This window comes from Nuphar pumila, chromosome 8, assembly GCF_984573655.1.
Source record: "Nuphar pumila chromosome 8, dmNupPumi1.hap1.1, whole genome shotgun sequence".
Classification (NCBI taxonomy): Eukaryota; Viridiplantae; Streptophyta; class Magnoliopsida; order Nymphaeales; family Nymphaeaceae; genus Nuphar; species Nuphar pumila.
Window position 1 is genome coordinate 6,871,060 of NC_143256.1, and position 72,089 is coordinate 6,943,148.

General features: G+C 39.0%; 2 protein-coding genes across 2 annotated transcripts; both read right to left on the minus strand.

Moving 5' to 3' along the window:
* Positions 1-17,316: 17,316 nt before the first annotated feature.
* Positions 17,317-22,199, minus strand: LOC149829526 (ABC transporter G family member 45-like). The gene is made up of 6 exons (XM_090016225.1): positions 22,087-22,199; positions 21,763-21,990; positions 21,475-21,646; positions 19,559-19,813; positions 18,533-18,696; positions 17,317-17,899 (listed from the first exon to the last, which is right to left on the minus strand). Exons 1-6 carry the CDS (start codon positions 22,197-22,199, stop codon positions 17,788-17,790), a joined length of 1,044 nt encoding a protein of 347 aa, XP_089872351.1. The 3' UTR covers positions 17,317-17,787.
* A 1,280-nt stretch (positions 22,200-23,479) lies between these two features.
* Positions 23,480-40,790, minus strand: LOC149829527 (ABC transporter G family member 39-like). The gene is made up of 9 exons (XM_090016226.1): positions 40,703-40,790; positions 36,945-37,246; positions 26,650-27,239; positions 26,099-26,259; positions 25,678-25,781; positions 24,769-24,889; positions 24,538-24,722; positions 23,662-23,816; positions 23,480-23,579 (listed from the first exon to the last, which is right to left on the minus strand). The coding sequence occupies exons 1-9, from the start codon at positions 40,788-40,790 to the stop codon at positions 23,480-23,482; spliced, it is 1,806 nt and encodes a 601-aa protein (XP_089872352.1).
* Between the last annotated feature and the right edge of the window lie 31,299 nt (positions 40,791-72,089).

Below are 72,089 nucleotides of genomic sequence, written 5' to 3' on the forward strand. Positions count from 1 at the left end.
GAGAAGGCCATGAACACCAACCCTCTCACTCTCTCTCCATTCTCTCTCTACTTATGTGCCTGATTTAGAGTTTTTGCCCTTACAAAAGGGAGGTCCGGGGCCTTCCAACAATGATTTATAGTATTATCGGGCTTTCCTACAGCAATTTGTAGTATTTTTGGGTCTCCAACGAAACACTATAGTGATTTGCGGAAGACACTACAAATCGCAAATCGCTATAGCGATTTGTAGTGTCTTCCGCAAATCGCTATAGCGATTTGTAGTGTTATTCAGTAAGCAAATCACTGTAAATCGCTACCCGAATTAGGACCAACTTGTCAGGTCCATATCTCTCTAACCGAAGGTCATATTCCAAATCCGTAAAAAGTGGTGTCTTCGTTATTGAGTCTAGTTTATTTCTGTAAATTTTCAGCGATTTCTAGTGTCATTTCATTTCTCATTTTAACTTCAACGATACATTATAACCACAATCATCAAAAGAAAGATTGCCCAAGCTAAGAGTCTTGAGAGAGTACACCACCCACCGAACAACAAAAAATACAATGACTCAACTTCAAGTGCAGTAAGGACCCAGAGTCGAATAAATTTAGAGGCAGCTCATCAGTAAGGACCCACAACAGTCAATGTGCAGGTCAGTCGGTACTTGATGGAGCAATGTAGGATCTTCTGATGGATGTGCACAAAAGCAGAAATAGAAGGGAGAGAGAGAGTGAGAGGATTGATGAGCCCCCGGACCCCCCTCCTGTAAGGGCAAAAGGCCATGAACACATTGAGAGGAGCCCTCAGACCCCCCTTCTGTAAGGGTAAAAACTCTGAATCAGACTCCATAACTCTTCAAGTTGAATGATGCTACCCACACTGGGAGGAGCTCTCAAACCCCCCTTTCTGTAAGGGTAAAAACTCTAAATCAGACTCCACAACTCTTCAAGTTGAATGATACTACCCACGCTGGGAGGAGCCCCCAAACCCCTCTCCTGTAAGGGTAAAAACTCTGAATCAGGATCTACAACTCATTTAGTTGAATGATGCTACCCACGCTGGGATGATCCCCCAAACCCTCCTCCTGTAAGGGTAAAAACTCTGAATCAGGCTCCATAACAGTCAATGTGCAGATCAGTCGGTGCTTGATGGAGCAATGTATGATCTTCTAATGGATGTGCATAGAAGCAGAAATAGAAAGGAGAGAGAGAGTGAGAGGGTTGATGTTCATGGCCTCCTCCAGGGGAGATTTCTTTCTCGGATAATCCTGCAGTGCAAAGACTGGGTCTTAAATAATCATCTTCGGGGCACTTAAGTCTTTACAACCACTCCTTTTCAAGAATCGTCATTTTTTTTTGCACCAATGGAGGAGAGGGTACTTAAGTCTTTGCAATCGCATCAAACTCTAACGCTAATTAATGTTGACAAACATGGGGATACGAGACGCACATGCTTACATACGTGGTGCTCTTTGGGACCCCCAAACATGAGATGTAGCTAACTGCCCTGTTCGGGGGGGGGGGGGGAACATATAACCTGCTTTGACTAATGACACTCAATGTGTTGTTAGTAGTTTTCTCGGGATTTTAAATACCGAGGTTTCCCAAATACTTTCAAACTGTCAGGAACCTTCATTTATAACTCAACTTTCATGCACGTCTACAACCTTCTACCATGGTGAAGATCGAAGAAAGCAACATCATTAAAACTTCCATGTTCTTGGCCTAGTGCACAAATATCGTTGCCTCGAGGAGTGTGATATAGTACTGTATTTTATTTTTTGCTTTTCCATTTTTCTTCTTTTTTCTAAACTTCGTCCATGTTCTTTCAGTTGAGACCACTTTTTTGTGACAAAACAAGAAACGCTTCGTGGCTTCTGGACTTCCTTTGGACTGCTTTCACTTATGGGCTACCAAATTTGTCCCTATTCATCATGGATATTTATCTGAGTATCACCTTCACCAGGCAGCCCGTTTGTGTGATTTCCATATGAACAGTAAGTTGATCGTTGCCCTTGTGGAGAGATAGAATCCCTGCAAGAACATTTTATGACTTCCTATATGGGAGCTGACTATTACCCTTGATGAGTGCACTGAGATTCTGAGGCTTTATTCTCGTGGGTTCATCCAGAATTAGCTGTTCTTGAACTCTAATCCTAATGACGAATGAAAGATCGAGGAATATAATTGGTGGGGCTCAGTGGACGGGATAACTCATCATCAGGTTCCCTACCTAACCCTGAAGGCATTGTGGGAAGCCTACGATCTCACGAGTAGCCACGATCTGTCTGACCAGTCTAAGACATATCTATGGGGTTGCTTTTGTGATGGCCTTCATCATCCTAGGGGAAACCCATAAAGTTATGGATTTACCAAGGCTTGAGCACCTTCGCCGACTAGAAAGACAAGTGTTTCATGGGGAGTAGGGTTTTGCTGAAGATCTGGTTTTATGGGCATGTTCCAAATATTCATCCAGATCATGTGATCCCCATGAAGTATGATGAAGATATAGTGACTCTAAAGGGGATAAGCCTTTAAAGACTTATCGACTGCCATTGGAGAATCTGAAAGAGGTCTCTGTCACCTAGGATATGTTGTCAGTTCACATATATCGAAAGCCCAAATTTACCAAGTTGTATCCTCAGAGGGTGCTCTGGTTGGCTGGTCCTTTTTACATGGTTCCCTATCATCCTGAGAGGTACCTGTTGGGCGATGCCCTGTGTAAAATAACAAGACAAGGAGCGTACTTGGATTCGCCATTGTTCGTGTAGGTAGTTCGGCGTTCTCCTCAGCCGGTCGACGCCCACAATGAGCCCAGGCCTAATGTCGACGGTGAGCAAGACCCTGTTCTACTAAGCCTGAATGCAGAACTGAATTTGGGCAGGGGATATGTTACGAACTCTCATCAACTTCGTAACCCCTAAGCCCTTTATATAATGGAGGAATTGGGCAGTTACGTGAATGTGGTCTCTCTACGTTCACGTAACTCCCACCCACTATCTCCATTAATCAGCCACTTACGTGACCCACTAAGAGGGTGTCAAACCGGGTCAGACTGTGGGTTGGACCCGTAACCCAAAATGTCCAACAGTACCTACACCAGTTTTCGCAGATACAGGGGACCATGAACAACAAGGTAGCTGAGGACAAATCGTAGTAGGTTGCTATCGATTATGTCGAGTGTGATACTGGTCAGAAGTTGGTGTCTTCTTCCTGGGAGCACATTGCCCCTTTTGGGTCATGTGATGGTCCAGACATTATCCAAGATTATCTCAACTAGTGGAAAAATCACTGTTCATTTTATTATTTTCCTTATTCCCCTTCAAGGGCTCTTTAGTAGATGTAAATGCAATTTTTTAATGAACAAATGAATGTTTTTTTGGCTTTTCTATGTGATTTTATGAATGAATGTGCACAAAACTCAAAAGAAAACAATATAAATATATGTAAGACCAACTGTTGGAGCCTTAGAGGAGTCTCGAAAGCTTTAGATATAGTAAAATGCAAACATAAATTCATGAATTTCTAACTTCTAACAATAATCTAATTTTCGTTAGCAACAACCCATGAAATGCTAATGACAATCAGCAAACCTCAAAAAATAGGAGAGTTTTGTATGACCTGAACTCCTGATGACACATGTGGATGCTGATGACAAACTACTAATAGCACTCTAAAAATACTAACGACACTATCAGGATTGCTAACACTAGGCTCCTTTTGAATTATCGTTAGCATTGGGATCGTAAAAACCCTTCAGTGGTCCATTTCTCCAGATTTTGGGGCAATTTAAGTGAGCAATGGCATTAACTAGCAAACATGCATATGATTCGACGACAAGAGAGGGTTCTTTGAATGAAAATCGATCACAAATGAGGGGTGTATTTTTTTCAAAAAATACCTTTTCTTAAGATTTTTTATTTTTGTATTTTTGACTGAAAATGATCGACCTAATTGGTGTGAAAGGCTTTACAGTGAAAATGGTCATGGGGGAACCTTTCCCCCCATCGAATCACACAAAAAGTCACAGAATTGAAGTGTGACCCTTTGCTGACCTAATCGGTCTAAAAAGTTTTACGATGAAAAATGGATGTGGGTAAACTTTTTCTCTTATCAAATCATTCACTGAGCTAATTTGTCTAAAAGGATTTACGGTGAAAAATGGTTGTGGGGTAACCTTTTTCCCTTATCAAATCACATGAAAACTCGCAGAATCAAAGGATAACCCTTTGGTTCTTAGAAAAATGCCCTAAGAAAGGTTTTGGGGTAAATGCTGGTGAAAAAACTGAGTTTTTTGGACTAAAAAACCTTAGAAATAGGTTTAGAAATTATTTGATTAGAATTTTATCCTTGAAAAGCTTGAAAATGGGTTGAAAATGCATTGAAAAAAGGGCACCCCCTCTGTCACTAAGATTCATATGCACTTGTTGTAGACGAAGTATGCGACCCCTGAGAGGCCTAGTGGAGTGCGGCATGATGTCCACCATTGATAAGTGGCCAATCTCTTGTACTTGATGGGTGTGACGGTCTTCCCTTCTAGCAATGTGACCCACATGCCACTCTAGTATGTGGGGTTCGTGGTGAACCCACTAGGGTACGATGGTGCATCATTATGTTGACTCATTCCAATTAATACTTTAGCTAGTATGTTTTGAGGAGAATAACCGATGCACTGATGGGTTGCACTCTCCTGCTTATATAAATTTCTTCCTTCTTTTTCTATTCTTTCCTTTGTACTACTTACTTTGAATCCTCTTCTCATTCTCAAACTATGATATTTCAATTATGGGGGTATACCTAAATCCCTATCAGCAAGGCAATCACTCCACCTCCTTATGGTTATCCTCAACTGATGCATTCTGATGGGCCTAGGTTCAGGGTTTAAGGTTTAGGTGAGTTGGCTTAGGTTTAGGTTAAGTCAATAATAAAATTCAGGTAACAGGTTTGGGTGGCAGGGTTCAATAATAAATTAAGTTCTCCCAATTGATAGCAGATAAGATGCTGAAAATTTAGAGTTTTGGGACACTTGAGGAAAACTTAGGTAAAAATTTCAGGATTTTGGGATCTATATTTTGGGAGATAAAATTCTGAGAAGTTTTGGGATTTTTTGGTGACAGGGTCTTGCTTGGCCACTGACAGATCCTGAAAGATTAATTTATTTCTTTCAGAATACCAATAAAAAAAATATGAAAAATTAGAGATAGGTTTGGGATAGGATAGGAAAAGTCTGGTAAAAATTTGGGATTCAGAATAATTTTGGTTTGGGAATTAAAAATAAGGGAATTTAGAACACAGGTTTGGGTCAAGTCTATTTTAGGACTAGGATTTGGTTAAAATAAGTTTTAATGTCAGATTTAATTCTCTTCATTGAGAACGAGTTTGGATCCAATTTTTGGTAGGTACATTGGTGATGATTTTGAAAATAATATTTTTAAATCAAGAACTGCGCACCAAATAATAATTTAAAATTTAGTTCTTGCACTAGTTGCAGAGTAGTAAGTCAGATCATCCCCTCAGAGAACAAAACTATGCTTGAAAATCAAGAAAATCAATAAAAAGCTAATTTCTCTAATTTATTTTATAAAAAACTTAAATCTAAAAATAAAGAAACTCAAATCTGATCTAAATATAACGACCCCAACTCATACCCAAGAAAAAGTGTAATTTTTTTTTAAACCATTACGAAAATCCTCCCAGAGACCCAGGGCCTTTACAGTTTCAACACAACTAGGAAACTCGACACACCACAAGAGATCTTACACCCATCGTTCAAACCATAGCAAACCAACTTTATTAAATCTGCAATAATAGAATCATGAGACAAATGCAAAATTATTAGAGTGCATAATAATTAAATAAAATGAAAAGAGTCACGTTGTCCAAGAGAGTCTGACAATTAGTCGTGTAGTCCCCTCGTGGCTCCTCTTATGAGCAAGTCGCCTCACTAGGCATCTGAGGCTGCAAAAAATACCAAAAATAGGGTGTAAGAATCCAAAGAATTTTGTATACGAATCTCTCTAATAAAACAAATAAATATAAGAAATACATATAAGATTCATGCAATAATTTCGAGAGATAACACTACTAGAATAAATTTTCATAATTTCATTTAAATAGTAAAGATATTCAACATGCAGTAGGATGTAATATCATAATATCAATCATGCATCATCAGTAAAAAAAATAAGTAAATATGCATGATCTAATGCATAATAGGAAAATGTATGATGTCAGTGCACATGAATGAATGAATTATTATCTTTAATCAAGCTCTCTTATTTTATGCATGGCCCTATTAGGATGTACACAACTTAAGTTTCTCTTTTTATTATTGTTGCCCACAGATACACTAAACGGGTAAAATTTCTGAGGTCAAGTAGGGTTTCCAGGGTAACTTAGGACACAAGTTTTATTTTATTACTGAGTTTCAAACTTAGCACTCAACTGAATCAACCTTCAGAACATTAGATCTCTATATCTAATGTCAGGACACCAAGAACCTCCACATCCATAAGTGTCATTTTTTTGGTATACCAAAACAACACTTGTGTCTACACACCACCCCCAGGTAAAGTGACAGACTCTCCCTAAAACCGTGGCAAGGAGAAAGAACCTCAATATCGGGTTCAGTGGTAACAATAATGCACACAGAGTTTTTGTATCCTCATGGTTTCACAAAACTGAAACTCTAATAGTCTCATTCTAACGATGGGATATCGCAGAACGTATATTACATTATTCATTTTCTTTATCTTATTATTAATACCCATTCATTAATTTACAATTCAACATGCAAATTTAGTAACCCAAGTTCGCACATCTAAATGCGGGGTTCATCACGGGACCATGACCTCACAAAAAAATATAGAACAATACAATATAGTAAAATAATATTAATATGACTTTAGCAATGCATTAAAACAAGTAAAGAAACAACAAACCAAAGTTCAAGGCTCACCAGACCCACAATGATCCTTTTGACCATCGATGCATCATATGCAAAAATCATAACAACATGCCATATATGTCATGATTTTATATGCTTTCCAATACTCATTCATAAATGCCAACTTAACAATGTGCGTGAAACAACAATAATAGTCATATGCAGGATCATGAGTTCACACATTCATGTTAAGTGCATGCTTCCATTAATTACACATAATCATGTCAATTGCATACTTTCATTGTCTACACATATTCACATCAATGCATGCTTTCTTTGAGTGCACATATTCATGTCAATGCATGCTTTCACTTATTAATTATACATGTAAACATCCATGCAGCTACATACATGCAGACCCTTAGTAATTCAAGTAGGCACCTGTACATGAGACAACTATGCAACATTACTTTGATTAAACATGACATGACCCAGTGCAAGCTCGTAGAGCCTCATTCTTTTACATGTATCAACCATATTTAAATTTATCTACAAATCTGGAAACTTTGCACATCATATTGAGTTTCTATCCAAGTTCATACAGGCATAAATGGTATACATGAATTGAAAATTTTGACCATATATCTGGTTACAACAGTATTTGGCATAACTTGTACATGTGATAGAAGTCCAATGCCATGACACTATCTAATCATTTCATCAACAGGCATTAGGTTTCTGTTTTGTTTCTTTTTTTTAAAGTACCCAACCCAACCAACTCAATTGATTGGGCTCTATTAGGGCCAGTTGCCCAGGCAACAATGGGTTGTCTGGGGCTCTTAGCGAACCAGAATTCCTAAAAAAGTACTCTGATACATACACACACACACACACACACACACATATATATATATATATATTGTTAGCTTTTGAATACCATGCCCAACCAACATATGGCTGGGCTAGAAAGAAGTGCCAAGGCTTGACAGGCCAGCCGAACCAATTTCGGCTGGGCTGTTAGCCGGCCCACCAACATGTACACATGCCCAACCAACTAACAATCGGTTGGGATATGAAAATCCTTGCCAAAGACCCTGCACAGACCGAACCTGTGCAAGTCTGCTGGGGCCTAATAGGCCAACCGAGTGTGACTTGGCTGGGCTGCCAGCCAGCCCAACAAAGGCCTCTCCTTTTTTTTTTGTGTATATGTTGTGTCTAGCCCAACTGGCCAGCCGAGTAGAGCTCAGTTGGTCTGCTCGCCAACAACCTTCCTACACAAGCCAAACTGTGCAGGCCCGACAGACCATGACAGACCAACCACGCATGACGCAACTGGGTTATCGAGGAGCCCAATAATGACAAAAAAATATGTATGGGCCAGGAAAATTCCATAGTACAGAATTTAAAGATGAACAAGCATGCATATACAGATTCAAAACTCTAAGCATGTATTGGTTTGAACATGATCCTTGCAACACTTGTAATATACATATTCAACCACAATAATACATGTATGAGCATACAACAACAACAAAAATATTTAGATTCGCCAATTTTTTTGTTCTTTTTTTTATGATGAACGCATGCATAGGAATTAATCTACCATAAGTTTACATACATCTAACAGTCCATAACATGGACCATCCAGGAAAAACGATTTTCATCAAAAGTAAGCTTTAAAAGAACACTTATACAATAAATAAAAATTGTGTTTTAGCATATATAGAAATTTATTCCTTAAAAAAACAAATAAAAACAAAAGACAAGTTCATAGAAGAGGATCCATAAATCCTTCTCCATGTGTTTTAGAGTAGACATCAAGATCTATTCATTTCTAATAGATTTCTATCAAAATCATGCATGAAAACCCCATCTATATTCAATACTTCACTCAATTCAAGAGAGGAGACCTGTACCTTGATCATAGATAAAAAAAGAATAAGAATAATGGTGAAAAAATGTGGATGGTTGGAGATTCGTTGATCTCCCTCTTCTTCTTCCTCTCTTTTCCTCTTCTCCTTTTTTTTTTCCTTTTTTTCTCTTTTTTTTCTTTCCCTTTCTTTTTTTTATCTTAAATAGAGTGAGAGGGAGGTGACCCCCCCCCCTCTCCAGCTCTTTCTAGATGTGGGCTGGAGATGGGGAGTTTCCTCATTTAAGGATTCTCACTCTCCCTTTCTAAAAAAAAAATCAAAGTTTGACTTTCAAAGTTTGACTTTCAAAGTTTGACTTTCAAAGTTTGACTTTCAAAGTTTGACTTTCAAAGTTTCTAATTTTTAAAAAGTCTTTCTAAAACTTACTTTAGTCTCTTTAGGCATGTACAAGGACTTCTTTAAGAAGTCCTAAACATCCACATAAATAAAAATTAATTAATTATTAAATATTAAATAATTAGTAATTATTTAGAAGCTTCCAAAAATTATTAAATTAACTTGGGAGGCTTCTTAACACTAATTAACTCTAATTTAAAGCTTTTTAATGAATTTAATGCCAAAAAAATGTTGATCATGGATTTGGATCCAGATCCAAGATCCAATCCATCTCCAAAAATCCAAATGGGTTTTGGGCTGGACCAATTCCAGCTTAATATGGGTCTTGGATAGTGTCTAGATCCATATTAATTTGGATCAAAACCATTGAATTGAATCCAATCTAATCCAAACTGATAAACTGTTTGTTTTTTAGAAAAACGTAATTTTCGGGCCAACCGAAACTCGAATTTATAAAAGTAACATATTGTTGCACTCGGCATTTCGAGACGCATCCAAATGATATATTACATGAATATAAATTCTAAATTTTGCTAAAAAATAACCTGAATTTTGCCCAAATTTAAAAGTCAAAATAAAACTCTTTCTTACATTTTAAATGACTCATTTAGACCTAGTTGATGAGACCTGGGCCAAGCCCAGACTCAAAAGCATCAGATTAAAATCGAGGTTCAAATGATTTTTCTTCTATACTTGGCCAAATTTAAAAAAAAAAAATCATAAAATGACTAAGTATGAAAATACATGATATTACACTAAATCTAATCAAATCAACACAAATATAAAAATAAACTATGCTACGAATATATAGAGACATATTTTATAAAACAGAACTTACCTGACGGGCCTTTTAGGTTAAGTTCTTTGACCCGAACAACTCAAGACTCAACCAAAATGCCAAAAAAAACAATCAGACCTCAGATCTAGACTCTAGACAACAAATAACACCTAATACCAAAAACCCAAAACAAAACGAAAAAAAGAGAGCCAAGTTTAGGTTCTTTATACAAAATAAGGGTTTAAAAACCAAAAAGTAGAGAGGGGGAGGAAGGTGCACCTCAAGGGCTGCCTGACGAATGTGGAGGTAGAGGAGAGCAGACTTACACCTTGGTTTTTATGTCATAAACATCCTTTTTATCGTTGGAATCCATTTTTGGCTACAACACGTTAGAGACCAAGTTGACGAAGAGGAAGATTGATGGTATAAGAAAAGAGACTGGTCGGTTGCATGGAGAGATTTTTTGGGCGCCGATTGTGAAGGTAGATGGTGGGTCACACCAAATCCGAGTTGGAAGTCTCCAGCCATGTCTACCTGCAACAAAAATAAAACCAAAACAATGAAAATAAATACAAAAACAATGGAGGGGAAGAAGATCGAAAATCGCATACGAGGAAGAACAAGGGGAGAAGAAGAAATAAGAAAGCAAAAGGGAAGAAAGGGTTTGGGAGAGAGGGTGGTGTGAAACTCTAGGGGAAGACAATTTCTACAGTGTTGGACATTCCCCTTTTATAAAAATAGTTTATGAAAATTATAAAATAGGTCCCTATTTTAACTATTTACAAAATAGTACCCAAAACTTTTAAAAATTGCTAAAAACACCTATGCCAATTTTAGATGTTATTTTTGGATATTATTCATGTGTGGATCTTGGACTTGGGTATGGATTGATGTGTGAAATAGATCTCAACGCTATTTGCATAATTTTGAATTGGATATGGATCCAGATCGCATCAGTACATATTTGATTTCACAAAAAATGCTTTAACTTCCTCGTTTTAACTTTGATTCTAATAAAATTTGAACAGTAGCTCCTTCACACCTAAAACAAGACAAAAAGGGGTGTTTAAGATATAAAAGTTTATATGAATGCATAATTTTGTGATAATATGATATGCATTTTATGCATCATCATAGGTTACAGACAAATAAACTAAACTAGGGTTAAATTTTCAGACTTGGATTAGGTATGGTTTGGAGAAACGTTATTTTTAAGTTAAGTTAATTTTAGCAAATCACAACAATAGAATGTTGTTTTTAGGTTTTGAATTTAACAAGTTTATGAGATGTTAGACTGGTGAGGAGATATAGGAAAAGGGTTCTGATGACTTACACGATTTAGGGAGAGTGCCCTAAAAGGGCCTGGTCCATCAAGATTGGCTCTTGTTTAAAGTACATGGCTGAATTGGGTCATGTCCCTCGCTATGTTAGTGCAGTCCATGAACTCTGAGTAGAAACTGTTCTACTTAGCTCTTAGAAAATTCTAGTGCAAGGAAAAGTTGATACCACCTTATGTAACCAATAGAAGAGCCCTTATAGAAAGGGTGAACGAGTTGGAGGTAGGAACTTTCGAAAGTAAGGACAAGAGAGAGCGACATCCACAAGAGAGGAGAATGACTTTAGGGAGAGAGAGAAAATGTGAGACGATTTTGAAACAGAAAAGTCCAAGTTCTATTTTTTTCTTCTTTCACAAATTGAGTCCTTTTTATAGGTCAAGTGAGCTCTCACTTAATTATAAAAATAAAAATAAATAAAAGCAAACAATCTACTAAGATAAACACTACCTAAAACACCAATGAGACTCACTAATACATGTGGCTCTTGGGCTCCAAGGCCGTAAAGGAGAGAAGCCCAAGGGTCTACATATTTTTGTAGGGTCTTAAAGGCCTCTTGCATGGTGCCAACCAGGTGGGGCCCACTTGGCATGAGAGGCTTATAGAGGGGACACCCCATATAAGTCCCACTTGTCATTGATGAGAGGTGCCCAAGGGGGTCCCACTTGGAGGAGGTGGCTGCGTTGCTGAGGTGACTACATGGAATGGCTGAGGTGACATCTTCTTGGAGGTTGTTCCATATGGCTGAGGTGGCTTGCATCATTTAGAGCTTGGGTGATGGATTTGGACCGACTTGAATTGGATATGTAGGAATTGGATCCTCAGCAATTGCTTGGCCTTCAAGACCTGGATTTGAGTCTATCTCATCTTGAACTAGATCTTAAACATGTGGCTCTATAGCAATGCTTGGATCCACCCAAATCTCTTGATATAATGGATCTGGATATATGTATGCCTTACTTAGATCCATTTGGGCCACTAGATGCAGGTCAGGGTCTTCAACACAAGGATCTATTTTGATTGTCTGGGGTAATGGGTTTGGAGTAAGGTTCTCTAGAATTTAGACTGTATCACTAACTCAATTGCTGGTCAACTCATCACAAGAGGGATGAACACTCTCAGATGTAGCTCAAGGAGGCAATCGAATCACTCCTTCACTCCAAGGTAATAAAATTTTTGTTCCTTTATTTTCCCAACTCTTTCCTACACTTTCCTTTGTGATTATGTTCGTTTTTTACTCTGATATATTCTTTTTTAGGTGTTATGGAGGCCCTACGGGGCCCTGTTGCTGAACTATGCTATTTGGACTTTCATGTTTGGCCGAATCAGAGTCATATTACATGAACCAGGTGATGCAAAAGTTCGATCTCAGGCAAGAGATCCATGCGGCACTAACAAGACAACGACTCCTCACCTGTCTATGAACGACGACAGGAGCAAAGAAGATGCAAGAGGTTGGGGATGTTTGGAGAGAGAGTGGGCATTTAGTAATTTTGGTGATGCCCTAGGAGCATTCGGACCCACTCTGGTGTCAGGTTGCTGAGGGTAGAACATATGATGTGGTGGTCCAGAATGGGATTGGATCGTCTTAGGTATTGTATCCCAGATCGGGCTTAGAGAGTTGGATTCACATCCAACTCGTCTTCAATGCTCTGATCATTGGGATGCGCTCCATCAGTAGGCTTTTTCTAATGGGTTACTTGGGTTCCTTTAAGAAAATAAGTTAGAAACATGCAAAATGCAATGCATGAGATGCATGAAAATGCATGGGATGATCACTGAAGAGGTCATTTTGGGAAATTGGGGTATTCCAAGGAGGCAACCACTGACGACATATCACATGTCATTAAGAAAATAGTAACGATAGTTCATATGTCACAAGGAAATTAGTAACGACAATCCATGTGTCATTAAGAAACTACTAATGACACTTTTTAGACGTAGAATCAAATCAGGACTAAACATTTTTTGCTGATAAAACTTGGACAATATGCTAATGACACTCCATGCATCGTTAGTAGTTTTCTTGGGATTTTAAAAACCAAGGCTTCCCTACTACTTTCAGACTATCATAAACCTCTGTTTATGACTCAACTTTCTTGTTCTCATGTGTCTACAACCATCCACCATGGTGAAGATTGATAAAGGCAAGGTCTTTCCATGCTTTAACATTCTTGGCTTGGTGCACGAATACCACTGGTTCAAGGAGGGTGATCTGGTATGATATTTTCTTTTTCCCCTTTTCTTATTTTTTTTTAACTTCTTCCTTGTTTTTTTTTTGTTGAGAGCCCTTTTTTGTGGTAGAACACGAAGCACTTTGTGGCTTCAAGACCTCCTCCAAACTGGTTGCACTTGTGGGCCACTAAATTTGTCCCTATTTGTTAAGGATATTTATTTTAGTATCACCATCACCGGGCAGACCATTGTGTGATTTTCATGTGAACGATAAGCTAATCACTTCCCTTGCAGAGAGATGGAATCCCCACACCAACACTTTATGGCTTTCTATGGGGGAGCTGACAGTTACCTTTGATGAGTGAATTGAGATTCTAGGGCTTTATTTTCCTTGATGGGGTGAGTCTGTTCAGAATCACTACTTCTTGAACTCTAAGCCCTATGATGAGTGAATGACTCTAAGGAATCTGATTGGTGGGGTTCAATGGTTGAGGATGACTTGTCACGAGGTTCTAAGCTAGAATCTAAGGGCTTTATGGGAAGCCTATGGGGTTCTCATGAGTAGCCACAATTTGTTCGACCATTCCAGGACACATCTGCAAGGCTGCTTTACTCTATTTGTGATAGCCTTCATCATCCTAGGGGAAACCCATGAAGTTTTGGATTTCCAACAAGTCGACCTCCTGAAGCACTAGTTACAACTTAGAAAACACCTTTCTCTAAGTATGGTGGCCTTGTCGCTTCTTTATTGAATCTTGAACACCTTTACTAACCGATGAGTAAGTGTTTTGTGGGGATTAGGGTTTTGCTCAAGATATATTTGTATGATCATGTTTAAGATATTCAGCCAGATCATGTGATCCCCATGAAGAGCTTATGACAGAGATACATTTACTTTGAAGGGGATATGAATTGAAAGCCTTTAAAGACTTACTGATTGTTGTTAGAGAATCTAGAAGGGGGCTTTGTCACCTAGGATATTTTGCTAGTTCACATATATCAGAATCCCAAATTTACCGTGTTGTATCCTCAAAAGGTGTAATAGTTGGTAGGTCCCTTCTACACGGTTCCCTATCATCTTGACAGGTGCCTTCACTAGATTTCACAAATTCAGCGGACCATGAACAATAAGGTTGTTGAGGACAAACTGCAGGAGGTTGCTATCGATTCTACTAAGTGGGATACCTATCTGAATCTAGTGATACAAACCTAGATAAAAATCCCAATTCAGAAATGGGAGAGTCAAGCTGAATGGGTCAGAACAGGGTCAGCTGAGTTCGGGTGAGAAAATGAGCACAATGAGCAACGTTTTGGTATAGGTCACAAGGTCAGGCAGCAGGGTCAGTAGGTACGGTTCAATGAGCAGCTGGGTCAGTCAGGGCAATTCAGTATGTACAACGTCAGCAAGAGAGGAATATATGGTTTCAACATTCAAGATAAGGTTGTCAACCTTGGGTTTTGACTCATGGGCCACCCTTTTGATTTGGCACCAATGAGTGGTCAACTCTATAAATACTTTTATTTTTGTAATGGTAGGCATTATGTAATCTGAGATTTTGATCAATGAAATTTGATTTCTTTGGCTCTAATTTGGAGAAGGCATCTTCTTGAGGATATCGGCCTTTCTAGTCCCAACACATACTAGTTAAGGATCATCTTCATCTTCTTCCACTTTCATCTGAATTCATTGATCTTTAAACAGTTGCAGCGAAAAGAATTTCAGCAATTAGATAGAGGACTTGACAGTTGATTCGCATAGCTCACATTGAGCCAAGCAACAGGTGATACAATGAGCTCCCAACTCATTAAAGCCTATTATCAGTCCAAGAGTGCACCATATTGTATTACGGTAGTCAAAGTGTAATATACTGGGTAAGAATCAAATATTAATTTATTTAAGAACCAAATACATTAAATTTAGATATTACCTCATTAAAGATGTGATCAATATAAAGAAGCTTCTCACAAAGAAAGTTGCAATAGTATAGAATGTAGCTGACATGTTGACCAAACCAGTACTAAAGAAAAATTCAAGCACTTTTTGAACTTGCTTTATAAGGTTGAGGTCGAGGTGGAGATTATTGAAATAGCCCTTCACCTCAATAGTAGGGCTACCATTTCAAATAGTTGGGTTAAAGCCCTAATAGTAAAGCTGCCATTTTCAATAGTTGGATTTTCAGAATAAGTTGGTCTACAACCTTAATAGTTGGGGTACCACAGTAGATTGAACTAGAATGAGAGGGAGAGAAAAAGAAAAAGAGAGGGAGAGAGTTGTATATAGCCATGCTTTTTTTGACCTATATTGGTCTGTTGCTGTTGAAAAAAAAACCCTTTGGAGTTTGGAGTGTGGCATGAAGCCCTATCTCTCCCTACCATGTTTCTCAGTGGTCATGTTGGACGTGTGCTGCAGTGAGATCGTCTGGCCAGGCGTCGACCTTGGTAGGTCTGTCCGTGTGCTGAGAAATCGTGGATTAAAGGACCTGTGAGCTTGGTGAAGACACCCTACAGTTCCTCCCCTTTGGTGGCCGCCCGATGCGTGCGAGTGCTACTGTCAAATATACGGCAAGACAACGACCTACCGTAGTCTGTCCGAGTGTTGCAGATCGCTTGGACGAGTTCCTCTTCGCTTGGCCAGAGTTGCAATGTGGGAGCTAAGCTCGCCTCTTCTTCTTTCCCTTCTTGAATGTTAATCTGTGCATTTGTTTTTTCGAATGGTTGAACGATTGGACTGAATGGATCAATAACATTATAGAATATGTTTATTAGATATTTTCTTGATTTTTGGTATTAAACGATTAGATAGAAAAATTGTTAGTTCATTGAGTATGATTTGGATTTGTTTGTACTAAATCTGATTTCATTGTATTTAATCTGTTTGGGTGTTGAATTAGATTTACATGTTGAATCTGATTTTTGTTTGATTCGTATTAGATTTGATTATATATGTTGAATATTCATTTCATTATTTGGAATTGAATCTATATATGTTACAAATTTTTCGTGTCGGTGAAATGCCTCAAAGGGCTCGAATATGTTAAATAGAATTGAATTTTCTACAACATCTTTACTTTATTTTAAATATCTGTACATGTTTAAGCTTTGTTTTGGTTTCATTTGGGTGCCCTGAATAGGCTTCTAAAAATTTAGCCATAGTTAGTTTCTTTAGATTTTGCCTTGACGCGTCTAAGCATTTGTGCACGTTATTGTCCAGTTTCATTCTCGTCCCCCTTGTCCTAGTAGGCACCGTCAGGTTGGTATCAAAGCTCTGCTCGATGAGTTTCTTAATTAGATGCGATCAGTTAGTCCATATCAGGAGAAAGGCATGGAAGAGGTGCACATGTTGCGAGGAGAAGACAATGTTACCCGGGAGTTGCGCAAATGGAAACCATGACCCAACAAATATCAACATTAAAAATAGTGCATACACACTGAAATGATGAGAACGAGGATGGTCATCACTCTACAAGTTCGTCTGCGTCTTCCCATAAGCAGCATAGTTCAAATTTCCCTAACGACTGGGCCGCGGGAATTAAGTTGAAATTTTCTGAATTTTCTAGGTCTTGTAGTCCAAAACATTTCATTGATTGATTGAATAATGTCAATGAGATCATAGACTTCAAGGAAGTTCTGGACCACAAGTGAGTTGGTCTCATTACGACTTGCTTTAAGAGCAAGGTAGCGGCTTTGTGGTGCCAGGTTAGGCAAACTCGAGAAAACTAAGGGAAGAAACCCATTGATACATGGGCATATATGGAGCACAAGCTCCAAACTCAGTTCCTTCCTCATAACTATCATCGCGAGTTGCATCAGAGATATCAGAATCTCAAGTAGAGAAACTGTAACGTTGATCAGTATACCAATGAGTTTCATGCACTCATGGCTGGCAACAACCTCATAGAAGACAAGCAACAACTTGTTTTAAAATATATTAAAGGTTTGAGCTATCAGATACAGGATATGTTGAACTTTGTCGATTGTTGGACCGTATCTAAAGCACACCAGTGTGCCAAGCATTAGGAGAAATCCCTTCAGTGTAGGGCTACTAGTAGGATGGCCTCTCCGGCCAAGGCTCTTATGCATGAATCTTCATCGCAGCCTAGCAGGCCACCCCCCTCCTGTCCTATCCATGGACCTAGTTAAAACAAACCCCCAACCAACCCCACCGCCTCAGTCATGTCCCGTAGAGTCGAGTAGCACCTTTACGTGTTGCACATGCACACTTTGCTGACGAGATTCATGAAGAAACAATTCAAGAGTTCTAGGGTGAGCCCAACTATGATGAGGAGATCGAAGAAGAGTGTGAGGAAGAGATACTCAATGCTGAGGGGAAGCTATCTATTCGAACTTAGCATAGAAAAAAGTTGTATTTTTATCTTCCTCTGAAAGCCATTGCAAACGGGACTTCTGTGTCCAGAACAATCCTTCTATCATCAAGCATTCGTGCATCTGGTCTCGCATCAACTGAATTTCCTATGCTACACCTGCATCCCCTTCATTTAATCATATATAGGCTACATTAAAATCCTCATATAATTTCTTTCGTGCAGCTAAATTCTGCAAACTGCTTGAGTTCCAATTCTTAAGACGCCTTTTAATTTCATCAAGCTTTCTGAGCACTTTAAACATAGGGTGCAATCAAGGTGAATAGCCCATATATTAAACAATTTACAATAAAAGAATATTTTGAGTGCTTTTTTTATCTTGAGTTTCTTTTTTTGTTTTAAGAGAGAGAGAGACCTTTTTTTAATGAGCGCTGCCTTATTTTCCACCATTAATACTAACAAAGACATGCTCAAAGACTCAACCACTTCTTTCTTTTTGGATGACCTTGAGAAGTTTGTCAATGGGATACATAACACACTTGGTATTTCATATTTACAAAATAACAGACAAGCAAGGAACACATTACAAGTGCCACACTATTTTTTTCATTAAACTTTTAAACAATATATAAAACCTTATACACTGCACCAATGCATGTACTATGAATCGTATGCAAGTTGTGATCTCATCTCCTTTGGAAATTGAGATACTTGATGTTGAAGGCCAAAATAAAGAGGAAGAGAAGGATGATGGCACCATGGAGTCCAAGAATAGGAAAAAGGAAGTCGGACCTTAACCCTAGATAGGTCTCCATGAATTCCTTGGGAGTCTGGTTTTCTCCACCAAAAATTTGTACAGCCTCTGGCCGATCTTTCAACTGAGTCACCATGAGGCCGTAGATCGTCCATGCTGCCGGGTTCGCCCAGTAGTACCATCTGAGCCATGAATGCATCATCTGCAACATCATCATCACCTCACATCACTTCACAATTAAAGTGTTATCTTATTAACAAAAGCAGGAAGCCGTGGTGTTATAGAATAGACTCGTTGCTGGCTGTTCATGGCATTCGCCAGCCTGACGGTGAACTTTTTATAAATACACATACACACAAGAGAGAGAGAGAGAGAGAGAGAGATCAACATTATCACTCATGAAGATCAACAAAATGTTGAACCCATGAACCGAACAAAATAGAAAACAAAACTAAAAATATAGAAAAACAAAAGCTAAAAAAAAAAAAAACTACAGACAGCTAGCAACAAATAACAAAGCCAAGCTCAACCGGGATGGATTAGAAGAAACCACCGATGAGTGAACGTTGTTCAAACGGAAGGAGAGGTCTCTAAGATGCATATGTAGAATCGCATATACATCAACCAGGATTTTATGGACAAGATTATTAAGGATGACCGGAGAGACCAAGTGCTTGGCTATGTCACTTGCCAGCGTTTCATGTGAAACAAATGCAGTAATGCTGTCATTTGGTTGGCTAGTGTCACATAGTCGGGCACTTGAAGGCTCATAGGATCACATCTGCATACACAAAAGCTGAAGAGATTGGTCATATTCAATATCATCAATTTGGAGTGATATTAGATCTAGACCATAGTTCTTTCCGTCATGTGGGAACCACCAAGGGGCATAATATTTGGTTCGTATTCAATATCACCAATTTGAACATGACAAGATCTCTTCTCCACATGCGCACACACGCACAGACTGTAGGAGAAAATGTGGCCCGATGAGGTGCAATCACATTGCACAAATGCAAAGTGCCGCTGCCATCTGCTGTTGGACATTTTGGAAAACAACTTACCGGTCTGGGAATGAAGAAACCAGAGAAAAGGTTCCATGTCACGAAGAAGAAAAAGGACAGTGCCGCTGCCAACTCGAGGCTAGGCGTACAAGACACCAACATCATTCCAAGGAGAGTGAAGTAGATGAAGCCCAGGAAGACGAAGGATAGGAAGCATATAAACTTTATCAATGTCCACTGGAATCCAATCATCGAATACACAATGAACGAGAAAAGCATCACTTGCACTATGATATAGGGGATCTCCACAGCCACCTGCAAATCATTTCACAAAACAATCTTCGAGATATTATTTGATAAAAATGAAGAAAGACACACCACCAATGCGATTACAATAAATAAATCTCTGCAATATTCGAACATCTAATACTAGACTGCACATTAACCCTTCGAATTTTGTGAAGAGGTAATCATGTTATTATTCTGGGTTCAGTCACGTCTTTTTTTTTTTCTTCTTATGATGAAAGTGAAAATGTTTCGAGGTGTGGTTAGGTGATCGGCCCTAGCACTTTACAAAGTACTTGGGTCACACAGAAAATTGCTAACGCATGTAGTGATTTTGTGTAAAACATAAACACAGAAAGTCACCATGCGTACAGCGATTTTGTGCGGTCCAAGTACTTTGTAAAGTACTCAGGCCCGATGACTGTATCTACTTCACAAGATTAATTCACTAAAATCGTAGAAAAGTGGTTACGATCAAGTGGCAAACGTTTTTATCGCCAATTTCTCGTTTTTCAAAAACTCGTGAGAAATTGAAAAAAAAACATAAATCTCGTGCTTTTTTCGGCAAAATCTCGGCAATAAAAAAAATAAATAAATATAAAAATTATTTTTTATAAGAAAATATTAATAAAAATTATTTGAAAATAAAAATACATGATTTTTTTGCAATAAATAGCTGTTTAAAACGTAAATACCATGTTTAAATAACGTTATTTATGTTTTTTAATAAATCTCACGATATTTTGAAAATCTCGTGAGAAATTACCGTTTTAAACTTTCAGGCAATTTCTCGCATTATTATCGCGAGATTTTTCGTAAATCTCGCAATATTTGTCACACTGCTATCACCAAAAACAGGAAAATAGAAGGGACATTTTTCTACTGGAAAAAACTGTCATATCTAGTGAAACAAACAGGAGCTATTTGGGCTCGGCTTGTATGGCTGGTGCGAGCCGAGCTCATCTCCATATCTACCCGAGTCAAACCAGCAAATCTCGAGCTGGCTTGCATATTTTAAAAAAACATTTTCTGTGAATGGGTACATTGTGAGAATGCACTCGTGTTAAGTCTCGGTTCGTATGGCTCGTGACAGACGAGCTCAACCCGTATCTGCCTGATCAGCCAAACGAGCTGGCTCCCATAATCTAGAAAACATTTTTTTGTCAAAGGATACATTGTGTGAATGGAACCCTTGACCAAGGCATAAACCATCTACCCAGTTGATCTAACATGCCTTTCTTGTCATATGTTGTATATAAATTTTATACAAAGTATTTAGACAGAACTATACGAGACGAGCCCAAACGAATACCCCTTGTTCATGCTGGACTCGGCTATGTATACCGAATGAGCTCGTGCTTGGCTCGCCATCCAGACAAACCAATCACAACCGACTTTGGAAACAGCCGAGCCACGCATTTCATTTACCAGCCTTAGTCATATAGATGCGTTGTGGGTATGGGTAGGGGTGTCAATGGGTCGGGTTTGGTTCGGACCTAGTGGAACCAAACTTGGACCAGATCTTTGGGTATGGTATCGGGTCTAGACCCGAGTCTAATCGGGTCCACTATAAGAAAAACCATACTCAGACCCCATAAACCAGACCCGTTGACCCCCCTAGGTATGGGGATAGCCAAAATAGAGTATCTATGTGACATTAAAAACAGAAGGGCTACTACGGCTTCTCTTACCTGAGAAATGGCGTAAGGCATGGCTGAGTACATCCCTGCTGATTTTTCACGATAGAAAACGTTCCTCTCGAGCCACACAATGGGTTGAATGGATGAGCAGTTAACGAACCCCAAGAACAGAGCCGATACATACAGGGCTCCAAGAGTGTTGAACAAATCTTGCTCTTTCTTCCTGTGGTAAACAAGGAATTTGCTTGAAACATTAGTCATTAGATTATTAACACACACACACACACAGAGAGAGAGAGAGAGAGAGAGAGAGAGAGAGAGAGAGAGAGAGAGTCTTACGGCCTATAACCGATGTCCCAGAAGATGGTGCCAAAGATGAGACCAACCAAAATGGTGATTAAGAACCGGACGAGATTTTGTTCAGGGTTCCTCCAGTAAGACCAATGTTGTTTCAGATAACAAGCAGTGCATTGAGTTTTGAAACTCTGAGCGTATCTTGATGTGAAGATGAGTTCCTGTGAGCCCGGCAATGGTTTACTCAACTCCTCCATCAGTTGCATGCTTTCCCTGTCAGAATTTCACATTTTTTCCCACTAGTAGAACAGAAAAGGGAAAAAAAAAGATAAAAATGAAATGATAAATTAAGCGTATAAATGTGGTTACTTGTATAGTGGGGAGCGCCCGTAATATTCAGCAAAATCTATACCGAGGTCAAATTCCACATCCGTAGATGTAGCATCCAACATCCATGCTGCAGGATTGGAGCCATTTCTCATCTTGGATACTCCAGGAATTTCCTGCAAATCAATTTAATTTGTTCTTACTCAGAAACTTGAACTAGTATGTCAATATGTGCACAGAAACAAATTAGTATCCAAAAAATTTGTCCATTTACCTCAAAATATCTAATCATATTCTGCGCTGAAATACCCAGAGGCCCACTGTAGATAAGCTGCCCTCCTCTTTTCATAAGCAACAGCTGAAATGATATATACATCAAGAAAAGTGTTGAGTGCCTAGCTTGATGAACAATGTGGATTAATCAGGGCATTCTTTTCACTATAAATAAGATGAAGTTAATTTTCTGTAGGGGAAAACTACTGGATATTATAGTTAGCACCATACTCGCTAGCAGAGAAAATTACAGGAGTTTCTTCTGCCCAATCTAAACCTCTAGATGTGTTCAACCATGGTTCATTTATTAGGAAATACACTTTCAATAGAGTTGTTTTAATGTAAAACTTGATTTTATTATCGTACAATTTTGGTATATTGTGGGCTATGGATTTTTAAAATTCCTAAAAGCCTACTTACACAATACAGTTGCAGAATCCAGAACATGTTATGTACTATGTAGATTAGTCCCATAGGGCTTCAACCACAAAATATTTAAAATTTGTTGGAAAACTGGTGTGTCTACTAGACAGTGAGGTGCTGACACAGTTGCCAATATCTACCTCATCAAATGATTCAAAGATCTCTGTGTTAGGCTGATGAATTGTACAAACGACTGTACGTCCAGTATCAACTGTGTTCCTCATCACTCTCATGACGATGGTCGCGGCTGGAGTATCGAGCCCAGTTGTGGGTTCGTCCATGAAGATTATGGAGGGATTGGAAACCAGCTCCACTGCAATAGTAAGGCGCTTGCGTTGATCAGTAGTGAGGCCAAACAAACCAGGAACACCCACCAATGAACTCTTCAATCCATTCAACTCCACCAATTCCATCACCTCATCCACGAATCTCTGCACCCGAACCTAATGTATATTAGGCTTTGAGCCTTTGACATTGTGAAAATAACTCAATATTAAAAGAATGGACATTAATTTATATATGGCATCAAACTCTTTAGAGTTTCATGCTATGTCACATGGATACGGCTGTGGGTATGCGGATGCACAGCCATTTTTTTTATGAATTTTTCAATATGAATAGCATTTAAAGGAATACGATGTGAGGGCCAAAATGGAGTATCCATGTGACATAGGTTTCATGCTATGGACAAAACTACAATCGTAGCGAATTAAAATAAAACTATCAATGGATGAGGGAATCACAGCTCTAGTCTCCGGTGTAATCTCTGCGGGTAGTCGAAGCCAAGCGGAGAAAAGAAGGGATTCTCGAACAGTAATGTAAGGGGAATGTATATCATTCTGTTCACAATAGCCAAATACTCTGGCAAAAGTTTCTTGGTTCTTTGGATAGCCGGACACGCTAATGCTTCCTTCTATATACCCTCCTGTCTTTCTTCCTGCCAAAACATCCATCAATGTTGTTTTACCGGCACCCGTCACCCCCATCAGTGCTGTAAGGGAACCTGGTCTGAAAGCACCGGTAACATCTTTCAGCAATTGGATTTTCTTCTCCCTTGCCCCATATTTCTTCATTTCCTGCGCTTCACAAATTAAAAGTTGAAAAGGAAGAATATGCATACAGGACAAAGTTGCACATCATTACTGTTAACAATGTTCAACTAATTGAAGTGATCAAAATACTTTCAAAAGAGTTGACATTAAGAAAATATATAATTGATTTTCAATAAAAAACATATTTTTGTTTTTTCAAATTAAAGTTACAAAAGTTCCTTTTGATATATCTTAAAAAAATTTGTACGAAATTTTCTTTTCTTCGTAAAACAAAAGATACTCCTAGACTAACTGAATATATTTTTTTTAAATGTCACTATTTTGATGATTTCAAATAGTTTAATGCCTGCTAATATTAACAGAAATTGGTCATGTTGAAATGACTTTGCCATCTTTCTTACTTTCATAGGTGCAAATTGAATATATAATTAACATGCCCTCTTTTCAACATGGTCTGCTTGCTAAGATCACATAAAAATAGGACTTATAAATCATCAATTTTTTTTATTAAAAACATTGTCAAATTTTGACAGATTATAGGCTTTTTTATTTTTGAAGCTCTTGGAAATCCTACTTAGCAGTCACATGGTCCAAAACTTATTTTTTACTTAACAAACCAAGTAAGTGACGTCCGTCAGATAGAATTCATGAAAATTTGAAAATGGTGTTTTATATGAAATCATGTTAAAATGATCAAGCACTCCAATGAACAACAGAACAGCAAAGAATTGGATGCATGATTTACCGCAGGCATGTCGACATAGTAGTTTATGTGCTTGAAAGTAAGAGTTAGAGGTTGGAGCGGCAACACCATCCGTCTCTCAGGAGTCCCATTTGTTAAGCCGAAGCAGGGACTGGCATCACCTCGGTCGTGCACTTTATTATCATCAGCCGGAACGGTTGCAACATTTGAGTGAGCCTCTTGTGGGGCTACAAGAATCACCATGCATCACATCGATTAATTATAGCAACTCACCAATCCACAGTAGAATCCAAAAGCCAAGTTCCCAGCCGTGGTTAGGTGATCCGGCCAAGTACTTTACAAAGTACTCGGGCCAAAGAAAGCACAGAAAATCGTTAACGTGTGCAGCGATGTCCTGTGTAAAATATAAACACAGAAAATCGCTACCTGCATAATGACTTTCTGTGTAAATCAAACACAAAACACAAAAAAACACTACACGCGCAGCAATTTTCTGTGTTTTCTTGGACCCGATCGCGGGATCTGCTCCATCTGATCATGGTGCTTATTTTTTCAAACACGTTACTAGGCCATGACACCAGTTTCCATTAATAAATGGGAGCTGAGGACAAATTCGTGCAGTAAACTTGTTTTGGTGAACGCATCAACACTTCAGGCTGAGGATGTTGGTGGTGTTCATGGTGAGATCAGGTGCCTTTTGGTTACTTGGACGTAGAGATTGGCAACGTGTTCATACCCCTGAGATAAGTCAAAGCAATTACGCAGAGCGTGTTGAAGAGCACGCAAAATCCACATAGAGCTCCGATGCAAATCCAATAAGAATATGAATCGGAAAGCATTCCCCTCATTCTGAGGAAGGACTTGCCGACTGTGTCCCCATCACGCATTGGCTGCAAAAAGGAAATGATCACATATGAGAGAGAGGCCCGTAAGTTGAAATGGAGCTAGCTTGTAGGTTTCTGATGACAGGTCTCATAAATTTTTGTGCACAAAAGAGCGTCCTCCCACGAGTCCGGATCAATGTGCAATCACATCTTACCAATAAGACGTGAATGTGCACCATGATTTTCTGCGGCCTCCCTAACCAGGTAAATGAAGCGCTTGGAGTTTTTACTGTTGTATCTCACGAAAACAGATTTCTTTGAAAATCGTTCGATCACACAAACACGGTCCCCATCTTACCTTGTTCCATCTTTCATCTAGGAACTCATTAACCACCACCGCATTTTGAGCATATGTTGCAGGAGACACCCAGTAGCCCCAAATCCACCAAGGACGGATATCATCTGAATATACAAGAAAGCAAAGTTCACTACCTTTTATTGAGAGATATGGCAAATTGCAGCTTGAAAAAGAAAAACATCATAAACTACTGGATTTAATTTAAAGGATTAAGATTGGATGAGCTCACACTCTGATTCATGAGGTAATATCCAACTTTTTATCTTTTTATTTTAATGATCAAGCATTTTTATGGGCAAGCAGGATGCTTTCCTGGATAGTGCAGCACCCTTGCAGAAAAGCTCCTTGATTATTGGAAATGATGCGAGTATTTAAAAATTTTAACATAGAGGGCATTCTCCGTAAGAGAGGAAGAGCCTACCTTTAGAAATAACAAAACCCCCAAGAACATATATGATCACAAGGACGGTAATCCCTAAGATGTTGGAAACGACTTGGGTCCTCGCAGTTGCAGCTATGAGACGATTAAGAGCGACCGAAGATTCTCCTATGCAAACAAATGCCAGGAACAACCGAAATAGCCTACAAGAGCACACAGAATTTTGTGAGGGACACAAATGCAGCATTAATTAAGATTCCATTTCACAGGGACTGCCTTTTTTTTTATTAGGCCAAGGGAAAACTCGGCATCTGGTTGATAAAATCTTTGAGGTTCTCCCCTGCCCACCTGAGAATACACTCAGCTTCGAACTTATAGCAAGGGATGCCCCTCGTGAGTTTCAAGCTTGTGACGTCCCTTGAACTTGGTGAGGTTCACAAGTCGTCCCTACCAAATAAGTGGAACTCCTTTCACAGGGACTAACTAATACACAGTTGGGTGAACATCATACTCAGAATTAATTACTCATCAACTAGTTTTCTATAAATAAAACAAAATCCAATCTTGATAAGCATACAGGCAGACAGGCATACCTGGTGGCAGAGTGAGCAAAACCAATTGGGAAGTAGGTTACCGACAACCATATGGCTGATTCGAACAATGTGATAGGGATATGAAGCAGTGCTGATGGCAGTAAGAAGGTCCATGATGGATAGCACTGCAGATCCCTCTGCTTGTAGAACACAGGAAGCCTCATAAGCAGCATGGTGAGTTCAACCATGCCATTGAACATCAACACCACGACGCCAGAGTATATGGCGCCCAGCAGCCTGTTAAGATCTTTGTTGATCGGCAACGGATCCTTCCCACGGGAGAAGGTTGCCGTCACGATGATGGCCAACAGTAGGATCTGAACTGCTTTGAACGTGTGCGCCATGCTGTTTCTCTTCACAAACAGCAGCTCCCTCGACAGGCTTTTCTTGAACAAATCCCACTTCTTTACATGAAAGGACTTGGGTGGCAATGCCAAAGGCTCACCCTCTCCCTTGGAGAATGTTTTATGTAAGTCTCCATGGCCCATTTGGTATGATTTGAAGGACTCGACAAACTCGTGGTTCGGAACATACTTATAGCATTGGTTCTTGTTGGCCCAGTACTGCGATTGATCCTTCCCGGACGTCACCTGAATCACATCTTCGACTTTAGGATAGGAGTCATCTTGAATTTGTACGAAATTTTAATTTGTATAACCACATCGTCATCTTTTTCTTGTTTTTCTAAGAGGTGCAACACGAGGATTTCTTATGAAGTCACCCATCTGAGTACTTTTCTTCCCCAAGCACACCATCACCATCTCACCGTCACAACCACCATCCATCTCACCACCCTCCTCCCTCCTCCTCTCTCTCATTTTTTCACATTTTCCCAAACTTCTCGTATCAAAAACTCTCATAGCCACGTTTGGATGCAAGAAAACTTTTCATAGAAAAAAATGTGTTTATATATGAAAAGTTTTGATATAATAAATTTTTTTTAAATAAAAAAATTACTTGTTTGTGTGCACGAGAAAAATAAAATGAAAATGACCCCTCTTCTTTCTCCTCGTCTTCCTCTTCCTGTGGGTTGATGTTTGTTGAAAAAAAAATAAGTAGAGTAGTGAATTGGGTAGTTTCTACTTTTTAGAAATAGTAGTTTTATGGTTACTTATAACATGGAGTAGTGGTCATATAGAGGATACGTGTGTGTCAAGTAATAGACTCTATACATGTGTATGCAGTTTTTAAAACATTAATGAGACCTTTTTTTTTATTTTACCATACATCTCTTTCCTTCCTTCATCTTAAATATTTCTGTAGGTTATTTTGTGAAGAACAAAAATTACCAACAAGTTGTGGTATCAGAGTAGCCAGGTTCAAATCTGAAAAGGGTCCATTGGTGCAAACAATCCATGGTAAGAGGATTGAAGTGAGGTAAGGCAAATGGCCAGTAACCCAAACACGTTGAATTTATCAGAGTTCTTGGTACCAATTTTTAATGGTGAGAATTATGAATTTTCGAATATAAAAATGAAAACTTTTTTCTTTTACAAGTTTTATAGGATCTTGTTGAGAATGGTTATGCAGAAGCAGATGCCAACAAATCAAGGGAGAAAAATGATGATGCCAAAGAAAGTCTCAAGAAGGATGCTAAGGCATTGTTGGTGTTGCAAAAAGCCGTGACAGATGTCATATTTTTGAGAAATACGAATGCGACTAAATCAAAGGAGGCATGAACCATACTAAAGCAAGAATTTCATGGTGACAAGAAGATCACCATAGTCAAGCTCCAAACACTACGTAAAGAATTTGAAACATTCTCTATGAAAGGCGATGAGTCGATTCAATTTTTTTTCAAGGCTTGCTATTATTGTTAATCAAATGAGAACCTTTAGAGAATGTATTGATGATCAAAAGGTAGTTGAAAAGGTGTTAAAAAGTTTATCAACTAAGTTTGATCATATAGTTACTGCTATAGAGGAATCCAAGGATCTTTTTGTTTATACCTTAAATGAATTAATGGGGTCATTATTGGCACATGAACAACAAATGAACAGAGGTACAAAAAATGTGATTAAGCATACTTTTTCATTTAAAATTGATAACAAAGAAGCAAGCAGTAGTAATAAAAAAAATGGCAGTAGAAGTCGAAGACGAGGAGGTTACCGAAGTGACTATCGTGGTAGAGGAAGAGGAGGTGGAAGGTCAAACTACCAAAGAAACAACAATGCTGAAAAAAATAATCAAGGCAACAAATATTTCAAAGGTAAACAATGCTTCTTTTGTAAAACGTTTGGTCATTTCAAAGCAAATTGTTTTGAGAAGGCAAAACAACAAGTAAACTTTATGGAGAAAGACAACAATATTTTTCTCACCAGCACAAATTTAAATCTTAGTAGTCAAGACGTGTGGTTTTTGGATAGTGGTTGTAGTAACCACATGACTAGTGAGAAAAGTTTGTTCAAAAGCATTGATGAGTCAATAAAATTAAAAGTTTGGATTTGCAATAACAATCAAGTTCAGATTGTGGGGAAAGGAATAGTAGAATTAAGTTTTAGATCAGGTGAACACAAATTTATCAAAGATGTATATTATGTACCTGGTTTGGCATAAAATCTACTAAGTCTAGATCAACTTATACAAAATGGTTGTTCCATTATTTTAAAAAATAATGCATGTGAAATAATGAAGGATGAGAGGTTGTTAGCCAAAGTTCGTATGACCCAAAATCACATGTTTTTTTTTAATCTTCATGTTTTGATTATCATGCCTTAGTTACTAATATTGATGATATATCTACACTATGACACTTGAGATATGGTCATTTGCATTTTAATGGGTTAAAACTTCTTAGTGAAAAGAAAATGGTATTTGGGCTGCCACCGATTATATCCCCAAAAAACATCTGTGAAGGATGTGTTTATGGGAAGCAACATCAATTGTCATTTTCAGTTGAAAAGACATGGAGAGCTTTAGGCCATTGGAGTTAGTACATGCAAATTTATATGGACCAATGATGACACCATTAATGAATAATAGTAAATATTTTTTATTGTTCACTAATGATTTTTCTCGCATGAGTTGGGTCTATTTTCTCTCTCATAAGTCTAAAACCCTTGAGAAATTTAAGGAGTTCAAGGTTTTTGTTGAAAAACAAAATGGTTGTGTTATCAAAATTTTACACACAGATAGAGGGAGAGAATTTTTGACTCATGATTTTGGAAAATTTTGTAAGAAAAATAGAATCCGCAAGCAGTTAACAGTAAGAAAGACTCCTCAGCAGAATGGGGTCGTTGAAAGAAAAAATAGAACAATGGTGGAAATGGCTAGAAGTATGTTAAGTGCAAACCAACTTCCTTTAAATTTTTGGGTAGAAGTAGTAGCTACTTCAGTGCATTTATTGAATATCACCAACAAAGGCTATGAGGAGCAAAACACCATATGAAGCATGGAACAAAAGAAGGCCCAATGTAAGTAATTTGAAACTTTTTGGATGTATTGCATATGCACTAATTGACTCAAGTGATCATTCTAAATTAGACAAAAAGAGTGAAAAATGCATTTGTGTTGGCTATATTGATGAATCCAAAGGTTATCGGTTATATAATCTTGGTTCAAAGAAGTTAATTGTTCACCGTGATGTAGTCTTAGATGAAAATAATAAATAGAAATGTAGAATGCATACTGTAAACATTATTTTGTAGGAGGCATATGAGCAATAGATGGTAGAGCGATATGGCGATGACTCTACTCAGCATTCATCATTTGATCCTGCAGCATGGGTGACTGCAGCAGGTGAACCCAAAAAGGGTTGTGTGTTCAGGTTTGAGAGTAATATGAACACCTCACCTGTCGTTGCTTCCTCCAATCACGACTCACAAACTTCTTCCGTCGACATAAGCTCCAAGCATCCTATTTTTTCTGATGATGATGTACACCAGATCATTAAGGACACAATGCGTGACTACTTCCATGACACCATCTCCGACGTTCTCCGATCTGAGTTCAACAGTTTTTTGCTGAACAGGAGAACTTCGATTGCAGGTGCCTCTCAGGTATGAAAGTTTCATGCGATATATTGCATGTCGTTCAATTTCATTTAACTTTGATTGCCTTAACTTAGGTGCATTGGATATAATTTATTTCAGTATAATATTTTTACTGCCTTTGAACACATATACAACACGAGCATGGTAGAATCACATATACAACTTTTTACTGCCTTAGAGCACATATGAGCATGGTAGAATCACATATACATTTTTTTGACTGCTTTAGAACACATATGAGCATGATATAATCACATATACAGTTTTTTGTCTGCCTTAGAACACATATGAGCATGATAGAATCACATATAAAGTTTTTGCCTGCCTTAGAGCACATATGAGCAGGATAGAATCACATATACAGTTTTTTTGACTGCCTTAGAACACATATAAGCATGATATAATCACATATTCAGTTTTTTATTGCCTTATAACACATATGAGCATAACAGAATCACAAATACAACTTTTTTCTGCCTTAGAGCACATACGAGCATGGTAGAATCACATATACAGTTTTTCTTACTGCCTCAGAACACATATGAGCATGATATAATCACATATAGAGTTTTTTTACTGCCTTAGATCACATATGAGCATGATAAAATCACATATAAAGTTTTTTACCTGCCTTAGAACACATATGAGCATGATAGAATCACATATAATTTTTTTTTGACTGCCTTAGAATACATACGAGCATGCTATAATCACATATTTATTTTTTTGACTGCCTTAGAACACATATGAGCATGATAGAATCACATATACAACTTTTTTCCTGCCTTGGAGCACATATGATCATGGTAGAATCACATATAGAGTTTTTTTGACTGCCTTAGAACACATATGAGAATGATATAATCACATATAGAGTTTTTTTACTGTCTTAGAACACATATGAGCATGATAGAATCACTTATAAAGTTTTTTGCCTGCCTTAGAGCACATATGAACATGATAGAATCATATATAAAGTTTTTTTGACTGCCTTAGAACACATATGAGCATGCTATAATCACATATTTAGTTTTTTGACTGCCTTAGAACACATATGAGCATTATAGAATCACATATACATGGCTTTTTGCCTGCCTTAGAGCACATATGAGCTTGGTACAATCACATATACAGTTTTTCTGATTGCCTTAGAACACATATGAGCATGATATAATCACATATAGAGTTTTTTTACTGCCTTAAAACACATATGAGCATGATAGAATCACATATAAAGCTTTTTGCCTGCCTTAGAGCACATATGAGCATGATAGAATCATATATAAAGTTTTTTTGACTACCTTAGAACACATATGAGCATGCTATAATCACATATTCAGTTTTTTGACTGTCTTAGAACACATATGAGTACGATAGAATCACATATACAGCTTTTTGTATGCCTTAGAGCACATATGAGCATGGTAGAATCACATATAAAGTTTTTTTGACTGCCTTAGAACACATATGAGCATGATATAATCACATATAGAGTTTTTTAATTGCCTTAGAACACATATGAGCATGATAGAATCACATATAAAGTTTTTTGCCTGCCTTAGAGCACATATGAGCATGATAGAATCACATATAAAGTTTTTTTGACTGCCTTAGAACACATATGAGCATGCTATAATCACATATTCAGTTTTTTGATTGCCTTAGAACATATATGAGCATGATAGAATCACATATATAACTTTTTGCCTGCCTTAGAGCACATATGAGCATGGTAGAATCACATATAGAGTTTTGCTGACTGCTTTAGAGCACATATGAGCATGATAGAATAACATATACAGTTTTTTTGACTGCCTTAGAACACATATAAGCATGATATAATCACATATTCAGTTTTTTACTGCCTTATAACACATATGAGCATAACAGAATCACATATACAACTTTTTTCTGCCTTAGAGCACATATGAGCATGGTAGAATCACATATACTGTTTTTCGGACTGCCTTAGAACACATATGAGCATGATATAATCACATAGAGTTTTTTTACTGCCTTAGATCACATATGAGCATGATAGAATCACATATAAAGTTTTTTGCCTGCCTTAGAGCACATATGAGCACGATAGAATCACATATAAAAAAATTTTGACTGCCTTATTACACATATGAGCATGCTATAATCACATATTCAATTTTTTGACTGCCTTAGAACACATATGAGCATGATAGAATCACATATACAGTTTTTTGCTTGCCTTAGAGCACATATGATCATGGTAGAATCACATATAGAGTTTTTTTGACTGCATTAGAACACATATGAGAATGATATAATCACATATAGAGTTTTTTTACTGTCTTAGAACACATATGAGCAGGATAGAGTCACTTATAAAGTTTTTTGCCTGTCTTAGAGCACATATGAGCATGATAGAATCATATATAAAAAATTTTTGACTGCCTTAGAACACATATGAGCATGCTATAATCACATATTTAGTTTTTTGACTGCTTTAGAACACATATGAGCATTATAGAATCACATATACATGGCTTTTTGCCTGCCTTAGAGCACATATGAGCTTGGTACAATCACATATACAGTTTTTCTGATTGCCTTAGAACACATATGAGCATGATATAATCACATATAGAGTTTTTTTACTGCCTTAAAACACATATGAGCATGATAGAATCACATATAAAGCTTTTTGCCTTCCTTAGAGCACATATGAGCATGATAGAATCATATATAAAGTTTTTTTGACAGACTTAGAACACATATGAGCATGCTATAATCACATATTCAGTTTTTTGACTGTCTTAGAACACATATGAGTATGATAGAATCACATATACAGCTTTTTGTCTGCCTTAGAGCACATATGAGCATGGTAGAATCACATATAAAGTTTTTTTGACTGCCTTAGAACACATATGAGCATGATATAATCACATATAGAGTTTTTTAATTGCCTTAGAACACATATGAGCATGATAGAATCACATATAATGTTTTTTGCCTGCTTTAGAGCACATATGAGCATGATAGAATCACATATAAAGTTTTTTTGACTGCCTTAGAACACATATGAGCATGCTATAATCACATATTCAATTTTTTGACTGCCTTAGAACACATATGAGCATGATAGAATCACATATACAACTTTTTGTCTGCCTTAGAGCACATATGAGCATGGTAGAATCACATATAGAGTTTTGCTGACTGCTTTAGAACACATATGAGCATGATATAATCACATATAAAGGCTTTTTACTGCCTTAGAACACATATGAGCATGATAGAATCACATATAAAGTTTTTTGCCTACTTTAGAGCACATATAAGCATGATAGAATCACATATAAAGTTTTTTTGACAGCCTTAGAACACATATGAGCATTTATAATCACATATTCAGTTTTTTGACTGCCATAGAACACATATGAGCATGATAGAATCACATATATAGTTTTTTGCCTGCCTTAGAGCACATATGAGCATGGTAGAATCACATATAGAGTTTTTCTAACTGCCTTAGAACACATATGAGCATGATATAATCACATATAGAGTTTTTTTACTGCCTTAGAATACATCATTCATGATAGAATCGCATATAGTGTATAATTTATTTCAATATATTTTGTTTATCAATACTGACCTTTCTTTTCTTGTGTAGGTTGTTGGCTATAATCAGCGTAGTGGAGCTGAAGGGACAGATCAAGGCAATGAAGAAGAAGACACACAAAATCTTGGAGATGATTAGATTAATGTGTTGAATTTGTTCTACTTTTTTTTTGTTTTGAAAATGTAAATGTTGAATTGTAAATAATTAAAACTTGTGAATTTTTAAGTGGAACGATTAATTGTTTTAGTTTCCTTTTATATATATTTTTATGTGTATTTTGTTTTTTATTCACAGGGAATATAAATTGTACAAGAAATATAAATTGTAGCACGAGAAATTTTTTCTCGATATTTAATTTTCAAATATTTTTTTATATTTTTCCCTTTTTTGCGACGGATTAGCGACAGATATATCCGTCGCTATTTATTATTACCGTTGAAGTTAGCGATGGATTAGTGATGGTTGTAAATCCGTCGCCAAACCGAAGTCGCCGTTTAGTAATGACGGCCTTGTGACAGAAGTTGTCATTCATTATTCCGTCGCAACTTAGCGACGGAACTGGCGACAGATACAGTATCTCGCTACTTAGCTACGCAATGAGCGACAGATGTATGCCGTCACTTATTAGCGTCGAAAAATTCACGATGGAAGATATCTATCGCTACTCCGACGCTAATCTGGTTAGCGACGGATTAGCAACAGATTAGCGACGGATTTAGGTCGTCGCTAATCCACTTGTTTGTTATAGTGAGAAAGTATACAATTTAAGGAAAGCATTATATGGTATTAAACAAGCTCCTCGAGCTTGGTACAACCGGTTGGATGCCTATTTTCACCAAAATTGTTTTCACAAAAGTGAAAATGAGCCCACTTTATATATTAAAGTGAAAGACAATAAAATTTTGGTTATGTATGTGTATGTAGATGATATCATATATACCAGCTCTTCAAAGAAACTTTGTGGTCAGTTTAAGATTAAAATGATGAAAGAGTTTGAAATGATTGGTTTAGGGCATTTACACTATTTTTTGAGTCTTCAAGTAAGGCAAACTAATGATGGAATATTTGTCTCCCAATTAAAATATGCAGAAGGACTAACTCAAGAAGTTCAATATGAAAGATTGCAAAAGTAGTTCAACTCCCATGAATGTAGGTGAAAAGCTCAAAATTGAAGATGGGACAGTTATGGCAAATGAAACATATTTTAGAAGTTTGGTGGGCAGCCTAATGTATTTAACACATACACGACCTGACATTTTATTTGCAGTTGGGTTAGTTTCCAGATTTATGCATAAGCCAAATGTTCATCATTTTGGAACTGTGAAAAGAATTCTTCACTACATCAGAGGAACCTCAGATTTTAGCATTTGGTTTAAACCAGTTACTAATTTTAATTTGTATAGTTTTTCTAATAGTGATTGGGCAGGTTCACTAGATGATAGTAAGAATACAAGTGGCTTTGTATTCACATTTGGATCAGGCGTCGTATCTTGGATTTCAAATAAACAAAGTTTGATGGCATTATCATCCTTTGAATCCGAATATGTAGCAGTAACAACATCATCTTGCCAAGCGATTTGGATGAGGAGAGTCCTTAAAGGCATTCAAGTGATCAAACAATTGCAAGCAACAGAAATATTATTCAATAATAAAGCTACTATTTCTATGGCAAAAAATTCAATGTTACATGGAAGGACGAAGCATATGGAACTCAAACATCATTTCATTCGTGAAGTTGTAGCAAATTGAGCAATTGTAGTCAAGTATTGTAGCACCAATGACAAACTTGCATATGGCTTCACCAAATTTTTACCATATAAAAAATTTATTAAATTTAGAGTCATTGGGTGTATCAGGGTTCTCACATCAAGGGGGAGAAAATGTGGATTGATGTTCGTAGGGAGTTACCATGTAGTGGAGTTGTGGTTAGTTAAGGGTAGAATGTTGGATGAAAAAAAATAGGAAGTGAAGTAGTGGATTGGGTAGTTTCTACTTTTTAAGAATATTGTTTTGTGGTTAAGTATAACATGGAGTAGTGGTCACATAGAGGATAAGTGTGTGTCAAGTAATAGACTCTATATATGTATACATTTTTTTAAACATTAATGAGATGTATGTTGCCTTTCATTTTTTTTTATTTTACCATACATCTCTTTCCTTCCTCCATCTTAAATATAAGTTATTTTGTGAACAAAAATTACCAACACTTTCTCCTCATTTCCTTATCTTCCAAGAGAAGATGGTAGTGCTGGTGGTGGTGGTAGTGAGATGATGAAAGAGAGGGTCTCAAATAAATAATGAGATGGTGGGTGGTTGGTGGTGGATGGTGACAGTGACAGTGAGATGGTGGAGAGGGGGGGGGGGGGGGGGGGAGGAAGAGGGTCCGAACCTTCTACTGAGAGAGGGCTCACAAAATTTTCCTGAAAACATTTTTTACTCTTTGAAGGAATGTTTTCTATCAAAAAAATGTACTTTTTAGAAAAACTCCTCAAAAAAATTTCTCTGTTTTGAAAGGGTCAAAAAATTCATACAGATTTTTTCACTTTACATCATTTTTTCCTGCATCTTTCACCCTTCCAAATGTTCCCTTAACTTCAGAGTTTTGATGAAATCCAATCCGTGCATAACCACCTTGTCGTGCTAAATGATACTTTTAGTTATCGTAAGTGCATGTAAACATATTTACAAAGTTAGGAATGTACCTCTAAGAGAAAATCAGGCACGTCCTTTTTATCAGGGCACTTGAATCCCATGAACTCAAAGAAATCTAGAACCTTCTCCCGCGAACCTTGATATAAGATATTCCCTTGGCATAAAAGTATGATATCATCAAAGAGTTCAAAGGTGTCTGATGATGGTTGCAGCAGTGTTACTACCATGGTAGTCTCCATGACATGCGCCATATGCATGAGGAATTTCACAATCTTAAACATTGTGGAACTATCCAAACCGTTTGATATCTCATCCATGAATAAGGCTCTAGCAGGTCCGACCAACATCTCTCCTGAATTGCACAAATATATCTTATAATATATAGATATTCTAGATTCACCATCAACAAAAATTCTAAATTCCAAATCGCCTTAAGCATACTCTAGGTCACGTGAACACGTTTTCAAGGACATGAGATACATTATTCTTTAGGAACTTCTGCATAAGTATAATTCCATACCAATGCTAAGTCGCTTCTTTTGACCTCCTGATATTCCTCTTCTCATTTGATCACCCACCATCGTATGTGCACAAATAGAGAGACCAAGCACCTGCATGCAACACGTCATGGCATCAATTTCCTTGTATCCATTGTCAACAGCAAAAAATTGGCAAAAGAAAATAAATTGAAAACTAGGAAATTATGTAAGAAGAAAAGAAAAAGACATTTTTTCCCACTGAATATGGCTGGTATAATGTAAATATTTTCCTTGGAACGATAATATCGAGATAAACATTGCTGATACTTTGGCTTATTAAAATACCTACTAGAATACCATGTTAATTACTTATTGCAGTATTTTCAAAATATTACCCATACAATTGTCAATATGCTTGTAGGCATATATCATTTCATGTAAAGTGAAAAAAAAAATGGTTTCATTATAGTGCTAACCCAAAACAAGGCATCTGCTAAAAACATTGGACAATTGCAAAAGCAACAAAGAGTAAAAGATGACCACCTCAATTATGTACTCGATTGTCAGGTTTCTTCCTTTCGTCATTGCAGCCTAACAAAATTGAAATGACACAAGATCTAGCGTCAATCAAATGCATAGGCAATTTTTGTGCTCATTTTGATAACAGCAAAATTTGTCACATTGAACACCAAATGATATGACCTTGATAAGTGCATCAATCTCCGGGTCGGGTTGGGCACCCGTTTCCTCTTCTCTTCTAGAAATTTCTGACAGAATTTCTTCCAAAAAGCAAACAAATAAACAATAATCAGTTTTAAATTGTCCATGAATTACTGGTCAAACAAGAAAAGGCCTAACATGTAAATTTATGATGCAAGTTGTTTTAATCAAATTTGACCTTATAAATGGATTGAGCATGGTCAATTTAATATAAATCAACCTTTATAGTATTTTTTGTGAAATACATCATATGATTTTTTAAATCATAAAATTATATTTTTTTTTATAGTTAAGCCGGGGTTAGTTCGATCCCAACCTGTTCATTGATCCAATACTTGTTATGATATGATTGTATACAAAAGTTTAGCTTTCTATCAAGGGTCAGCCTAATTTCTCTTAACTGTGCTAAGTTTTTAATAAAAAATTAAGCATTATAGTAATTATAGATAATGTTAACCCTATCAAAATTGTACAAAATATGTAACAAATCTAATAGACAACTCCTCTCTTGGATCCCTTCCTTCCAAAGCTTGTATTACTCGATGACAGACATTCATTCGGCTTGTTTCTATCATGATTTTTGCTTTCACTCGCACAGACAATTCCTTATCTTCCAGCTTTTCATAACATTAAAAACACTCTGCTTCCATTATATTATCTCCTGAAGTGCTCACATAAAATTTTGTGTGTTGTCAACCTTTGATTTTTGTATCACCAAAAAACTGCACACAAGTAGGATTTCAACAATTTAAATGCCGATCTTCGTTAAATGAATGATGCAGATCACATCCATGGAGTTTGATTTTATCAAAACAACTTCCAACAATGAAATCTCAACAAGGGATATGAAGATATGGATGACTATGGGGATGAACATAACCAATTTGGTTTTTATGCACTTTTCAATGGTATATATGCCTTTGGATGGACTATTTGTCAAACTCAAATATCTGAATAGAATTTGGTCTCTGTGTGGGAGCCTTGAATCAGAGGCATGTTGGGGTTTCCCCAGTGCTATCTCTGTGACTGTTTAGGGGCAGTGGTGTAGCTAAAACACTGCATTGGGAATGGAGTTGGCAACTCCAACACCATACTTCAACGCCAATCGCATGAGGATGTTTTTGGCAACTCCATCCTCAACATTGTATTTTAGCAAAGCCATATTTTGGCAACGCATAGAAATGGTGTTTCCTTCTTTAAGGCAAGGTCTCAAACAGAGTCTTACTAAGCCCGCACCAGTTACAAGGGTGGTCAAATCCAAGCTCATGTTTGGATCAGGCAAATAGGTACTGGTAGAACTGACTATATAGATGGAAACTGCAAAAGGCATCATGCTTAAATACACTAATAATGGACGGATCTGTACTAATACCGTAAGCTTTATTTCTTGAAAATTTCATGCTAATGAACAAGCTGTCAGGTGCAAATCAATTCGTTGAATTGGATTCCAATTCCACCAAATTCCACCAATCCAAACATGCACTAAGATCGTGTTTCTTGTCCTGTACACATGACCCACTGAAATGCTCATGGAGACCTAATTCGTGGAAAGCATTTTATGGAAATGGATTCCATCTGTGCTCAATTCAGTAAAAATCCACACACATAGTAAGGGTGTGCTTTGCATCCCACTGGAAACATGATCAATTAATGAAATGTCCATGGAGCATGCGTTCATGGAAAGCAGTTTGGAACCAAACTAAACTATTCCACCGAGACAAATACAAGATGCAGTAATAATAGGGATATAAACGGTTCAGACTCGGGGCAGATGTGGCCAATACCATATCCAAATAATTAGATGTTGACCAAATGGAAACCAATTCTGATTCAGGTCCCAATGTGTAAGCTAATACCAATAACCGGATTTTTACATATAATGTATTGGGACATCCATAAAATTCGGATATCTATCAAATTTGGTAGCAAAAATGAAATCCATATATCCACATATACTCTTACAATCGGATATGCTTTTGACTTGCCAACTCTGACTAAACGGAATCGGATTTGGTCAGATATCAGATAAAATCCGATCGATCGGTTAACATCCCTAAGTAATAGTTAATTATTAATAAGCAATAAACCATGCGTTAGGCTCTACTTACTAATGCAGCACTCTTTTATGTAGCATGCTGTTACTTTGCCATGGACCATGATTATCATGGACGAGGGTGCACCTAGATTCAACTACAGGTAAGGTGCAATCACAATATTGCACACTGAAAGTGTGCCACTCCACCTGACAACCCTCCATCTCACTGTTGAACCTCACAGCTGACAGGTTGTATCCATACACTACAAGAAGCCTGTGGATTAGCGATCACCTAAATCCGTCGCTAATCCGATGTTAATTCATCGTTAAATAGTTTAGCGACAGATTAGCGACGGATAACTTTCATCGCGAATTTTTTGACGCTAAGTAGTGCCAGAACTTATCCGCCGTTACTTTCGTCGCTAATTTGCGACGGATTAGCGACGGACATGATCCATCGTGAGTCCTTCGCTATTTTAAATTAGCGATGGATAATATCCGTCGTTAAATTTAAAAAAAAAATGCTCTCTGCCGGCGCGTTCTCCGATAGAGAGCAATTTTTTTTGCACAGAACCGGTGCGTTCCGGTGTCGGGACGCTCTTCCGCAGCGAGCCAGTCATGGCAGACGCGGACGAGAGTTGATCTCCGGGGGCCGACGCCATTGTCACGCCAGAAGAGGCCGATCCCCGCAGAGGAGGAGACGCGGGCCTGACAAACAAGTGGGGGCAACAAGGCCCCATCCCCCTAAGCAAAGTGAACGGTCTGGGTTCGTGATTGACCTACCGGATATGGTGCTGCCACCAAACAAATTGTATGAGAAGTCCAACGTCTCGTTCACGGTCAACTCGCCTTGGTGAAGGTCATGCTGGCCCACGTACGCGCTCGCCTGCTTTGGTACCAAGTTCACATCCAAACCATTGTATGTTACTTTCCCTTTGACCCTTAGACCAGGTTCGAGTTTTCCAGCTAGTGCTCTCAATAGGGTCGACTTTCCCGAACCGGGGCGCCCAAGGACCAGAACCATCCTAGTAACAACAACATAGCAACCATGAAACATTAGATGGTAAGAAAAAAGAAAAGAAAAATTACATCAACACAATACCCAGTTACCCCAGTAATAAATCACCATTATATTATTGTGATGGAAAACCAAATGAGATCATTACAGAGATGGAAATGGCCGATGAAATTTTGCCGACTGTTGTTGTACACTATATACAGGACCACAATGGGTCTGGTTCTGAATTTATTAGGGCATTAAATGTGAAGCCATAAACTCATTCCCAGATCCATATCATGATTCTGGTGGTGTATGGATCCTATGTAGAGCTGGTTGCCTGTTTCTAACATATCAGGCAGCAGAGTGAAGGGAAGAAAGTTCATGCAGAGCAAACTCCCTTAAGCGTATTGTGGGTGATGCCATTACTAATTCCTTTTCTTTAGATGGATCATGGACCCACCAAACATGAGGTTTATGCTGTTGAAAGCAGTATCGTATCGGCCCAAAATCAATTCATGACGAACCCATTCGAACCTCAGCTGATTCTTAATATTTTTAAAATGTTTTAATATTTTTTATAATGTTTCGCTTTTTCTTATTATTTTTCAATGATTTTTATACTAGAAATGTAAAAATAACTGATTCAGCTTCAGCATCCCAACAGGCAGATTCTCTGAACCGTTCAGAAAATTGATTCAGTATCACAGATACCGAATACTGACAACCGTGGCTGAGAGCTGTCCATCTTGGAGATGGACCGTGGTCAACAACTGAGGAATTCACCACAGCAGCACCAAAGAGTGGGGTGTCGATGGGTAGGGTTTGACCAGGACCTGACCTGAAACCCTATAGGGTCTGGGTTTGGTAATAAAAAAGTTGATTCAATTAGAAACTGGGTAAGACCCAAAGGATCCGATTAGTATACGGAGCCGGGTGGAGCCGGGTACGGTTTATAAAATGTTATACTAGACCATTGAAAATAAGATGAGAGAGAATGATGGAGAAATGATGCTCCAGTTAGAAGGATGGAGAAATGAGAAAATATATTAGTTAAAAGAGGTCGGGGTAGGCCTAGGAAGACACGGATGAAGATGATAGGAAAGGATATGAATGCTTTGAACCTCACCGAGGACATGGCATTGGATAGAAATGATTGGAGGAGAAGGATTCATGTGGAAGACCCAGAATGATTTTTTTTTTTTGGTTCATATATACCGCTGGTAGCTAGGATTCATGTGGGGGGGGGGGGGGGCAAACAGGGGTGTAGCTAAAAAAAAGTATTTGTGCGATAGTCGGTGGTTCGGGGGCAGCGCCCCCGAAAATTTTTTTTTTGAGATAAAATAAAAAATAGCTACAATTATTAATAACAAATCAAACTATTTGCTGCAGTCAGGTCTGGGCTGGGCTGGGCTGGGCTACAAAAATGGATAAAAATCTATTTCATATGGAATCAGGGCTGGGCTAGGACTGGGCTTTAAAAAAAAAAAAAATCTGCCCCCCCCCCCCTAGCTACGCGCCGACCCCAATTGTTTTGGGATGAAGGCGTTGTTGTTGTTGTTGTTGTATACTAGACCCTGGCCTGACCTGAGATTTGATTAAGAACCGTGAATTTTCAATATAAAAAATGATAATTTATATATATATATATATATATATATATATATATATATATAAAATTTTACCACGAATGGATCAGGTATGGTTCATGTAATCTTTACCCAGGTGTGGTTTTCTTATAGCAAACCCAATAAGACCTGCATCCAGATCCTGTACCAGAACCTCAAAGAAAGATCCATATTTGAACTCACATGGGTTCAAACCAGATCCGACCCGTTGACACCTACTCATGCGCAGCCCATTTAATGGGTTGTATCTTGTGCAGAAGCCAGTGCCGACGTACCATATGATCAATTAAACCCACATCTCATGCAAATTAGTTTTGAAAGGAACATGGGTTTACCCATTCGGGCCATAGGATGTTCACTTTTGTGGTCCATCACCAGAACCGAATAAAGACGCCCATTAATTTATGAGGCACTGAAACAGTCCTATAAGCCTGATAGATGTTGTTCCGTGTCGGGTACGGTGCAGTATGCATTATTCGAACAGAGACGGCTCACGAGTCGAGTTGCAAGTTGCTCAGCTCATAGAGATTGAGCATGAGTCCACCGGTCTCAAACTCACCAAAGAGGAGAACCTCATGTTACTGTGGACCTCGGCCGAGCCTAGACACCAGTGTACCATGGGACAGGCCCAAGCCCAAAACAGGGACTGAATCGGGTGCAACAATATGCCGAGGGACACATGAAGCTAAAGAAGTGGTACCGAGATGGCTTTATGATGCCTGACAAATCATCCAACACCTTGCCCACCGTCTTCTTGTCACGAAAGACTCTCATGTAGCTCACCAACATTTCCTGTGAAAAGTGCAACGCATCAGTTTATTGAGCAATCAAATAGTAGTATATGCATTGGTATCCATTGCAGAACAAACAAAAAACGACTCTTTAACTCGATACAATATAATACTGATATCTCAAAAGAAGTGAGTATTCCCATGATTAAAATTATTATCTGCATTGGTATTTATTCTGCGTTTCACTTTCCTTTCCTCTTCTCACATGACGCAACAGTACCCATACTACCAATTTCTTGGCATATTTAATGATGAATTGATGCAGACAGAATAAGGATCACATGATGCTTTATTTTTTAATAGTTTTTTTAAGTGCCACATGATTTTCGCATGAGCAGAAGGCTCTTGTTCAGCATGACCTGATCTGCTTCCACAGAAACTAGTAGATATGAAGTCAGTAACACACAACACCCTCTCTGCTTATTAAATCATCCCTCTATGCTGAAATGTGAATTATACACTAGGATACACTTTTGTATTTTCTAATATCATTTGGCATTAGATCGCTTTGAAGACAACTATGACATCGACCCCGTTGTGTGGTAAGAGCAGCCAGTGCATGTCACCTTGTGTTGGGATGTTGGAGGTTCAAAACCCAATGGTATAGAGGTAGGGTCTGCCTAACCCCAGCTTTCCTTTCAAAAAAAAAAAACTATGATGTTGGCCTCCCCATATGTATATCTGCATAACGTCAAGTGTAATTTATTTTTGTTTAGAATAACAATGATAAAGTCTTCCAGAACCATCTATTAATTTATAAAATGTGCAAATACATGCAATAGTTAATATAAATTATAAAATATTATTGGCACTTTGTGCCCGAACACACATATTTATATATAAGGTTAATCTAACATTAAACTAGTGTTTAATAATAGAAATATTCAATTATATTAAAATGACAAATACTTTTAAAAGAATGTTATATTTAAAATGCATGGTTACTTTTTTTAGCATTACAAAACTTTTGAACTTGGAGAATTGAAGAGTAAAGCAACTTAAAAAAAAGATTTATGAAACTATTAAAGTTACTTTTTTACCTAAAAAAGTAACCTTATTTTAGTTATTTTCATAAGGTTGAATTCATCCAACATAAAAAATAACTTGCATAATGTTAAATCAACTCATATATATATATATATATATATAAAGGAATGTATTCATTACGGCCCCTTTTTCGTTAGGTAGTGTTAGGCCCCTTCAAAAATCATAGTTTTAAGTACTTTTTCTCACATCCAACACCGTAGATGTGATCCATAGGTTTTGTAGAAATCGGCTTTTGGATCGTCGGAATCTAACTTTATTTAGGTGTTTTCAGTGATCCAATTTTTCCATCTCAAAAAAACTTGTTTTTTCATCAAAAAAATATGATTCAATGATCGATTTCCTCTAAATTGTGCATGCTAAACACATCCAACAGTTGAGATCTTTCATAAAACACTTAAAACCTATGGGGCAAAACAAGAAATGGGGCCTAATAGTTCAGTCTCATAATATATATATATATATATATATATATAGAGAGAGAGAGAGAGAGAGAGAAAGAGAGAGAGAGAGAGTCTCTCCGTGCATGTGCACATGGTGTCAACGAGTTGAAAGTCATATGTGCAAGTCATTTATACTCAATCTGACACATTTGATCTGTTTTGTTTGACGAGTATCAACCTTTAAATTAGTGGATTCTGATCCAGTAAATAAAAAAAATCAAAAGTTTTGAAATTTTCGGTTCAAAAGAACCAAGTTTTCATCCAAAAAAAAACATAATTGAAGGCCTCATCTTTAGTAATTTGACCATGAACGCATCTACGGGCTTAACATATATATGTATCCAGATCGGCTTAAAGTAATCCTTTATGGCCTTATACTACGGCTTGCACTTCATTCCTACTTAAAAAACAAAAATATTCAACAAACCCTAGGACGAGTATGATTCATACTTAAGACACCTTGCTTCCAACTAGACAAGATTATAGGTACAAAAACAAACTAAAACTTATGTGTTTGATCATGCTTAAAACAAAGATGAAAATCTTAGTCCAAACCACAGGAATCAGTAGTACACACTAATTGTGTACCAGAACACCACGTGCATGCAACCGCGTCTTTCCAGCTTCTTTATGACAATAAAATTCTCACCAAAGAGATGCCGAGCACCCCCACCGTTGGTCGCTATGCTGCGGTCAGGAGAGCCTGACTCACCGTTGCATGTTACTGGGTGCACTCCTCCATGGTTGTGGAGTACTGATATAGAACTTCGGATATTAATGGAACTTCATTACGTAAACACACGACTTAGTGTTTCACTCAGTAAGTAGATCTACATCTTTATGTTCATTTTAGTGAGACCATATACACAGTGTCATGTTTTCACTTAATCGGATCAAAGCGTTTGATGTTAATGATGATGATGATTATGATACCTCCATGAAGTTGATGGAAGCATTCCACAGAGTAGGAAGTGCTCTTTTTGTCTTTTGTGCATCTGCTTCAACATTCAGATTGTCAAAACGAATTTCGATCTTCGGTAGATCAATATTCAGACTGCAGGAAAAAGAAAAGAAGAGGAACCAAAGTCATGTTATCATGATTTTTTTTGTATATGATGCAGCAAAAAGAAAAAGTTTGTTATGAGATTGAGTGTTTACCTATCAAGCCGAGCTCTCAGCCTAGTGAGGAAGCGCAGCTGGTCTTCCTCTTGCATCATTCTGCCTTTATACTCTTGGCCGAAGGAGCCCTCCTCGTCCAAGATTTCAGGGTCGCTTCTGTCTCCGGCTTGAGCCATCCCTCTCCTCCGGTTGCCTATGAGGGTCACAGCAGGGTGGTTTCTATTCCCTGGCAGCACCAAAGGTCAAGTATATATATATATAGTCGGATTTCTTAATGGTGTTTAACCAACACGCCGGTGGTGCAGTGCAAATGCCGCGTTCCTATGCAACTTGAGGGGTAGTTGAGGCAAGGAAGGATGCAGGATGACCCCCGTTTGGTGTCTTTTTTTTTTTCCTAATTAATGTTGGGGCACCGATGATTTAAATGCTCATGGTGCACCCATTATGAGCGGCTATGGACGCACACCGGTGGCCCAGCCCAGCCCAGACCAAGATGATTCTGCAGAGGATGGGGGCCCAGCTATAAGTTTCCGTCGTCGTGTTACTACGGTAACAGTCATAATGAAAATGTCTTTTTGTAGTATATATTATGAAAGTCACCAAGTTTATAATGTGTTCAGAGGATCATTGCTAATTAAGGGGGGAAGGGGATGAAAGCTCCCAAGTTTATAATGTACGTCCTGTACATTCTTCTCTCTCAAATTATTTTAAAAACTACAACCTTATGTACACATACAATCGTTTGACATTCCTACATTTAATTCTAGCCGTCCAATCTACAGCTAAGACATGAGTCACATTTTAGCCTTTACGTGGACTAATCTTAGACGTCCAGATGCTTTAGCTGGACAGTTAGGATCAACATATGATGGAACCAGGGGTGGAACCACGTTCTGGGTAGGGTGGGCACTGGGCACCTAAAAAAAACCCTCAAGAGGTGACTGGGACCATATAGGTGGTCAGTGTCTACCCTGACCAGGACTGCAGTTGGGCGGTGCCCTGGGTCTGGGTGGGCACCACTCATGCTCAACCCCTAGGCTGAGTGGCGAGTACATACCTGCCCTACTCTCTCTCTCTCTCACTTCCTTTGATTTTGATTAGGCAAATATTTTTTTTGTTTTCAGTTACCATAAATTTATGATTTTTTTTAGAAATTAAGGTATTGATTTTGACTTTTTCAAATGATATAAATGTTTAATTAAGTGTTTAAGTTTTTTTGTGTTCATTTTCTTAGGATTTATTTGAAAATAGCATGAATGTTTTGATTTTAGGGATTTTATTTGCTTTTTTTAGCATAATGTATGACAGGTTTTTATTTCTTTTATTTAGTTTATTTTTAAATAGCATAAATATTTAATTATTGTTTCAAGGTTGTTTGCATATTTTTTAATTAGCATTAGGCATGCAATGAGTGATTGATTTTAGTTAGAATATTAATGTTTTTTTTTTTCAATGAATGTAAATCCATGATTCTTTAGAGATTAGGGTATTAGTTTGCATTTTTTCAAATGAAGCAAATGTTTAATTATACATTTTGGGTTTTTTTGTGTTAGTTTTTTTTATATATCATTAAGCAAGATTTCATTAATGAATGCTTGATTTTTTGTTATTACTTATCAAACTTCTAAATCTTTAATTTCTGTTAGAATTTAAGTTTTTTATTTGGTTTCTTAAATGACATGAATATTTAAGGGCATTTTTATTTAGTTTTATTTGGGTTTTCTTTATGCTTTTTTTTTCAATCATCGTTAAACATGATTCCATGAATGCATGTTTGATTTTCGTTAGAATTTTAAAGGGTTTATATTTCTTTTTTCAATTAAGATATCTATGAATCATGCTATTAGAATTTAGGGTTTTGACTTTTTTTTTATGCAATCATGCCGACCCTAGTTTAGATTTTTGGCTCTGCCATGGATGGAACCCATCTTTATGTCAAAGGATGTGATACTTTTTTGTGAAACCTTTGGGTTTACTCTCATTGTGCAGGGAGAACGATGCCTTTTTATTCATATAGGGGTGTCCATGAGCCCCACAGGGTATTGTTTGCTTAATTCACTACAAGAAAAACCCTGATTAGTGACAGACATTTGTGATAGATTTTTTTTGTCTCAAATTAGCGACAGATTAGCAAGAGAAAACTATCAGTCGCTAATCTTCAAAATATTTGTGAAATTAGCGACGAAAAAACTTCTGTCGCAAATCCGTCGCTAATTAGCGACAAAAAAAAATCACCATAAAATCTATAGCAACTTAGCGACGGGATTAGCAAGGAAAATATTCCGTCGCCAATCCGTCCTAATTAGCAACGAATTGACGATGGAATATTTTCCTCGCTAATCTTGTCACTAAGTTTCAATTAAAGCTACCAAATTAGGGCGCTAAATTTTCCCTCCCTCTCTTTCTCTCGTTACACTTAGGGCACTTCGCCTCCCTCCTCCCCCAGGTCGACTCTGTCGTCGTCTACGTCATCTCCGTCGACGGCAACGACCCCTCCTCGCTCATGGAGGAGGAAGGCAAAGCCCTAAGCAAGAAGACCATGAGGAAGGAAGTTGCCGAGGAGACCGATCCCCTTGCTGAGAATACAACGATGTGCCACTGGAGGAGCTCCAGTTGAAGGCGATTGGCGGCCAGAGTTGGACGAAGATCGGGTCATTGACAGCAGAGTTGGAGGGCTCGGAGGTGTGGATCCGCGGGCAGGCGTAGACGATCCGCGCCGTGAGCAAGAACATGGCGTTTGTGGTGCTGAGGGAGATATGGTTCACCATTCAGTGTGTCGTTACCGTGAGGCCGTGCGAGGTCAGTAGGCAGATGGTGAGGTTCGTTAGCGGTTTTAGTCGGGAGTCGTTCATCGATGTCTATGGCGTCATTTCAGTGCCTAGAACGTCGATCAAGGGTGCTTCGCAGCAGGTATGATTGTTGTTTTATTCTATTGACTTGTTTTGGTGAGGAGTTTTGGATGCTATTGAAGAATTCTAGTTTTATCATGGTCTTAGTTTAATTGTTTCTAAGAGGCCTAGGGCAAACATAACGTCTTCATCACCCGACTCGTCTGTTGTCAATAGGGAAGCTCTCTCTCTCTCTCTCTCTCTCTCTCTCTCTCCTGTTGTGTATATCCAGTTTATTCATCTGATTATGTTACTGGTTTATGATTGATATTTTTTATTGGTTTTACTAAACCTGGTATATATTATTCTTAGCAAAACCTGTTTTATTCTGCATGTCTCATCCAGCCCCCCTCTCTCATTTACACAGTGGTCAATTTTGTGAGTCCTGTTTTTCCACACATTATTTTGTGGGTGCAAATCATTTATCTCAGGATGTGTGAATATCATGGTTAATGCATTTAACTGACTTTCTTAATTCATTTTCAGTGGTGGGAGAAGGGTGACTGGACTGGATACAAAGAGCTAGGTACAAAGAGTTCCTTTGTGATGCCAATTCATTATTTGTTGCCTAATGATATCTTAAAAAGTTTGAAAATCTTTGTACTGTGAAAAACTCTGTTACTTTTGTTTTGCCCATCAAGCAAGCACTCATGAGCCTATTGTATTGTCTCTTATTTGGCTATTTGTAATAAGAAAATGGTTCCCTGACTGTTGATTTGCAAATAGTCAAGTATGTATTAAGTATGTATTGTAGATGGCGATGACCATTTGAAAGTAATTGTTATTTCCAATCCCTTCTTTTCAGTGTAACGATTCAAGATTAATTGCACATTTTTATTGCTATACTTTCTCATGATTGAACACTGTTATCCAGACAAGTTGAATTTACATTTTATACTGACCAAATTTTTATTTTGGTAGGTGTGGAGAAATCTGGAAAGAATGCAGAAGGTGATTCATGAAACTTGGAAGGAAGTTCTTTACCAAGATGAATTGAGGTAGCTTAATGTCTCATTTCCTCTTCTGATATGATTATTACTTTCAAACTCTTTCAGTTGGGTTGCATTTTCAAATTACTTGCTAATTGTTGATGTAACACGGGTACTTCTGCTAGGCCCACTACAAGAAACCTGTGGATTAGCGACGACCTAAATCCGTTGCTAATCCATCGCTAATTCGTCGCTAAACAGTTTAGCGACGGATTAGCGTTGGATTAGAGACAGATAGCTTTCATCACAATTTTTTCGACGCTAAGTAGCGACAAAACTTATCCGTCGCTAATTTGCGATGGATTAGCGACGGAAATGATCTGTCACGAGTCTGTCACTATTTTAAATTAGCAATGGATAATATCTGTCGCGAGTCCTTCGCTATTTTAAATTAGCGACGAATAATATTTGTCACTAATCCGTCGCTAAATTTAAAAAAAAAAATTTAAAAAAAAAAATTTGCTCGCTGCCGTGAGGTATTTCGGCAGCAATAGGCCGGACTTGGAGCGATTCGTCGACGGCAATGGAGGAGGAGGACGACCTACCACCGGATCCCAGCAAGCCGTACTCCCTCGACCCCAAGATCTCCGATTGGGTCTCGCAGAGGTCGGAATGGACCGATCTCATTGTTGACTGCCATGACGGAGACGAGGCCGGTGTCGGGGCGAATGGCGTCGCGGAGGCGGTCGAGGTCGAGGAGGTTGTTAGAGCCGACGGGGAGGTAGGTGGTGTGGAAGCGACCTGCTCCCTGGCGCGCTCGACCGCCTCGTCCGACTCCCAGCCGTAGAGGTGAGTGCAGGAATGGGGGTTACCGAAGTGGCCAGTGAAGAAGGGCAGCATCGCGTCCAGCACCCGCGGGTCCACCAGCGACGTCGCCTGCATGTCCAGGTACAACGACTGCCCCATGATCCGCACGCCCTTCATCGAGATTCCTCCGCCCTCCTCTGCTGCGTCGGAGTTGGGCGACGACAGTCCCGGCGGTCGACATCGTCCAGCAAGATCGTCCGGTGAGCCTTATTGCGGCGAGCATGAGGCTCGGATTCATCGACTAGCGGAAGCACGAGGCTCGGTTTAAATCGAACATCAATTTAAATTTCGAACGGGGGAGAGAGGGAACATTTTGCGCCTTAGGTGGGACGGTTTAAATCAAAAATTAGCGACGGAATTAGCGAGGAAATTTTTTTATCGCTAATCTGTCGCTAATTAGCGACGGAAAAATTCCCTCGCTAATTCCGTCACTAATTTCCTACAGTTTTGCAGTGAAAATTTTTTGTTGTCGATCTGTCGATAATTAGCGACGGATTTGAGACGGAATTTATACCGCGCCAATTTCAAAAATATTTCAAAGATTGGCGACGGATAATGTTCTCTCGCTAAGTCCGTCGCTAATTTGCGACGAAAAAAATTTGTCGCAAAGATCCGTCGCTAATAAGGGTTTTCCTTGTAGTGGGCGTTGTGCCAGTGTCTTTCACATAACTATATATTTGTCCATCATTATTTGTTAGTTAACTATATATTTTTGACATGATTTCGACTTTGAGTTAGTAATAGGCATTCTATACGAGCATATCTAGCCCATTTTGTAAAACGTAGCAACATTGACACACACAGACACACACACACACACACACACACACACACATATATATATATATATATATATATATATATATATATATATAGAGAGAGAGAGAGAGAGAGAGAGAGAGAGAGAGAGCTTCCCTCTGTCGTTTCTATCATTCCTCCCCTTCGCAGTTTCCACCATCTCTCTCGCTTGCAATTTTCACTGCCTCTTCGGTTGAGACCTCCTCTTTGCCATTTCCATCGCTCCTTGTTCCTCTTGCTGTTTCCACCACCTCTCCCCATATTATTTTCACTGTGGCAGATGACATGCTGGTGTGTCGTCTGCCGACGAGTGGCCGATGATGGAGGGCAAGAAAGAGAGTGGGTGGGTGTTTAGTTGTCAAATGTGTTAGCCGGTGAACCCCTAAAAAGACTAGGTGAGGCTTAGGCAGAGTAGTCGATACCCCAATTATTTTTTTTAAAATACATAAAATATGTAAACAAACTAGTAAAATTAATAACAAACATGTATATAAAATCAATCAACAACAATCAAATTATCAATAATAAGCAATAGACAACAAACTCTTGGATCAATATGCAAGCTTTTTGACTGCCTTAGAATACATATGAGCATGATTGAATCAATATGCAAGATTTTTGACTGCCTTAGAACACATATGAGCATGATTGAATCACTGTGCAAGTTTTTTTACTGCCTTAGAATACATATAAGCATGATAGAATCACATATAAAGTTTTTTTACTGCCTTAGAACACATATGAGCATGATAGAATCACTGTGCAAGTTTTTTGACTGCCTTAGAACACATATGAGTATGATAGAATCACTCTGCAAGTTTTTTGACTGCCTTAGAACACATATGAGCATGATAGAATCACATATAAAGTTTTTTTACTGCCTTAGAACACATATGAGCATGATAGAATCACATCTAAAGTTTTTTTACTGCCTTAGAACACATATGAGCATGATAGAATCACTGTGCAAGTTTTTTGACTGCCTTAGAACACATATGAGCATGATAGAATCACATATAAAGTTTTTTTACTGCCTTAGAACACATATGAGCATGATAAAATCACATATAAAGTTTTTTTACTGCCTTAGAACACATATGAGCATGATAGAATCACATATAAAGTTTTTTTCATGATAGAATCACATATAAAGTTTTTTTACTGCCTTAGAACACATATGAGCATGATCGAATTAATATGCAAGTTTTTTACTGTTTTATAGCACATATGAGCATTTTGTTTATAAATATTAACGGTTTGGTTCTCTTGTAGGATGCTGGAGATGATCAGCGTAGAGGAGCTGACGGAGGTATGGAGGGAGGGGTAGATCGAGAAAATGAAGAGGATGATGCCCCGAATCTTAACGATGATTAGTTTCATATATTTGATTTGTTTGGCGTACTTGTAATTAATTATAACTTGGCAAAGACTGTATTTTATTGTTTAACTTAGAACCTGTGTTAATTTTGTTTCACCTGTATATATATTTTATTTTTTATAAGCAGGTTATATGAGTTGTATTACGAGAATTTTTTCTCGAGTTTCATAATTCAAAAAAAAAATATTTTTTTTTTAAAATTAGCGACGGATTAGCAACAGATTATTTTTGTCGCTAAGCCATCACCAATTTCAATCAAGCGATGGTTTGCGACAGACATTAATCCATTGCTAATCTGTTGCTACCTTGCCGATGACAAGTTAGCGATGGATTATATCTGGATATAGTCCATCGCTAATTAGCGACGGACATAAGCCATCGCTAATCCATCGCTATTTAGCGACGGACTAGCGACAGATAAATTCTTTCGCAATTTAGCAACTAGGATTATGCAGCAGACGCTATCCGTCGTTAATTCATCGCTAAACACGTTAGCGATAGAAGTTGCGATAGATAGTGTCCGTCGCTAATATGTATTTTTCTTGTAGTGATTATCAGATGTGCCAAGTTATTGTGGACATGCATGGGCATTCTAAGGATGATAGCTCATGGGAAAACCATGCACATGATCACCATGCAACTTTAAATTGTGTTGTTGAAAAGAAAAAGACAGATGGAAAGAAAAGGAAAAGCAAGTAGCGATGGTTGACTATTACCAACACTTGACCCAATTCTTTAGGGTATGTTTGATGGCTTATCCAGGGTTGGACAAAAATGAACAAAAAGAATGGAACAAAACATTGGTTCTGTTCGTTCCGTAACAACTATTCCAAGTCCAACGTTTGTTTAAACCATACTCAAATGCTATGTTCTAAATGTCCATTGTTTGATGACGATGTGCGGACAACTTGAACAATCATGGATAATGAATCAAATTATTTTATTTTGGATCATATGACCCAATCCGTCCATTATTTTACATGTTTTAACAAGTTTATTATGGTTTTTTGCTCGGATATGAATCCAATTACGAAATTATATCTAAAATCATGATTTTTTGTCCTAAATATGGATTTGAAATTTGATTTTTGCCCCGAATATGGAAGTTTCAAATCTATTGTACAACGTTGTAATTGATGATTTTTTGCTCAAATCTATTGTATATATGTCACAAATATTGGAAGTTTGTTGAATTTATCACTACTATACCATGATAAAAAAAAAAGTCAAGTTGTAATAAGAGTTCAATTTATTGATTTCCCGACTTATATTCATCATTTGCAATGTTGTTGGTATTTACTATATGCCATTACTTTGTTGTGATTCTACTTTTCCTTTTTTTTCGATTGACAGGCTAGGCTTAAATCCCCTTCACTTGCATTCAGCACCCTTACTGAATGGTCGCACAAGCAGATCAATCAGGGGGTTTATCTTTCCATTGCTTACGCTCTCCATCATTGGAGACAAATCAACAAATGACAACAAATTTGGTTTGATAATCCTGAACCTGATCAGCAAAAAATTGTAGCTTCCATAAATTCAACTGTAAAGACCTTTGTCCGTCTAACATCGATTTCAATTAGATAACCAGACTCTGTTATTAGACGATACCTGCAACCATTTACCACCGCAATGTTGTAAACAGAATCTCAGAAAAAATACAAAACTCCTGCCGCCACAAATCCTTCAGCACTTGTCACGCTCCAGCAACTATGATAAACTCAGAATGAACGCGCATAGCATATGCTGCTCTGATAATCTGCTGCACCATAACAGAAACAATGTATATCAACGCATAGCTTAATAGGAGACTCCTTAACAGTGGAAAAAACTCCAAATTTCACCCAGGAGTTCACCATCTGCTCTTCATCCTCATTCCAGCTCAACTTCAAGTAAATGCTCTTCACAACACTGCCTAATCTCTCTAATAAACCTTCAAACAGAATAATCACTAGAGCTGTGAAGAATAGAATTTCTTATACACCAAACTTTCCAAATCACCAGGTGAAAATCCAAATCACCAGAATAATTTATCGAATTTTCTACGAAGAATTTGAGCTCTGCGGCCCTCCTCGCAGACGCCAACCTCACGGCTGGCGCACGGCTCATCCCATCCCTCACGCAGACCGAATCCACCCCGTCGGAAGCGTAAATCGCCTTGTAACCCCGGTTCGTGCTCGCCACCAAGCACCCCTCGGTGGTGGCCATCGGCACATAGACCTCCCCCTTCCCCTTAATTAGCAACAACCTTGCAATCCCCACCGGAATCTGTACATACCCGATCGACAACTCGCAGCATTTTCCCAAAATCAACCCGTAATCAAACCCATCCAGCGCCAACCCATCGACCGACCTCCCGGAGATGAATTCCAGCGCCTTCCGCCTCACGCCGGCTGCCCGGCCACAATCGCCCAATCTCGACTCCAGCGAATGGGACAACACGACCACATTCGCGACTCCCATGACAATCTCCTCGTCGGGGTCGCCGGAGAGATCGGCAGACTGAGGGGTAGTCGGTGCATGGGGGCGCATGCAGGGGAAGGCTGGCAATCGGGCTCGAGGTCGTCCCACACGTCGGTGGGGCGGGAGACGAAGGGCTGGACGTAGATGATGCCGAAGAAGCCGAAAAGGTAGATGAATGAGGAGAGGAAGGAGAGTATGGCAACGATCTCCCAGAAGGTGAGGAGGGTGTTGGTGCGGATCTTCTCACGCCACCGCCGCATCAGATAGTAGGAGGAGAGGAAGAAGAGGACCAGGAAGAACTTATTGGTCACGTTGGCGGGGAGGGGGAGGACATCGTCTGCGAGGGTTCTCATGCCAAATAACCATGAGGTTGGCGTCTGCGAGGGTTCTCATGCCAAAGATGAAGTAGAGAACCCTGGTCCTGAGCATGAAGTTTCGCTCGGGAGAGACGCATCGACGGGTGCGGCGCGCCCGTCGATGCAAAAATTTTTTTCGTTCCCTCAGTTCCTGTTCATTCTGTAACAGGGGGAGGTGGATCGAAAATTACATATTATAAAAGACGCGGCGGACAGTTCTCAGCATGATTTTTTGTCTGAATCACGTTGAGAACAGCGCATCAAACATACCCTAAGGTGGGAACAGTACGTAGTGGGTTAGGAAGTTCTAGCGACCTGTAAGAACTGCACATAATTATCACCTCAGTATATATATATATATATAAAGAGAGAGAGAGAATAATGCGTAGGTTCCATACCATTTATCTCACACAGTCTGATTGTCACGGGCCTATTTCCTTCAATGGGCCAGCGCGGCGCGACGGTCCTTCCTTACCGCCGCAAGCCTACTCGTCAGCTCGCTTGCCGGTCGCGGAAGCTTATGATCAGAGTGCAAGAGAGCAAGAGAGAATAGAGGGAGAGAAGTTGCAATCACAAGAAGCAATCACAACGAGGGTGAACAAAAGAAAGCTCAACGCATTTGATTCATTCACAATTTTGTCCGCAGGCTATTACAGTTCAAGTATACGGGCTGCCCCTTCGGGGTATTAATTCACCTGAACCGGGCAGCTTACATCAGACTCAACAAAAGCAAAACAGACTCTAAGCGCAACTGTACACTGTAAGTCGCAAGGGAACATGCTCCCCCCTTCAAATCATGCGCCGTCCTCGGCGCCATCTGTTTCGTGGTAAGCCCTGACTTCAGCCGGGTAGCGGCTGTTCATTCGAAATGCAGGCTCCCACGTTGGTTCCGCTGTTTCCTCCCACTGCACCAAGTATTTCTTCGCTTGCCCCAAGTAGTTGACCTTGTGGCGAAGGATCTGACTGAGGTGCTTCTCGGCCCGTTGTGCTGCCGGGGCCCTCTGCATGATGGGAGCGCGTTGCGGCACATTGCGTTCTGGGTATCCATCATCTGGATGGAACTGCTTGAGGTTGCACACGTGAAACACGGGGTGCACCTTGAAGTCTGGGGGCAACTCCAGCTTATAGGCTAGCTTGCCCACCTTCTTTGTGATGGTGAAGGGTCCCTCATACTTTCTGAGTAGTCCGCGGTGCCGCCCGCGGAAGATGCCTGTGCGACCAGGATATAACTTCACCAACACTTGGTCCCCAACTTGGAACCCTGCGGGCCGACTGTGTTTGTCCGCCCACTTCTTCATTCTCTTTGCCGCTTTATGTAGGAATGCCTTCGCCAACTCATTCTGCTCGTGCCAGTCGCGAACAAACTGATAGGCAAAGGATGGCCTTCCCTTTTCTTGTGCGGCAAGCGTGTGCGGGGTCAGTGGCTGCTGCCCCGTGGCTATCTCGAACGGGCTGTGGCCTGAAGACTCGCTCTTCTGCAGATTATAGCAAAACTGTGCCACATCAAGGAGCTTCACCCAATTTTTCTGATTGGCACTAACAAAGTGCCTGAGGTACTGCTCCAAGATCCCGTTGATACGCTCTGTCTGCCCATCAGTCTGCGGATGAAAGCTAGTTGAAAACAGCAACTCAGAGCCAAGTAGCCGAAATACTTCACGCCAGAACTTGCCCGTGAAGCGAGCATCGCGATCACTCACAATGCTCTTTGGTATGCCCCAGTGCTTCACCACATGCTTTACGAACAACTCTGCAGTCTTCTCTGCAGGGCACTCCTTAGAAGCTGAAATGAAGGTGGCATACTTTGAGAAACGATCCACCACGACCAAAATAGAACTGAGGCCCTCTACCTTTGGCAGACTAACAATAAAGTCCATGGAGATGCTATCCCAAGGACGTTCTGGAATTGGTAGAGGCTCAAGGAGACCGGCAGCCTTCTGGTTTGTCCCCTTATCTTGCTGGCAGATGAGGCATGTCCGCACATACCCCTCAACATCGTCTCTCATCTGCGGCCAATAGTAGCCGCGCTCAAGGAGTGCTAAGGTCCGCTCCTGACCAGGATGGCCGGCCCATAGTGTATCATGGCACTCCTTGAGTAGCTCTCGGCGGAGGCTTCCCCACCGTGGTACAAAGATGCGCCCCCCTTTTGTTACGAGGAGGCCGTCTTGTAGCCAAAATCGCCGAGTCTTCCCTGCCTGCGCCAGAGAAACAAGGTGTTGTGCGGTCGGATCTTGCTGCGTACCCTCGCGGATGCGGCTCAACAATGCACCCTCCAAATGCACTTCAGAAGACTCCGCACGCACAGCTGCCAGTTCAGCCCTACGGCTCAGGGCATCCGCCACAACATTGGTCTTTCCAACCTTGTACTCCAAGGCAAAGTCGAACTCAGCCAAAAACATCTGCCATCGAGCTTGCTTGGGCGTCAGCTTCTTTTGCGTCTGAAAATAGCTCGTGGCCACATTGTCTGTCTTGACGACGAACTCGGCACCCAAAAGGTAGTGCCGCCAGGTCCTGAGGCAATACACAATGGCGGTCATCTCACGTTCGTGCACTGTGTACCGCCTCTCTGCATCCTTCAGCTTACGACTCTCATATGCGATCGAATGCCCGTCTTGCATAATAACTCCGCCAATGGCAAAGTCTGAGGCATCAGTGTGGACTTTGAAGGGTCTCGAATGATCAGGCAGTCGCAGCACTGGCTCTCTCACTAAGGCTTTCTTCAAGCCCTCGAAGGCATCTTGGCACGCTCCTGTCCAGAGCCATACCCGATTTTTCTTCAACAAGTCTGTGAGAGGCGCAGCAATGAGGGAATAACCTTCGATGAAACGCCGATAATAATTTGCCAAGCCGAGGAATGACCGCAATTCTGGCACTTTGCTTGGCGGAACCCATTCCTGGATGGCCCTTATCTTCTGCCCATCCATACGCAGCACACCACGCCCCACAACGTGGCCAAGGAAGCTGATCTCCTCCTGCCCGAAGAGACACTTCTCTCGTTTAACACAGAGGTCATTCTCCTTCAGCACCTGAAGCACTGTTCGCAAGTGCCCGACATGTTCCTCCATGTTATTGCTGTAGATCACGATATCATCCAGATAGACTACCACAAACTTGTCTAAGTAAGGGTAGAAAATCTGGTTCATTAGAGTCGTGAATGTGGCTGGAGCATTTGTCAACCCGAATGGCATTACTAGAAATTCGTAAGCACCATAGCGGGTGACACAAGTTGTTTTCGGCTCATCACCTTCGGCAATCCTCACCTGCCAGTAACCCGATCGCAGATCTAGCTTGGAAAAGATACGGGCACTGCCTAGCTGATCGAACAAGTCTGCTATCAATGGCAATGGGTACTTGTTCTTCACCGTGACCTTGTTCAAGGCCCGGTAATCCACACATAACCGTTTAGAGCCATCATGTTTCATCTGAAAAAGGACCGAGGCACCAAATGGGGCTTTTGATGGACGAACAATGCCTGCGTCCAACATCTCGTCTAGCTGCCTGCGCACCTCCTTCAACTCTGCTGGCCCCATACGATATGGAACCATTGCGGGAGGCTTTGCTCCCGGGGTCAACTCAATCTTGTGGTCGACCTCGCGTCTTGGCGGAAGACGCTTTGGCAATTCCGGAGGCATCACCCCCCGAAACTCCTCCAATAGAGGGGCTAGGGTCGGCGGCACTGCTGCTTCTACCTTCCCTTCATCTGCACGCACTGCAACTAGGAATGTCTGCTCCCCATTCTTGACACCCTTCTTCAGTTGCATTGCTGATAACACTGAAGACTTGCCTTTCTGCGTGAGGCACTGCACTGTGTGGGACAGGTCTGATCCCATGATCGTCAACGTGTTAAACTTTGGCAGCATCATCACATTCTAGCTTCGCAGAAACTCCATACCCAGAATCACCTTGAAATCGTCCAGGGGCACCACAGAGAAGTTGGCTTTGCCGACCCAACTCCCCACTTGAGTAGCCACATCTCTTGCTTCACCAAGAATGGGCTTGGCCTCAGAGTTTACTGTTTTGATAGTCCTCTGCTTTGGCCCAGTTTTCAAGCCCAACCGCTATGCCTCTTCCCGCGAGACAAAGTTGTGTGTGGCCCCGGAGTCTACCATTGCCGAAGTAGACTTTCCATTCATAATGACTTCTACGTACATAAGTTCCTTACTGACCTGCATGTTCTTAGCTGCGCAACTTCTAGCTGCGTTAATCGATCGCATGGCGCCCATCCTCGGTTGCATGGTCTCAATGTCACTGTCTTCAGTGTCGCTGCATTCTTCCTGTGCAGCATTGGCTTGCCCGTCGTCCTTTACAAGGCGCTTTGGGCATTGCCGGGCGATATGTCTATCACCACAGAACCAACATGTCACAACCGCACCCTTGTTGCTGTTGTTATGCTTTGTGTAGTTCTGTTTCTTTTCGGGTTGATGGCGTGTCGACGCCTCACCTTTATCGTTGCGCTGCTCATCCTTCTTGCCTCCGTGGTCAGGCTTCTTCCCAACTTTGGTTGATGGGGTGAAAGGTTTGCGCTGAGTATCAACTAAGCGCTCCGCCGCCACATATGCATCTTCCAAAATACGGGGGTTGCTCCTTTCCACTTCGGACTGTGCCCATGGTTGAAGTCCCACAATGAACCAGTTGAGCATGTCATCCTCTGGCATGTTAGGTATCTCCAGCATAAGCTTCTGGAACGTTCGGACATAGTCTTGCAACGAACCAGTATGTTTGAGTTCACGAACCATCCGGTAAGCCTGTCTCTGCGCATTTCTTGGCATGAAGTAGTTGCGCAACTCTACTTTGAAGTCGTCAAAGGTGTCTATCACACATTGACCCCTCTCCATGTCATTGCGCTTCCGCCTCCACCAAGCAATAGCATCCCCATCAAGTAAGGCTGCTGCAGCCTTGATCCTCAGATCTTCAAGGGTCACATTTTGGATATCCAAGTAGTCTTCTACTTGGAACAAGAAGTTCTCAATAGCCTTGCTGTCGCGAGAACCATTGAATTTTGCGGGTCTAGGTACATCAATCCTTGATGGTCTCTCACCATTTCCGCCATTCAGGGTCACCGTCCGCTGCAACGTACGGTTCTTCAACTCAAGATCGGTCACTGTAGTCGTCAACGAAGTGACCTGCCCCATTAGTAAGTTCACCTGCTCTTGCAGGCTCGCCACCACATCATTCAATCCATTGAATGATTCACATGCGCGTGAAATCGCTTCATCATGCGAAGTCACATCTTCCACCAACTTATTAACAGTTGCAGCCAACTCTTCTTGGCCCCGAGGTGAATCCATCTCCTCAGCTTCGGCAACTGCCTTGCCTCTGGTGTTGCGCAAGTGTTGATAAGGCGCCACGATGTCTTGCTCACAAATCGCAGCCTGTCGGCGTGTCTGTCGACACCGACTCCGGAGTCCCTTCCCCAGCACGAGAACGGGCTCTGGTACCACTTGTCACGGGCCTATTTCCTTCAATGGGCCAGCGCGGCGCGACGGTCCTTCCTTACCGCCGCAAGCCTACTCGTCAGCTCGCTTGCCGGTCGCAGAAGCTTATGATCAGAGTGCAAGAGAGCAAGAGAGAATAGAGGGAGAGAAGTTGCAATCACAAGAAGCAATCACAACGAGGGTGAACAAAAGAAAGCTCAACGCATTTGATTCATTCACAATTTTGCCCGCAGGCTATTACAGTTCAAGTATACGGGCTGCCCCTTCGGGGTATTAATTCACCTGAACCGGGCAGCTTACATCAGACTCAACAAAAGCAAAACAGACTCTAAGCGCAACTGTACACTGTAAGTCGCAAGGGAACACTGATACCCCTTTAAAAAATATACTTTCATATGTTTTTGCTTAGTGCAAACCTATAGATATGTTTATCATTTACTTATTCATTAAGAATCATACTTTAGAATCTTAGATCAAATCAATCTAACAAAAATTTTAAATTTTTAGTTAATCAAGCTTTTTGTGTAATATAAACCATTTTTTTTTGCTGAGCTAAAAAAGCATGTAAACATTGATACATGTTTTTTTTTACTAAAGAGATCACATTACAAGTTTAGATTAAGTAGAAAATACATGCAAATATGTTTTTGAATAAGAAGCCTGGGACAGTAGGAAAGATAAATGGTCGAGAATATATACGCATACCCACACAAAAGTCAATTAATGCATATGCCATGCATAAGATGAAATGCCTTTTTATGACAAGGAACCTTCGCTGAAGCAAGAAAAACCCAGGCTAAGGCACCACGACTACCCTGCTTTACGTGATCCACCTCTGAAAGCTACAGACAAACCTGTGGGTCAGTAGGGTTTGATCTGGTGCCTTCGTCTCAGCACCCTCACAACGACCCCGCTGGCCTCATGTATGAAATTTCATTCAAGAATTTATTGCGTATGCACATGAAATTAAAAGATATGATGCACGTCAATGTATATGGGTCAGATTGTTTATACGTTTGAAACAAGATTTACCTGCATGTAGCATCAATATACATAGGAAGATGTCTATACGTAGTTTTAAAAAACGCAATAATACGATATGAAGAATATCCACATTGATTCCCATGTGGAAAATAGTTCATAATTACCTGATGCTTTCACGCATGAAGTGAAATTATCTGCTGGTGTTCATTTTTTTTTGAAGGATATATAATTTCATTCAGAGAAAGGCGTGTAAAACAGCCTGATGATGAGGGGTTACCATGCTACCATTACCAAAAACAGTACCTAACACAATCAAATGAAAACAGAAGAACAAATCAGCGGGCGTCATTCAGCAGCAGACCCACCTTGCCAATCCGTGGCTCTCCAACCCACCGCATGCCTGAACCGGGCCATTTCAGCTGCAACAGATCCATCAGCTAGCCCCGGATTGACTGATCGCCACATAATAAGAAGCCAGCAGCGCCATACAAAAAGCCACCTAGAACCCCAATTCACAATACCAGCTGCAATGATTAGAGGACGTAATGGCGTATCAGGCCCCCATGGTATACTCCTATCCTCCCAAAAGAAGCTTGCCAACAACTGGACCGAAGAACAACCCCCAAAGAGGTGATGCATGTCTTCCTCATGCTCAAGACACAAAGAACAATGACTAGGGAAGCAAAAGCCTCACTTCCGTAAATTCTCTCTGTTAAGATTTTAATTTTTGTCCAAAGGCACCAACCAACCAATACAAGATGCCCTTGCCAGGAGATCATTACCCCACAAGGCAAGATCCAGAAGCCATTGCACCATAGGCTTAGAGACATTCAAATGCAAGCTTAAGCAAAATGTTCGTTGCCCTTATTCACTTTCCAAGATAATTGGTCTGCAACTCTGACAAGTGTAATGAAGGAGAGGAGACCCATCAGTTGCAACCGTTCATGAACAACCAATTGGGAAGAAACAACTTGGAAAGTAATGACCCACCCACCATAAGCGGACCAATGATCTACGATTATCCCTAGCTGCTCCATAAAGAGAAGGAAACTCTTCCAAGAAAGGCGATGGGAGGAGCCATGGGTCCTTCCAAAGAAGAGTGTTCCTCTCATTGCCAACCCTCACCATGGACCCATCCACGAGATGTTGGAGTTTCTTGCACCAAGCATTCTAGATTTCGGAGCCCACCCACCTGCCACTTACACTTATTGGACCACCACCAAGAACAGCCGTGCAACCCATATTTAGCTTTCATGACCACAACCCATTCCTTGTCCATGCAACATGGAGACCAAAGCCATTTAATATGAAGGCCTTATTCAAAGTTCTCAAATCTCCAATACCCAACCCCCTACTAGTGAGGGGTTTAGAGAGAATAGCCCAAGGGACAAGATGGGGGCCTTTGTGAGCATTCGGACCGCCCCAAAGAAACCACTTGAACACTACATGGCATGTTTAGCACTTGAAGAAGATGAGAAAGAATGGTTGCCAAAAACATGGCGAATCAACACCAACCGCCTCGGGGCACCAAGAGAACGCCCCAACCAGCTTTCAAACCATCTATTTACTCTATCCTTCACTTTAACCCAATGTGAATCACGGGTAACTCACAAATGCAAGGGAACACCCAAGTAATGAAAAAGTAAGGAAGCCTTCTTGCACCAAAGATGATACGAGAAGCCATAAAAACAACCTATTTCGGATTAAATAAAGTGATTTGACTCTTAGACTCGTTCACCCGAAGTCTAGAGATTGATAAAAAATATTGAAGAATCAACCATAGGTGCCATAAATTTTGTAATGAGGCCTCTCCACATACGAGGATATCATCAACATAGAGCAGGTGACAACAAGTGATTAGAATGCGAATTAGGTAAAAACCTTAATTTTAATACATGAACCCGTTATGATTTGCATGGATTAACATCACAATATGCTATTGACATTCAATTAATCATGAATCAATACTCTAATAATTGATTAAGGTGCAAATTAGAAAAAATCTTAAATTTCAATACATGATCCGATTACGATTTACATGAATTAATATTATAATATTTTATTGGCATTCACTTAAGCATGAATCAACACTCTACTAAGTGATTAGAATAAACCCTTAATTCTAACATAAGAATTAAATCTAACTTGCATGAATTATCATTCAAACAAGCAATTCAATTTTAATTAAACATGATACATGCAATTCTATTTCAATTAAACATGATACAATACTCAATCCAGTGATTAGAGTGTTAATTATAAAAAACTCTTAATTCTAACATAAGAATTAAATCTAAATTACATGAATTATCAATCTAACATGCAATTCAATTTAATTAAGCATGATTCATGAAATTTTATTTCAATTAAGCATGATACAACACTCAATCAAGTGATTAAAGTGTTAATTGGGGAAAACACCTAATTCTAACATAAGAATTGAATACAAAATGCATGAACTATCATTCCAACATGCAATTTAATTTGAATTAAACATGATACATGTAATTCAATTTTAATTAATCATGATACAACACTCTAACATGTGATTAGAGTGTAAATTAGGAAAAATACTTAATTCTAACATAAAAATTGTATCTAAATTGTATAAATTATTATTTCAATATGCAATTCATTTTCAATTAAACATGATACATGCAATTTAATTTTAATTAAGCATGATACAATACTCAGTCAAGTGATCAAAGTGGCAATTAGGAAAACCATTAATTCTAATATAAGAATTTAATTCAAATTGCATGAATTATCATTATAACATGCAATTCAATTTCAATTAAGCATGATGCATGCAATTCAATTTTAGTTAAGCATGATACAACACTTTAATAAGTGATTATAATGAAAATTAGGGAAAACCCTTAATTCTAACATAAAAATTAAATCTAAATTATATGAATTATTATTACAATATGCAATTCATTTTCAATTAAGCATGATACATGTAATTCAATTTCAATTAAGTAAGATACAACACTCAATCAAATGATTGAAGTGTCAATTTGGAAAAACCTCTAATTCTAACATAAGAATTGAATTCAAATTGCATGAATTATCATTTCACCATGCAATTCAATTTTAATTAAGCATCATACAAGCAATTTAATTTAAATTAAGTATGATAAACACTCAATCAAGTGATTAGAGTACTAATTAAGAAAAACTAATAATTCTAATATAAGAATCGAATCTAAATTGCATGTATTATCATTACAATATGCAATTTATTTTCAATTAAGCATGATACATATAATTCAATTTCAATTAATCATGATACAATATTTAATAAGTGATTAAAGCAACAATTAGGAAAAGCCTCTAATTCTAACATAATAATTAAATCTAAATTGCATGAATTATCATTCTTATATGCAATTCTATTTTTAATTAAGCATAATACATTCAATTCAATTTCAATTAAACATGATACAACACTTAACCAAGTGATTAGAGTGCTAATTAGGAAAAACTCTTAATTCTAACATAAGAAATAAATATGAATTTTAAAATTCAATTTAAACATGAATCACCACTCTAATATGTGATTAAAGTGTGAATTAGGAAAAATCTCCAAATCTACCATAAGGATTGAATATTAGTTACATAAATTAGAAATTTAAAATATAATTAAACATGAATCACCACTCTAATATGGGATTAAAATGTGAATTAAGAAAAATCCTCAAGTATATCATATGAATTGCATATCAATTACATGAATTATTATTCAAATATGAAATAAAAATTCAATTAAGCATGCTATAGCATTCTATTATGAACTTAAACTATAAGTTAGTGAAAACCCCTAATTACTACATTATAGCATGATTAAATTCTTTACATATATATAAGGATCAAGATCGTGCAAGGGGTGGACCTCCTCTTTCTTTCTCTAAAACCGGCTTCAATAGGGAGGGCCTCCTTCTTTCTCCACCAAAATTAACCCAAGAGAAAGAGAGAAAGCAAGAGACTCCAAAATCAAAAAAGGCGAAGACAGAGTACGTGTATGACTTTACTTCTCAAAATGAGATGAGAGAAGTGGAAGAATAGGGGGCTATTTATAGCTCAAGGTGGTTGGTAGTGGTGCTTACCCTGATGCAACATATGAGTAGATCTAGGCGATCAGGGAGATATTTCAGGTGCTACGAGTGCCTGAGGACCAACAGGTGGCCTTTGGCATATACCAACTGAAGGAAGACACAAAGAGTTAGTGGCAGACGGTCTATGAGGTCTGTTACACAACAGAACAACTATATGCCTTGACATGGACCTAATTTTCATAAGTGTTCCTCGACACCTATTTTCTCTGACACATAAAAGATCAGAAGAAGCAAGAGTTCCTGGAACTCAAGCAACACAACAGTACTATTGTGGAGTACACAACTAGGTTTAGACACCTAGAGAAATACTCTCCTCGTATATACATCACGGATGAGGAATGTGCCCAAAAATATATAGGACTTCATGACAGGTTGAAGTCAAGAGTTCTCAGTAGTAGACCTTAGAATCCGAACCAGACCATCAAAATGACCACGTTATTGCAGACAAACTGGGATTCCTCCAGTAAGTCCTAGCCGACTAAGACAGGAGACAATGGAAAGAGGCTACAAAACTCTGTTGTATGCCAGAATATATAGAAGGCACAAGTTCAACAGAGTGGCAACTCCTAACAACAACCACAGGCTGATGCTTGCCCGAAGTACCACAAGGGCCAGTGCTACTATGACATTGGTGCATGCTTACACTGAGGGATGGGGCACTTAATCAAGGACTATCTTAAGAGGATGGCATAAAATGGGAAAACATGGCACCAAGAGGCAAACAACAACGACAATAGCGCACTACAGGATATGTCTATACGACCACCACATAAAAGTTGCAGGATGATGTTGATGTCATCAAAGGTACCATTCTTGTTGCAAAATAGAATACTAAGTTGTTGTTCAATACTGATGCTACACACTCTTTTGTGTCTACATGTTTTGCTAGCATGATAGATTCAACACCTATTACCTTGGGATACATATTAGAAATTGTCACACCAACAAGTGGTAAAACTATCGCTCAAAACTATTTGCCCAAGGTAGAAGTTATTATTATAGGGCAGAACCTCTTTGTTAATGTGATCGTGTTAGATATGAGTGGGTAAGATGTAATTCTAGGAATGAATTGGATATATGAGCATTACACTTGTATAGATTGTCACAGAAGACAGATACGTTTTATTCATCACAATCAGCCTCTCCATGAATATAGAGCCAGTAAGTCTGTAAAGAAGGAAAAGACCATTTTGGCACTGAAGGCTCAGGGTTATTTTGAGAAGGGGTGTGAGTATTTGTGGGCTTACCACCCTTCGCTCCAAGGAATGTGTGTGTCCTGTATGTAAAAGGGCTTTTAACAGCACATCAAAAGCACTTCTAAAGGCTCTTTGCCTTTTAGTGCACACTTGTCCACTAGCATCTAGCCATGTGAGTGGTAGGCAGCTAACACTCACTATATATATATATATATATATATATATATATATATATATATATATATATATATATATATATGTGTGTGTGTGTGTGTGTGTGTGTGTGTGTGTGTGTGTGTGTGTGATTCTATATAAGACTAGAATATGAGAACTAATATGTGAACTGTAAATTTTATGAATTTTTTATTCTTTCTTCTTGAATCTAACCGTACAAATGTGATCTACATGCTTGGTTTCATAAGAACACGCTCTTGAATAATCCAATTTTGATACATAAATGGGATTTTTTTAAGGCTTTAAAATCTATGGCTCATATTCTTCATAAATATTTAAGCATTCAAAAATCATAGTTTTTCATCAAAAATACATGATCCAATGGTTGATTCCTAGCAAATTTAAAATGTCAAGCACATCCACATGGTTGGATTTGCAAACAAAGTGATGAAAATGCCCATATTTCCAGTTCTCATACTTTGGTTCTTATATTTCAGTTCTCATGCATATTCTAGTGTTTCTATATATATATATATATATATATATATATATACTGCCTAGTTATTTCATGATATATATATTAGGTTATTGAACAAGTTATAACTGCATGAAATAACAATATCATATTATTTTCTTCATTCATATATCTTCACATTTATGGTTTGTACAAGTCACCATTAAAAATCTTGGCCTATGTAACTGAGTTAGTTGGATGTTGACAATAGTGATGGGCAAGTTGACATTGGTCATTGTACCAATTACGAACCCTACTCATTCAATCACCTAACTGGTCATTCAATCACCCAACTGGTGTTGTGAGAGTAGTATTCTGACTACCTTCTATGACCAGTAGGGGTTGCTAACAAGGGACAACTACAAGGGTGCCCCACATTTGCTTTTTATGAGCTTTTTAGAATGTTTCTTGTATTATCTACTAGATTGTATCTTACTAGTGATCCAAGGGCAATAAACTAAGAAAGATTATGAAAATGATCACGTCCTTAACAATTACCCCTTGGTACACGTCCTTATAGGAATTCAGAAGCTACTCAAGGAGAAATTTTCATTACAAAGCCTTTGTAAGAATTGTTGACGCTTGATATATGCCAAAAATTGCCCCTCGAGGAGCTTATGATGTAAGACCCATGTTCTTAAAAAAAAAAACGGATCCAGTTCCTAGCCCACGCATTGCGTGGGCTATTTAAATCCTCTTAAGGGTGTTTCTTTTTACGAAAAAGAGGAAACCCCCTTCACGCTCCCGCCTCTCTCCCCCTCGACCCTCCCGACCTCTCTCACTCTCTCTCCCTTCCCCTTCTCCAAAGCCACCAACCCCCTTCGTCGGAGCTGCCGACCCTCCTCTCAAGTACACTCCTTCCTCTCTTGCTCTCCCCCCCTTTCCCTTGTCTCTGAGTGATGTCGGCCCTCCTGCCTTCTCCCTTTTTTGATAGACGTAGGAGGGCAACGCCCTCCTACCCTCTCTCACTCTCTCTCTTTTGACAGGCACAAGAGGGCAGCACCCTCCTGCTCTCTCCCTCTCCCTCTTTGACAGACATAGGAGGGCAATGCCCTCCTACTCTCTCTTTCTCTCTCTTTTGGCAGGTGCAGGAGGGCAATGCCCTCCTGCTCTCTCTCTCTTTGGACCGATACAGGAGGGCAATACCCTCCTGCCCCCTTTTTCGTTTCCCTTATGACCTTCAGCTCCAGTAGGATGTTGCAGCTTAGGCATGTCATCGATCCCAGCCCGGTTCTTTGAACCGGAGGACCGAGCCTAGGCATAGTCTCGTCCAGAGTAGGGGTCAGGCTAGGCTCGGCCTGACTATCAAGCCCACCCCTTTTTGTTCGAACCCTAGCCTGGCTCAATTGGGTTCCAACCGAGCCTGGCCTGGTTGTGGCTTGCCCAGCCATGCTGGGTAGGCTTGATCGAATTGAGGTTGGTCATTATCGATCCCAGCTCGGTCCCTGTCTTCTGTTGGTCTAACGTAGCCGAGCTGAGCCCGACTAGCATCGGTCCCCAACTCAGTTCACTCTAGCATGAGCCCGGCTTAGCGCAGTCGACTAGAATTAGGTTTGAGTTCCACCCTTGCAATGCAAGCATTGCTTACTTCAATGAATTTAAAAAGGTTTCATCATTTACTGCGCAGTACGATAATATACCTTTTAGCACACTAAGGCACGAGCCTTTGATAACCTACACTCAGAATCATTAGCGAATTTGACCATCTCCGAGGTAGTGAAAAGTTGCATACAAGGACAATGGCAGAATACATGTAACATATATGTATACATCTCCGAGGTAGGACAAAAGCATATGTATATATATATATATATATATATATATATATATATATATATATATATATATATATATATATATATATATATATATATATATACATATGCTTTTAACTCAAGGATGCAATTTTGCATATTCTTGTCCATTTAAATTTATGTCATTTACTTTGTTGTTACGTGCACAGGCTACTGCTTACACAATTTATTTAGTTGATGTACGGTTTCGTACATCGTGCACTGCTTATGTAATTTATTTAGCTGATGTATGGTTGTGTACATTGTACATCATTTACGTAGTTTATTTAGCTCGATGTGTGGTTTCACAAATCGAGTCTTGTTTTATGTCATTTACATTGTCGTCACGCTGTAATGTGCACAAGCTTATGTTTTGATATACATATATGTATGCCACCACACTGTAATGTGCACAGGCTACTGCTTACATAATTTATTTAGCCGATGTACGGTTTCATACATCATGCACTGCTTACATAATTTACTTAGCTGATGTACGGTTTTGTACATTATGCACTGCTCATGAAATTTATTTAGCCAATGTACAGTTGCGTACATTATGCATCATTTATGGAGTTTATTTAGCTCGATGTGTGGTTTCGTATATCGAGTCTTGCTTTATGTCATTTACATTGTCGCTATGTTGTAATGTGCAAAGGCTTATGCTTTGATATATATGTATTATATATACATATATATAACATTATAAGGTACGCAATTTTGCGTACTCTTGTCTACCTTGCATTACACTTGCTTTTAAAGATGCGGATTTGTGCTTGCTTGCCAAGTCTTTAAAGAAAAAAAGAATTTCATGCGAGATTCCAATGTTTATAATATTCGTTGTTTCGAAAAGCAAAAATGAATATCTAGCGGTTGCTTATTCGCAACCAAGTCTTATCCTTAACCCTGCATATCTCTAAGAGGTATGTACTGTCTTTTGTTTTGATATTAAAAAATGACTCAGATATCCCTCGCCTAGAGCAGGGGACGTTGATATTTTCTAAACAAAGTTGGGGTTTCATTATGAGAAACCAATACCCATTTTATCATAGCGATACTATCAGTACTACGATGATAGGATGAGAGGTTTATGGTAACCTCGTAGCATGCAAATGCACAATGATAAAAAGAAAATCACATAAATAGTGATGAGCACCTTCACAAGCATTATGCTTGAGCTAGCTTGAAAGACCAGAGCATGTAGAATGGGTCATCAGTTAAAATAGAACCTGACATACCCATTCGTCTCTTTTGTTCCATTAAGGAAGAGGATGGGATGGTACAAAAACTCCAATAGACAGGTTGTTAACAACTACACTCCTCAAGTAGCAATTGACTCGGTGTCCCTGGTCATCGAAGTTTGGGGACAGGACTATCAAATATTATCTTAGGTAATAGACCCCTGCCGAATATTATCCTAGGTAATATCGAAACAATGTTATCATGTTCATTTTACTTATGTTAAATTGTTTATCATGAATGAAATAACGCATGTGTTAGTCTTATTCTGAATTGTTATATCTATAAACCTACCATATTTTCATCAATCTGACCATTTTCATGGGTATAAGTGATGATTAGGTCCAAACGGCAAGCGATGGCACGATAACAAGATGATATCAAGATCTCACTATTTCTCTGACATTTTATTTCTGAACACATTCTTTTTGTAAATTTTGTATAAGGGTTTCCTCAAAAAAATCTGCTTTTGTATAAACTTTAAATTATCAAAAAAATCTCGTTTTGAATCTATATGGTTTCAATGATTGTACGGAGATTCAAATTCGTTGCGTAAAAGAAGGTTTGCCTGTAATGCACCCAAGGTCCATCGGCTTGTTATTTCAAATATCATTTTGCGCTGAATTGCTATTTTAAAACTCTGAGGAAGGAAGGATTACAAGGTTTTCATTTTTTTTCTAAAAAGTTACAAGTTTGAGATTTTGGGGGCGTTACATCTGAATTCTTATAAAGGCTTTGCAATTGTTGGCATATATCAAGCGTCAACAATATTGCAAAGCCTTTGTCTATCAGTAAATTCAGAAGCTCCCC

What these genes read in the sequence shown, in the direction of transcription:
- LOC149829526 (XM_090016225.1), bottom strand. Translation starts at nt 22,199, where the DNA reads ATGAGAAATGGCTCCAATCCTGCAGCATGGATGTTGGATGCTACATCT. An exon ending in GGGCGCTCCCCACTATACAA is followed by an intron (nt 21,991 to 22,086) that starts GTAACCACATTT and finishes AAATTCTGACAG; the next exon opens with GGAAAGCATGCAACTGATGG. An exon ending in TGCCTTACGCCATTTCTCAG is followed by an intron (nt 19,814 to 21,474) that starts GTAAGAGAAGCC and finishes AATGATTTGCAG; the next exon opens with GTGGCTGTGGAGATCCCCTA.
- LOC149829527 (XM_090016226.1), bottom strand. Translation starts at nt 40,790, where the DNA reads ATGGCGTCGGCCCCCGGAGATCAACTCTCGTCCGCGTCTGCCATGACT. An exon ending in TAGATGAAAGATGGAACAAG is followed by an intron (nt 24,890 to 25,677) that starts GTAAGATGGGGA and finishes TATTTTACACAG; the next exon opens with GACATCGCTGCACACGTTAA. An exon ending in GCAGGAAGAAAGACAGGAGG is followed by an intron (nt 23,580 to 23,661) that starts GTATATAGAAGG and finishes TATTGTGAACAG; the next exon opens with AATGATATACATTCCCCTTA.